A 72,089-nucleotide genomic window follows, 5' to 3' on the forward strand; every position below is an offset into this window, starting at 1 on the left:
TTTGATTCCATTATGAGGCAGAGTACAAGTGCTATGAGTGAGGTAAGAACAAAGTAAGGGGATGTTTAATGAAGGAAGTATTGGAATTTCAATGGAGTAAATTAAGAAAAGCTTCAAGGAGGTATTTAGCATTCAATATGGTGAATGAAATTTAAAGGAGGAGGAATGGGGACTCCAGGTAGGGGGAGCAGCACTGGCAAATGTGTAAAGATGAAAAGCAAGAGAGGGTTTTTGGAAGATTAAAACCAGATTTTAAAAAAACAAAAAACTTAGATTAGGTATTTCTATGAGATTAATATGTGGATAATTCCAGAAAGTTAGGTTTGAGCAGTACTATGGAAGAAGAAGCTGAGGAAGGAAATTTCCTTAGTCAGTTAAAAGGTAATAGATCTTGATCTCTGGTGACAGCAGTGGGCAGCAGAGGGATTGAATAGCAGAGGGAGAAATTGGGAGCGTATTGCAGAGGTTGAATCAGCAGGCTTTAGAAATGGACTGGAATGTAGCAAGTGATCAGGAAAACATCAAAGCTGAATTTGAAGTTTCAGACCCAGGTGCAGGAAAAAGGCAGGAGAGGCTGGCACGAATCTGTTGAGCCTGCGATGAAGGTTGGTCATGAAGAGGAGAATTCAATTTTGGAGTTATCAGACTAGAACTTGTACTTGACAATAGTAGTGATGTGGATGAAATAACTGAGAGACAGAAAGACACAGAGATGAGACAGAGAGACAGAGAGACAGAGACAGAGAGAGAGGGAATTGAAGGAGAAATGAGAAGAAGGTCAAAGAAAAAATGTAGTTGAAGACCAACAGAGCATGTGAAGGTAAAGACTCAGTGAACAAGGCAGGAGAAATGCAGGAGAAAAAGTAGAGAGAATGACTATTAGGCAGCATCATGGAAGCCAGGGGAAGAGAGGATGGCAAGGGAAGGTGGGTTAATGACACCAAATGGTGCTGATGTGAAAGAGGCCATTGAATGATACCTTCAGGGAGTGGTCAGTCACTCCACGGCTGTGTTGGAGGCAGAGACTAAATTGCAATGGTCAGAGAAGGATGAACAGAGAGGATGTGGAAGGTGTATGAGTGGGGACTCAACAAATTTGACAATGAAGAGAAAGAAAGAGCCAAGCTAATATTTTGAGAATGAAACAAAGTCGAGAGAATTTGGGGTGGGGAGGGAGAAATGATAGGTTTAGAGGTTTAGAGGGAAACCCAGAAGTGATGGAGAGCATTAAAGACAGAAGAGAGTGGGAATCAATAATGGGGCAAGAGAGGAGATCCAGGCTCATGGCAAGGCCATTGGAGGAGTTAGCCCAGGCTTGGAAAGAGCTGGAATGCAAGTGGAGTGAGGGGTGGAGTTTCAGAGTATTTGGAGATGAGAGAGCTCAGGTTTTCTGGCTTTGATCTTCTCAGTAGGTTGAAGGTAAAGCCATCTGCTGAGAGTAAGGCTAATGGATCAGGGGTTTGAGAAAAACAGAGATGATTGAAATAACTGCTGTGAATTATCCATTACAATAACAACTGCCTGAATGGTTGGAAATATTTCTAATTTTTTTTTTTTTTAACTCCTGGAACCCATTGATTTTGTGACCAAAATCATTGATTTGTTTATCAGTTTGACAAGCCAGAGAGGTCAAAGGTCTGAAGAATTCTATTCTTTTCTTTGCTGGAATAACACTATTGGCCCGAGGTGTTCCAGTCTAATGGTGATCATGCAATGAAATTAATTTGTTTATTGTTTTATTGGTCAGATTATCATTATACAGCAACTTTTCCAGTTGTGGTTTGATAACATCAAGGGTTAGTGGTTGGGGGACTCATGTCATCGCTGGTCCCTATGTCCAGGCCTGTGAGCAAGCAGGACTTGGTGGACATTAGATAAGCATCTTCATGACCCAATCACCCAGACATTTATCTCACACCAAATCCCTGTAACTGCCACACTGATTGTGACTCATATACCATTTTACATTGTTTTTACTCTTAGTGATACATTGTTTAATTTGTAAGGAATACTGTTATTGAAACACAGAGAGTTGGGAATAAGATGAAAATGATAATAATTCTGTACATTTGTCTCAAGATGCTCCCTTTACTTTCACAGATAGCATTCAGAGTTCTCATATCGCACATCAGGATGTCTCCAGTAGTTCAACAATTTAAAATGTAAAATATAGCCATGATTATACACAGTTTGACTTTCTATCTGTTGAGAATAAAGCCTATCCACAGCTACAGTGTGTTGTTTTGTGGAGAGGTGCTTGCAAGTCAAAGCCAGAAAATTTCTCCTTCACTTTATAATTTAGAAACAAAGCTGAAAATTATATATATCTATAAAGGATACTAGTTAACTTTTTTAAGTTCAAAAGAGAACTTTCAAACATCAAGTTATGAAAAGAATTGTTAATTCTAGAATTTATAGTTAGACTCCAAACCAGTTTAATGTATTTTTTGTCCCAAAGTCAAATATGACACAAAGTCGTATTAAAATTTATATGTGGGATGACGTCATAAAAATGATGGCATGAGATGAGCATCTTGAACTCTCCCCTGGAATTAACAACAAATTGAACAAATATAACTCCACAAAGGACTCCCTGCACAGCAGACAGGCAAGACTAAGAGGCTCACTACTGAAATCATCTAAAGGTGGGCAAATTGTGTAAGAGGGAGAGGAGGGAAAGGAGAAGTGTGGAGACGGGGGGCCATGCGGGCGCAGGACGCAGACCTAGCTTGGTGCTCCAAGCTCATTGCATCCCAGAACTACCGTAGCTGGGGAAGAGGGAAGAATTAAGACTGCTAGAGCTCAGCTTATGGCCCACAGGGCTGAGGAGACAGCATATAACACCGGTGAACCCAACTTTCATGGCAGACACCTCAGAGCAAAAACTGAGGGAAGAAGGCTAAAAATGGTGGTTTAAGCCCTCACTGCTGAGAGAGAATGGAAGACTTAGGCACTGACCCTAGCTGCCCCCTCCCACCCTGCAACAGCTCGCCCGCCCCCATCTGCCCAGTGCTAGAAGCAGAACAGTAGCAGTGTCAAATCAGAAGAACAGAATATTTGCAGTTGAGAACTGTGGTCTGCAGATACAGACTCGCAGCCCAACTAGTTCCGGCAAAGGGGAGGGAGCTGTGGAAGCAGGACTGGATGTGGTTGTGGTCGCTGCCATTGCTCTGGGCCACCTCTCATAACCTACCCCAACCCTGTCCCCACTTATCTGGGTGGATGCCTGCAGGAGTAAACAGAACTGCTGAAACATACAGGCTCTGAATCTGGTGCAGGAAGAGCTTTGGAACTTCAGAGGCTCTCTACTTCCCCCCATGGAGGTGGTGCCCTATGACCCAGGTGAACTTTTCACAGAGGAGAAGCGTGCCTTCCAGGGAATCCCCGCATTGTGTGAGAAACTGGAATAGTGCAGATAAATCATAACACTACAGTGTGAGAAAGAGTAAAAAGCTGCAATTGGAGAGAAAATAAAACATTCTACAAATACCTATTAGAAAACAAAAGAAAGACCTCTTTCTATCAACCTGTTGAAGAACCCACTTCTGTAGATGTCTAGGAAGAGAAATAATAAATCATTAATTGCCATGAATAACCAAGATAATAAGACAGCTCGGGAAGAAAATGAAAAGTCTACAGAAAATGAACTTAAAGACATGGAAATATGGGACTTCAATGACAGAGAATTCAAGATTGCAGTTCTGAAAAAACTCAACAAGATGCAAGAAAACACAAACAGGCTGTTTAATGAACTCAGAAACACAATCAAAGAACAAAAGGAGCATTTTACAAAGAGACTAAAATTTTAAAAAGAACCAAATAGAATTTCTGGAGACTAAGAACTCACAAAAAGAAATGAAGAATGAAATAGCCAGCTTAGGTAGTTGAGTTGACCAGATAGAGGAAAGAATCAATGACATCGAAAATAGAAACCTGGAAATGACACGGATGGAAAAAGAAAGAGACTTGAGACTTAAAAGAAATGAAAGAACTCTACAAGAACTTTCTGACTCTACCAGAAAGAGCAATATAAGAATAATGGGCATACCAGAAGGAGAAGAAAGAGAGAAGGGAACAGAGAGTATATTAAAACAAATAGTTGATGAGAACTTCCCAAACATGTGGAAAGAACTGGATCCTCGAATCCAAGAAGCAAATAGAACCCCTAATTACCTCAACGCCAACAGGCCTTCTCCAAGGCACATAGTATTGAAGCTGTCAAAATTAACGACAAAGAAAGAATTCTCAAGGCAGCCAGGGAAAAGAAGATGGTAACCTACAAAGGAAAGCCGATTAGACTATCATCAGATTTTTCAGCAGAAACTTTACAAGCCAGGAGGGAGTGGAATCAAATATTCAAACTATTGAAAGAGAGAAATTATGAGCCAAGAATAATATACCCAGCAAAGATATCCTTTAGATATGAAGGAGGAATAAAGACCTTTCCAGACATACAGAAGCAGAGGGAATTTTCTAACACACGACCTGCACTACAAGAAATACTAAAGGAGGCTGGCTATTTGACCAGCATAAATAAGGATAATTTGTGACAACCAAAACATAAAAGGGGGAAGAGTAAAGGCCTGAAGTGGAATATGGGAATGGAGAAAGTAAGCATGCTGAAGAAAATGGAATACTCTAAATATGAAACTTTCTTTTACATAAACTTAATGGTAACCACTCAAAAAAAAAATCCAGAACTGAAATATATAATGTAATAAAACAAGAAACAGAGGGAAAAATCATAGAATACCAACACAGAAATAATAGACAATAGCAAAAAGGCAAAGAAACAATGGAGACACAGCCTTACCAGAAAACCAAAGATAAAATGATAGGAAATCCTCACATATCAATAATCACCCTAAATGTAAATGGATTGAACTCACCAATAAAAAGGCACAGAGTAGCAGATTGGATCAAAAAACTAAACCCAACCATATGCTGCCTCCAAGAGATACAGCTCAGCTACAAGGACAAACATAGACTCAAAGTGAAAGGGTGGAAATTGGTACTCCAAGAAAATGGTATCCAGAGAAAATCAGGTGTATTCATACTGATATCAGATGAAAGAGACTTCAGGATAAAAAAATAACAAGAGACAAAGATGGACATTTCATAATGATAAAGGGGACTATACAACAAGAAGACACAATGGTCATCAATATTTATGCCCCCAGTTAGGGAGCACCAAAATATACCAAGTGTCTTGCGGGGAACCCTGCTCGCTGCACCATTTGTCTTGCATGGCAGCCTGCAGGGCCTCTGGTCCCACTCCCCACATAAGAACGCAGGATATGGCTAGGCCAAAAAGGAACACCCACGGAGCCACAGATAGGGGAGTCATACCAATATATTGTCTCTGGTGGCCAGGTGAGACAAACGCAGTAGTAGCCATACGATGGATCCGCAGTGCACCTTTCACTTCTCTGCCTGCCAACCAACCAACCAATCAGTGCAGCCCTGCAGTTACATCAGTAGCCAATTGGCTAACCGGTTACAGCTGATGGCCAACCAATCACAGCTGATGGTCATTCACTACCTGAGCCAGCACCTCCCCACACGAGGCCAAGAGTCTGGAAACTGCTCTCTAGGACTCTGTCCCCACACCAAGCTACTACTAACAGAATTAAGAGAGAAATTCAACAAAAAGCAATTATAGTAGAGGACCTAAATACATCATTGACAGCTATGGATAGATCATCCAAACAGAAAATAAATAAATAGCAGCACTAAATGACACATTAGATGAAATGGACATATTGACATTTGTAGAGCACTTCATCATAAAACATGAGACGATACATTTTTTTCAAGTGTACATGGAACATTCTTAAGGATAGACCATATATTGGAACAAAACACTAACCTCAGCACATTTAAGAAGATTGAAATCATACCAAGTATATTCTTTGATCACAAGGCTTTGAAATTGGACATCAACTGCAAAAAGAAAGCAGGAAAATCCACAAATACATGGAGATTAAACAATACTTTTAAAGACCGACCGAGTCACAGAAGAAATTAGAGGAGAGATCAAAAGATACATAGAAACAAATGAGAATGAAAATACATCCTACCAAAATTTTTTGGATGCAGCGAAAGCAGTTTTAAGAGGAAAATTTATATCATTACAGGCCTATCTCAAGAAACAAGATAAATCCCAAATAAATAACCTCACATTACACCTCAAAGAACTAGAAAAAGAAGAACAAGTGATACCCAAGGTCAGCAGAAGAAAGGAAATAATAAAAATCAGAGCAGAACTAAATGAAATAGAGAACAAAAAGACAATAGAAAAAATTAATGTGACAAAGAGCTGGTTCTTTGAAAAGATTAACAAAATTGACAAATCCTTGGCTAGACTCACAAGAAAAAAAGAGGCAAGACACTAATAAACAAAATCAGAAATGAAAAAGGGGAAGTTATCACGGATGCCAAAGAAATACAAAGGATCATCCAAGAATACTGCAAAGGACTACATGCCACCAAATTTAATAACCTAGAAGAAATGAACAAGTTTTTAGAAACTTCCTAGGCTGAACCATGAAGAATTGGAAAATCTAAACAGACCGATCACCAGTAACGAAATTGAATCAGTCATCCAAAACCTTCCCAAAAGCAAAAGTCTGGAACCAGATGGCTTCATTAGTGAATTCTACCAAACCTTCAAAGAGGATCTAATACTTGTCCTACTCAAACTCTTCCAAAAAAATTGAAGAAGAGACAATACTCCCTAACTCATTTTATGAGGCCAACATTACCCTGGTAACAAAACCTGGTAAGGATAACACAAAAAAAGAAAACTACAGACCAATATCTCTGATGAATACAGATGCAAAAATCCTAAACAAAAGTCTAGCAAATCAAATACAACAATGCATTAAAAAGATTATTCATCACAACCAAGTGGGGATCATCCCAGGGGCACAAGGATGGTTCAACATCCGCAAATCCATCAATGTGATACATCACATAAACAAAATGAAGGACAAAAATCATATGATTATATCAATTGATGCAGAAAAAGCGTTTGACAAGATACAACATCCATTTATGATTAAAATACTTAATAAAAATAGGTATAGAAGGAAAATACCTTAACGTAATAATGGCCATATATGACAAACCCTCAGCTAATCTCATAATTAATGGTGAAAAACTGAAGCCCTTTGCTCTATGTTCAGGAACATGACAGGGCTGTCCCCTATCACTTCTGCTTTTCAACATAGTATTGGAAGTCCTCGCCAGAGCAATCAGGCAAGAGAAAGAAATAAAAGGCATCCAAATTGGGAATGAAGACGTCAAATTGTCACTCTTTGCAGATGACATGATGCTATACATGGAAAACCCTAAAGACTCCACCAAAAAGCTATTAGAAACAGTCAATGAATACAATAAAACTGCCTGTTACAAAATCAATGTAAAAAAGTCCATTGCATTCTTATATACTAACAATGAAATCTCAGAAAAAGAAATTTAAAAAAACAAAAGAAAACAATTCCTTTTGCAATTGCCACAAAAAGAATAAAATACCTAGGAAAAATTTAACAAAGGATGTAAAAGACCTATACGCTGAAAACTGTAAGACGTTTTAAAGGAAATTGAAGACACAAAGAAATGAAAAGACATTATGTGATCATGGATTGGAAGAATCAACATAGTTAAAATGGCCATATTACCCAAAGCAATATACAGATTTAATGCTATCCCCATCAAAATCCCAATGACATTTTTTAAAGAAATAGAAAATATCATCTGATTTGTATGGAACCACAAAAGACCCCGAATAGCCAAAGCAATCCTAAGAAAAAAGAATAATGCTGGAGGTATCACACTCCCTGACTTTAGCATGTACTACAGGGCAACAATAATCAAAACAGCATGGCATTGGCAGAAAAACAGACACATAGACCAATGGAATAGAATTGAGAACCCAGAAATAAAATCACATAAATATGGACAGACAATTTTTGACAAAGAAGCAAAAAACATACAATGGAGAATAGACAGCCTCTTCAATAAATGGTGCTGGCAGAATTGGAAAGCCACGTGCAAAAGAATGAAACTGGACTGCTATCTGTCACCATGTACCAAAATTAATTCAAAATGGATCAAAAACTTAAGCATAAGACCTGACACAATAAACTGCATAGAAGAAAACATAGGTACTGAACTTATGGACCTTGGGTTCAAAGAGCATTTTATCAATTTGACTCTAAAGGCAAGGGACGTAAAAGCTAAATTAAATGAATGGGACTATGTCAAACTTAAAAGCTTCTGCACAGCAAAAGAAACCATTGACAAAATAAAGAAGCAACCATCAGACTGGGAGATTTTTGCAAACAGAGCCTCCCATAAGGAACTAATATCAAAACATGCAAGGAACTCATACAACTCAACAACAACAACAAAAAAACCCACAAACAACCCAATTGAAAAATGGGCAGAGGACTTGAAGAGACATTTCTCCAAAGAGGACATACAAATGGCAAATAGACATATGAAAAAATGCTCAACATCACTAATCATCAGAGAAATGCAAATAAGAACTACAATGAGATATCACCTCACCCCAGTCAGAATGGCTATCATCAACAAGACAAATAGTAAGAAGTGTTGGAGAGGCTGTGGAGAAAAAGGAATCCTCGTACACTGTTGGTAGAAATGAAGATTGATGCAGCTGCTATGGAAGGCAGTTTGGAGGTTCCTCAAAAAATTACGAATAGAATTACCATATGATCCAGCAATCCCTCTCCTGGGTATCTCCCCAGAAAATCTGAGAACATACATCCATAAAGATACGTGTGCTCCAATGTTCATTGCAGCTTTATTTACAGTGGCCAAGACATGGAAACAACCAAAATGTCCTTCGATAGATGACTGGATAAAGAAGTTGTGGTATATATACACAATGGAATACTATTCGGCAATAAGAAAAGATGATATAGGAACATTTGTGACAACATGGATGGATCTTGAGAGTATAATGCTAAGAGAAATAAGTCAGATAGAAAAAGCAGAGAACCATATGATTTCACTGATATGTGGTATATAAAGCTGAAAACAATAAAAAGAACAAGACAAACATATAAAGGAACATAAATTCATAGACAAAGACAATAGTTTAGGGGTTACCAGAGGGTAAGGAGGGAGGGGGGCTCTAGAAGAGGGTAAACGAGCTCTAATATATGGTGATGGAAAGAGAACTGACTCTGGGTGGTGAACACACAATGTGAGATATAGATGATGTAATACAGAATTGTACACCTGAAATCTATGTAACTTTACTAACAATTGTCACCCCAATAAACTTTAATTTAAAAAAATTATACACAAAGTCAGACAATAAATCACAAGGAAAGAAAACTGCACCAATATCCCTCTTGGATGCACACACACACACACACACACACACACACATTCCTTGTCCATAACATTCTTTTTTTATACATAATTAAATTAAAATAAATCAAAATGTATATCATAGCACTTGGTAAATTAGAATATTGTTGAAATATTGTCTTTATTAAAATAATTATTAGACTATTAAAAGTGTACTATTGGCATAATATTTTTGTCTTATGATAAAATATTTTAGGAATACAAAAAAGTAGATAATAATATGAATATGAATATGAATACCCATATTCTCAACACCTAGCTGAAAAATTTATAACATAGATCTAAAATATGTCTATTTTTAATTTAAAATAACTTCAATATATACAAGATAAAAATGACAAAATAATTGTTAAAATTTCAAACGGGATTTGCAAGATTGTACTATAAAAGGAGTTGACACATCAGAAAATATTGGGAAATTCTCCCTTACCGTATTTGCTGAAGTCATAAAGTGCTTTTAAACTGTGGATGGAGTGACACCAAATTTCTTGCCAGACGTGCTCATTCAAATTCACCTAAGAAGCTCAGCAAAAAGCACAGAGTAAATGAGGCTTGAATATTCCTTTTTATTCTTAAGTGCAGAGCAAATAGCACAAACACTTTCCTTCAGCGTTCTCCACACTTTGAACCAGTTTATGTTGTTGGTACAGAGCCAGTAGCTGGGTGAGAGGTAATAGGAAGCCATTCCTGTGTGCTAAGCCCCATATCAGATACATTATATACCTTAGTTTATTTAATTCTGAAACCGTCCCTTCAAGAAGGCATTTTTGTGGTTGCCATTTTGCACATGAGGAAAACAAGGGCTAAAGGTGCTATGGGACTTGCCCAAGGCCAGCAGTGTTGGAGCCACCACTCAAACTTACTTGAGTCTGATCCCAGAGGCCATGGGGAACATTTTCTATTTAGCGTGCCTGGGGACTTCAAGGTGTAGAACAAAACAACACATGACAAAAAAAAAAAAGAAAAAATCACAAATGAAAGCACACTATGTTCACCTCTTCAAGATAAGTAAAGTACATCTTTTCTACTCTTCTAGGGGCAGAGTCAAACTCAGGCAGGAGCTCCTAGAATTTTCAAAAGCTTCCTGTCTCATTCTTTCCCTAGTAAATCTGAGGCACAGGACCTCAGCAGCTGCTGATCGCCTCCACTCCTGGAGATACAAGGGAAGACTCAATTGCCAAGGCAACTAGTAGACTAGCAAACACATACGAAGAACACAGTAGGTCCGGACTGCTGGGTTGCCAGGGCCCCTGCATTAATCAATGACCAAAATCCCAGTGTGTTTCTGAAATAATTTGCCTACTTCTTGATAATCTTCACTGTGAGTCCAGGTACACTTCCAACTGTTCCCATTCTTTGTCTTCACTGAGCCTCTCGGGTGGAACTCTTTCACTCTTGTTTAACATTAACTCAAACCAATGCAAAATCCAAAGTACATAGCTTTGTCACTTTAGGCAGAGAAAAGGAGTAAGGAGGAAGAGGGAGAGAAAGGAGTAAGAGATGGAGAAGAAAAAGGAGCAGAAGGAAAAGAGAAATCAAAAGAAGGACATACTTTCTATGGGATACATTTTGCTGATCTGTTAAATGAGGGTATGGCACCTGTCAATTCTTCATCTTTTTTGGATGTTAGCATTTATGAAGAAAATTATGGACTCTTTTTAGGGGTCATGCATATACACGCTATTCTTTGTCCACAATTCTGAAGAGTTCATGAATTTTAAACTAGAAATCTCTTTGTTACCTTCCAACTCTATGGGAGCAATCCCACTATAAATTGAAATCAAGCCTCTTTTAGTGCTATGAAGTTCTGGTTCTAATTCATGGTGGTGGTGGAGAAATAATAATATTGATAGTTGTTTGCTTAGCAACCTGCAGGTGAAAATCTAAATGATGTCAAATGGTATTACGGATATCATCATTATTCTAAGTATTTTAATACAATACAAAGATAAGCTTCAGCTCCTCAAGCATGAATGCTCCACAGAGTCTGAGAAGTCTGATAACCTCCACACCAGCCTTTCAAAGAAATTGCTGGGAGGTTCTTTGGAAAGAAAAAGGCCAAATGGGAAGATGAAATGGGCAATGAAATTTTGGGGGTGTTTTACATATTCTTGTTCTATTCGATTCTTTTATGAATGGAATAGAACAAGAAAAGTAAAAACATACTCTTGATATGAATGATAATCACAGAGGAAATTCCCTTGGCAGTGTTGTGTTTCCATGGTGATAGAGGTCAAGGTTAACAAACCCGGGATCTGGGAACACTGCTGCAGGATAGATGTGAGGGAAGGGCTTGCAGTCAAAGTGTAAGCAGGGAACCCATTTTCACTGCCTCTGCCTTTGAAAGGCCACAGAGTCTGAGTTGTGCCTTTCTGAATGGATAAACCAGGGATGCCTTGAAAGTAATAATAGCTCCATCCCTTCCCCCTATGAAGAAATGTGCGGTGCCCTTCCTCTCAAAGGCCAGGCACCGATGCTTTTCCCCAACAATACATGGATTGTTGGAAGATGTTTGTGCTCTTTGTATTGGCACCAGAAACGCAGAGATGCCAAGTTTTAGAAACCAAATGTACTTTAGAAAAGCAATTAGATCTTTAGAAACAAAGGATCCTAAATAAGTTCCGACCATGTCAAGGCAGGCTAAAAGATGAATTAATTAAAAGGAGAGTAGGAAGCGCACAGTTTAAATTAAACATCAGATGGCCCAAATAATTCCCCTTAAAACATAACTCAGTTATTTTGCCTGAAACTGAATGTCCTGAATTTACTATTTTGGATTCTCCTCTTATGCTTTTATGGAAATAGATAATGTCACAAAATTTGTGTGGCTTTCTTCAGACCACAAATACAGAAGAATAATGACGGGATCAAATTAAGCTCCAAGGGTATTAAAGTAATTGATCAAAAATCTGTGATTTCTTTGAGAGGAGACAGGATTCTATGTTGGATGAAAGAATTCTCTTAGGACCCTAGATATGGAATGGAATAGACTTTTGTGCATTGCAGGGCTATGGTGAAACGGACTGAGATATGGGGCAGTTCTTTCCATTTTAAGTAGAGCTAATGCATGCTTAGGAGTTCTGCTGCCAAGAAGATTTAAGCTTTCCTTACATGCATTGTCTGCCATGACTATCTATATGCTAATGCTTCTCAGACCGCAATCAGCGTTCCAGGTCCATATACATATACAATTACCTATTAGCTTTTCTGTTTGAATGACCGTCAGACACACTAAACTCAACAGGAACAAAATGAACTCCTTGTCTTCACTCCTTCATCTGCTCCTCCTCTCGGTTTTAGTAAATAGCCAGATATCTGGGAATTATCGTTGTCTCCCCTTTCTCCCTCACCCTGAACAACAGTTATGAAGTCTTGTCTGTATTCTCTGGTAATGTTTCAGACTCATTTACTTCTTTCTGTGTTCATTTCCACCCTTCCTGTTTAGGCTTTCATCACCTCTCCTGAGGATTGTTTCATCCTCCTGTACTGGGCAACTTGCCCACATCCCCCAATCCATTCTCCAGTCCATGATCAGAGTGATTTTTCCAACATTCAAATGTGATCATGATCATTCCTCTTCTTAAAAGCAGTCAATGGTTCTTCAGTGCCCTCAGGATAAATCCCAAATTCTGTTACAAGTATTGCAAGCCTTGGTAGTATCTGTCCCCTACCTACCTATCTACCTACAGCTTCGTCTATAGATACTCCACCCTCCCTCTGCTCCCCCACCCCCACACTCCCACCCTCAGCACACACACAGTGTATAAACAAATTCCAGCTGGTGAACTACTTGGTTCCCTGAATGCCATTATTTCTCTTCACTCTGGGTCTTTGCCTAAACTCTGCTCATACTAGCATCCACTCTCCTCTCTGACCACTTGTTTTGATGGCTGGGTTCTGCTTATGCTTTAGATGTCAGCTTAGTAGTAAATTCTTCAAGGATGGTTCCTTGCTCTCCAGATTTACTCTATGGTCTCATAACACCTTGTGCTTTCTCCATCAAAGCATTTTTACACTATAATTATTATATCATATCATCATAATTGCTTATTTATCATTTTGTATCTTTATTTTAGATGTAAGCTCCATGAGGGCAGGAACTGTGTCTGTGTTCACCAGTATATTTGCAGTGCCCTGCACAGTCCTCAAAAATATTTATGGAATGTTCTTAAAGAATCCCCATCAATAAATAAGCACCATATGGACTACTGAAATATAGATTATGTAAGCTCTGATCTCATGTTTTTTTGACTAGCAGTGAATTTTCAACATGGACTAACAAAGTTTCAGACACATCAGAATACATTTTTATTACTTAGTATTTAGTGTGCTTAATGTTCTCCTTTCTCTCTTACATTCTATGACTATAACTTACATTTACCTACCATAGGTTCCCACCAGAATTATATTTGGAGAATATTTTGGCAGTACCACCTTTCTGTCTAAGAAGATTCCTGTGGATTAAAATTTGGCTCATGTAGGTACTAAGAAACCAGCGCTTCCAAAATAAAAAATAAATAAATAAATAAATGTGGGTGGAGTGCATTTTTCCAAACATTTTTGGCCTTTTTTTCCCAAGACAGAATAAATTGGATGGGAGAGAGGATTGAAGATTATCTATAATACTTTGGAAATAACATACAGAAAAAGAGGAGTTTGCCAATTGTCTAAATATTTTCACCATGATGTCTTGGACCACTTGGTAATCTCTGTAATTTCTAACAAATGTAAAATGTTTTTTGTGGAATTACAGTATTTGAGAAGAACTGTGAAGGTTGTCTGGCCCTTTTTTTAACAATTTCAATCGGGACATCCATCTGTTGCCAGTACCTTTCTTAAACCAAGCATTGATTATAATGCATGTCCTTGCAAAAACCTTTGCTGGTTTCTCCAATGGATACAGAAATAAAACTCAACCTAATTAGCATGGCTCACAAGATCCTATGTTACACAATCCTACCTCTTTTGAGAATTCATCTTTCCAGAGTCCCTCCATGTATCTTACATTCCAGTCACACTGTTTAACTTACCATTCTCCAAACGTACCTTACCCTTTCAAGCTCCCATATTTTTGCGTTCCTTTGCCTTATACCTGGATTCCTTAACCACTATTCCTTCTTCTTTAACCATCTTTGCCTAGTGCAATTTTATTCATTCTTCAATGCTCAGCACTCCAGCACCTATAATACAACAATGGCTAACGAGGACTCAATTGTGCAAGGCTCTAAATATCAGACCAAAGCAGTTGAACTTGATCCCAAAGCCATGAGACTGAGGGATTCTAAGTAAATGGATGGTAGGCACACAGTTGTGGTCAGTGAACAAGTTATAACAAACCGACCCAGGGACCAGGAAATGTTGATATTCACTTAATGTGTAGCAAATGATAAGGAAAAGCCATCACTTTCAAGTTTCCTGGACATGTTCCCTGGAGATGTTCCAAGTTTCCTGGAAATGGATCCCAACTATTCCCATTCTTTCCTCCTAGTCTGATATTCACTACTCTTAACATGATGTTCTGTTTGCCACACTGCTGGCCAGCTGTAAACTTCTACTGGACACACCAATACAAACAAATAGAAGTGTCATTTACATCATGAGGCCCTTCTTGTGTCATCTTTGATTTCTCATGTTGCCATATTCATGACATCTGCCAAGATTTCCCAATTAGCCATCTGCCAACCACCTTCATGCTGAAAACAAAAATCAGAACAAAGACATGTTTACTTAATACCACAGTAATTTGAAAAAATCAAGCAATCTTTCTAGTTCATCTATGTCATCTTTACTTAGAATTTCTGTAAATGGTCAAATAGAAAAGTTGAAGGATAAAAATAAAATCATTTAAAAAGTTCAGCTTAAACGTGAAAATCACTTGTGCTTTCAGTCATTAACATTACGCTGTGAGAAATAGAAGCCAGTAATTTCCAACTGACAATGTAATCAAAAACTAATGAGAAGGACATGAAATGGGTACATGTGTTTTAAATGGATACAAAATCCATTTAAATTTGGTGATGATACAAAATCCATTTAAATTTAAAACTGATGCTTTCTAAAAGAATGAAAAACTTTTCAATTAAGAGAACTGCTTTCAAGAGCTCCAAATTGTTTTAGAATTCAAGTAAATGTCTCCAAAAATAAATTCATCCTTATAAAATCCAAATAAATAAAATGGATTTATTTTGCTCATGCCATGTGGTTTGTAATTACTTCAGAATTTCCCATCACTCTTCCTGGCTTGTCTTCTCTTCACACCTGTCAGAGCTATCTGTCATAGGGAAGAGATGCTGTCCTCATACAAGAGCTAAGAACTTTCTTCTTGTCTGTTTGCTTCAATGACCTCCACCTGGGAAAGCAATTATTTAACTTATTTGTTAGGTTCCTTGGGATGTTACATATAACTTTTTAAAACTTTAGGAAAAATAAAAACAATGCTTAAATTTAGTCTAACAGTTGAACAGTTACTGACTTCCCCAAACTGTCTTCTTCCTCAAATAATGCGTGGATGATTCAGTTGAATCTAGTTGGGGTTTTTAGGAACTGGTTTGTCAATGTGAACCCTGCATGAGAAGACTTCCGGAGATTGCAATTTTTAAAACAAGTGGTTTACAATTTAAATAGGACTTCACCATCACTCCTCCCTAGCCCCCAGAAAGATTTGCAGGTATGCCTGTACATTTGTTTTTTGATTTTTGAAGAATTTCATATGCAGTTTGTTTTTATTTTTAAATGTTATAATTTCATGTGACTTTTATTATTGCAAGCTACCTTAGTTTTATCAGTAAGTCATATGTGCACAATGGGATATTTCAAAATAGTAGCATCTCACTCAGTAACCTCCTAGAAGATTTCCAAATGGAGGTTCCTGGCTGTCTCTGGGGAGGTGTAGGTGATAGTCTGAGTGGTTGTAGGTGATGCCATAAGATTTCCTGCTTCTTGGTTTCGGACCCTTCTAAGGCTTGCTTGAGATTGCCTGTGGGTAAAAACCAACTGCCTGCAAGCATTCAAAGAACTTTTCAATAGGTTGACACACACCACTTAAAGGGAGAAAGTAAGAGAGAAGGAGGTCAGGGCAGAAAGAAGACTTGTCTTTCAGAACGTGGTTTGACAGTTGGCAGGGAACTTCCTGCTGCAGAGGGAGTCGTGACCTGGGCTCTGCTTCCTGTTAGGGAGTCATGGGCAAGGTTTGTCAAAACAAAGCCACACACAACACCCTAATGCCAAATGGTTAGACGCTATGGCCCTTTGCAAATTAAATCATTAGGAATTCCTTTGGAGAAATTACAGCCCTTTGAGTTCTCTGTGGCTAAGCAAATGCAGATGTCTAAGTGTGCGTGTTGTTATCTCCCTAGACACAGCTTGGAACATGCCACTTCCCTTTGTGAAATCCTTTAAGGCTTCCACCTTCCTTGCACAAAGTCTAAAATCTGCAACCTCCCTTTTAAAGCTTTCCCCAGTTTTGTTCTATGTACTTTTCCAATTTCAAGTCACAGTCTTCCAAATGTTCCAGACATCCTAGTAACCATGGGCTTTTGCTCAAGCAGTAATTTCTTCAAGAATGCATGTCCCTCCCTCCAAATAACCTACTGTGGAATATCTACTTTCCCTTCAAATCTAGCTCAATGCCAGGTTTTCCCATTAAAATTAGTGTCTTCCTCTCACTGTCTGAACTCTGTTATAGCATTTCCAATATCATCATTTTCAGCAACAATTGAAAGTGTAGACTTTTACAATACTACAGCAACTGCATCTGGGTTCTTCTTCCAGCTCTGCAGCTTACTATGATGTTAATCTTCCCTAAATCTCAATGTTCTCCTCTGATAGATGGGAATTATTCTAAAATAGGGTTATTGTGGGGATTAAAATAAAGTTATTGTGGGGATTAAAATAGGGTTATTGTGGAAATCAGAAAATATCAGAAGGAAAAGACTTAGAATAGTGCCTGGCACTACATACAAGTTTGCTTTTTTTTTTCCCCTCTCTCAATAGACTGTGCTGTTAGGGTCATATCTTACTTGACATGTATTCTCAAAAGTGCTGTGATTTCCACTTGGTAGGTGCTAAATAACTTTTTATTGAATTCAGACATTTATTGAGCAGATTCACATTATGAAGCTAGAAAAATCACATCAAACAATGCAAATGGGGGAGGTCTCTGTGGGGAGGCCGCCTGCGAAATTTGGTTTGGTTCAAGCCCATTGTACAGGCCTCCAAGCAGAGCTCCTGAGGGAATTAAGCTTTGCTCCTTCCTTTGCTCCCAAAGTAGGCAAACACCAGCTTGCTCACTGTCACAACCAAACTAAAAAATGGATTAAAAAATCTCAAATAGCCCCCTAAAGATAATTATATTATGTTTTCCCTAAAGCTTAACAGGAAAAAAAAAAGTTGTAAAGGGATGATTTCTAATATAGATCAACAAATTTGTGATGAGTAGCCTTTTTTTTTCTAATTTTTTTTTTTTTTTTTTTACATTTTTACAACTCTCTTTAATGTCTGGTTTCATAGAGAACAGCGGGATTCCCATATCTGGATCTGCATTCAATTGGTTGTGATATGTTATTTTGGTTAACGTATATGAAGAAAACTGGCCTCACACAGATGTGTACATGGGAAAGGGAGGATTCAACAAGGGGTTGTTTCTTAAAGGTTAAATGCACGTGGAATCTGAACCATATCAATGAAACTTTCTTAACTTGTTATATTAAAATCCATTTGTCAGTCTTGCATGTTAAATGGATATTTTACCATGCATGATTTTTTAACACCATGCACTGATTGTTTAGGAAATATTGATTCACTAAGTTATGCAGACATTTAAATGTGAATACATTTCATTATACAATATATAAAACTACCATTTGTTAATATCTCCACCACCTTCATCAGAACAGTCTTTAAAGATTGGGAGCTTCACACACAGTGGAAGATATGAGTTTCTAATTTTTGCTGAAAGTTCAAAATTTTATCATTGGCAATAGGTGCTATCAATTGTTTTCATTGAAATGACAAGCTCACTTGTTTCATTTTGAGAAAATACCAAAGTCTGAATAACCATACTTTGTTTATCAGTCATTCTTCAAAGTAAAAATTGTGTTTCATGAAAAAAAGTCCAGTTGTTTTCACTATGCAAATAATTACACAAGTGTTTTATCTTGAGACAACTATTGTACTCTGGTGTATAACAGAATTGCTCTATTTCACAACACAGAACAATAAAAAAGATGAGTAACCAAGGATAAAATAATTTAAAAATAAGTTCTTACTTTATTAAAATTAATTATTATTTTATAAATTCTGATTTCATTAGTATAAAATACTTTATTAATTTATTATCTAAATTAATATTTTTTACTGCTTCATCAAGCTCACTCTTAAGCCACCTGGAACTTCCTTTTTACTGTTTTTCTGACTCTACTAGTCATAACACATGCCTTTCTTCCCCTCTTCCTTCAGTTTCTTCCTAAGGACATGTCCTATCCCTTTAAGATAGGATTTAGGGGAGACGTCATAGGAATGGCGGCAGCAGGGCGCACTTTCTGAGTTCTCCTCCGGATCTTATTACAAACGGGACCTATAACCCATCAAAGAACTCTTTGCTCATCACACAGAACAGCTAAGAGACTCATGGAAGGATTATCTGAAGGGCCCAGCTTAAGAGGCACAAGATACAACACATCGAGGCCAACTCCAGACCAAACCAGACTACCACCGGGTTTGACCTACAAGTCACACACCCAGAGGGAATTCTCTGCAGGCACAAGAGCCCATAGAGGCCAAACCACATTTAAGTGGTCAATCCTCACGCAGCAGAACGCCCTGCAGTGGGCAGAGCCAAGTCTCACAACGAGTCAGCCTAAGAGTTAACCCCACCTACTCACAAACAAAAAGCAATTAAAGATCTTCTTGAACAGGACAATATACACAACACAAGAGTCACCTTTGGAGCACAAGCAGAGGAGAAGAACGAAGTAGTGCAAGTCAAATATAAAGGACACATACTACATAAAATAATCTAGCAAGAACTAAGAACTCTAGGGGATCCACCTAATACATCAAAGCAAACACAGAGAGTCAGCCAGAATGGGGAAACAAAGATACACATCCCAAATAAAAGAACAGAAGAAACCTCCACAACTGGAACCAAATGAAGCAGAGGTAACCAACCTTTCAGAGACAGAATTCAGAACACTGGTGATAAGAATGTTTAAGGAGCTTAGAGAAGACGTAAAGAAGGATGTAGAAATCATAACGAACAACCAGTTAGAACTAAAGAACACAATTATTGAAATAAAGAACTCACTTGAAGGAATTAACAGCAGGTTAGATGAAGCAGAGGATCGAATCAGTGACTTGGAAGACAAGGTAGCAGAGATCACCCAAACGGAACAACAGAAAGAAAAAAGAATAAAAAAACAATGAGGATGGCTTAAGAGACCTCTGGGATAACATCAAGCGCAACAACATGCGCATCATAGGAATACCAGAAGGTGAAGAGAGGAAGCAAGGGATTGAGAACATATTTGAAGTAATAATGTCCGAAAACTTCCCTAACCTGATGAAGGAAACCAACATACAAGCCCAGGAAGTGCAGAGAGTTCCAACCAGGATAAACCCAAACAGGTCCACACCAAGACACATTATAGTTAAAATGACAAAGGTTAAACACAAAGAGAGAATCCTAAAAGCAGCAAGAGAAAGACAGGGTTACATACAAGGGAACTCCCATAAGACTATCAAATGACTTTTCTACAGAAACATTGAAGGCCAGGAGGGAGTGGCAGGAGATACTCAAAGTGATGGAGAAAAAAGGCCTACAACCTAGATTGCTTTATCCAGCAAGGCTATCATTTAAAGTTGATGGAGAGATAAAGAGCATCCCAGAAAAAATAAGCTAAAGGAATTTATTACCACCAAGCCAGCATTGCAAGAAATACTAAAAGGACTTCTGTAAATAGAAGAAAGATCAAAACAAACTAACTACAAATTTAAAAATGGCAATAACTATGTACCTATCAATAATCACTTTAAATGTAAACGGATTAAATGCTCCAATCAAGAGACATAGGGTGGCTGACTGGATAAGAAAGCAAGACCCTTGTATATGCTGTATACAAGAGACTCACCTCAGAACAAAAGACACACACAGGCTGAAAGTGAAGGGTTAGAGTAAGATATTTCATGCAAATGGAAATGAGAAAAAAGCTGGAGTTGCAATACTTATATCTGACCAAATAGACTTTAAAATGAAGAACATATTAAAAGATAAAGATGGGCACTATGTAATAATAAAGGGATCGATCCGACAAGAGGACAAAACATCTATGTAAACTAGTAAACATCTATGCACCCAACATAGGAGCACCTAAATATATAAAACAGGTACTGACTGACATAAAGACAGAGATCAACAGTAACACTATCATAGTAGGGGACTTCAACACACCTCTGACAACAAGGGACAGGTCTTCCAGACAGAAAATCAATATGGAAACAACAGCCTTAAATGATACATTGGACCACTTGGATTTAATCGATATTTTCAGAGCATTTCACCCCAATACTGCAAAATACACGTTTTTCTCAAGCGCACATGGAACATTTTTCAAGATAGACCATATGTTAGGCCACAAAACAAGTCTTGATAAATTTAAGAAAATTGAAATCATACCAATTGTCTTCTCTGATCACATTGCTATGAAATTAGAAATGAACTCCAGGAAAAAAACTGGAAGACACACCAATTCATGGAGGCTGAATAACTTATTACTAAATAATGAATGGGTCAAGCAGGAGATCAAGGAAGAAATCAAAAGATATCTCGAGACAAACGAAAATGAAAACATGACGACTCATAATCTATGGGATGCCGCGGAAGCAGTCCTAAGAGGGAAATTCATAGTATTGCAGGCCTACCTAAAGAAACAAGAAACATCACTAATCAACAGTTTATCTACACACTTAAGGGATCTGGAAAAAGAACAGCAAAATAAGCCCAAATGGAGTACAAGGAAGGAGATAATAAGGATCAGAGCAGAAATAAATGAAATAGAAACCAGAAAAACAATACAAAAGATCAATGAATCCAAGAGTTGGTTCTTAGAGAAGATAAACAAAATTGAAAACCTTTAGCCAGACTCATTAGAAAAAAGAGAGAGAGGAACCAAATTAATAAAATCAGAAATGAAAGAGGAGAAGTGACAACAGACACCGCAGAAATACAAAAAGTTTTAAGAAATTACTATGAGCAACTATATGCCAACAAATTTGACAATCTGGAAGAAATGGACAATTTTCTGGAGGCGTACAACCTTCCAAGGCTAACTCAAGAAGAAACAGAAAACCTGAATAGACTGATTACCACCACGGAAATTGAATCAGTAATCAACAGTCTCCCAACAAACAAAAGCCCTGGACCAGATGGCTTTACAGGTGAATTTTACAAAACCTTCAAAAAAGAATTATCACCTATTCTCCTCAAGCTATTCCAAAAAATCCAGAAGGTGGGAAGACTCCCAAACACTTTTTACGAAGCCACTATCACCCTGATCCCAAAATCAGACAAAGACACCACAAAAAAAAGAAAACTACAGGCCGATATCTCTAATGAACATAGATGCAAAAATCCTCAACAAAATATTAGCAAACAGAATTCAGCAATACATTAAAAAGATCATACACCATGATCAAGTGGGATTCATCCCTGGTATGCAAGGGTGGTTCAACATCCACAAATCAATTAATGTGATACACCACATTAACAATATGAAAAATAAAAATCACATGATCATATCAATAGATGCAGAAAAAGGATTTGATAAAATCCAACAGCGATTTATAATAAAAACCCTTAAGAAAGTAGGAATAGAGGGATCATATCTCAACATAATAAAGGCCATATATGACAAACCCACAGCTAGCGTCATACTCAATGGGGAAAATCTAAAACCATTCCCCCTAAGATCAGGAACAAGGCACGTTTGCCCACTATCTCCGCTTCTATTCAACATAGTGCTGGAAGTTCTAGCCACAGCAATCAGACAAGAAAAAGAAATAAAAGGCATCCAAATTGGTAAGCAGGAAGTAAAATTATCATTATATGCAGATGATATGATACTATATATAGAGAACCCTAAAGACTCCACCAAGAAGCTATTAGAGCTGATAGATGAATTTAGTAAAGTAGCAGGATACAAAATTAATATTCAGAAATCAGTTGCATTTGTATATACCAATAATAAAACATCAGAAGGAGAAATTAAGAAAACAATCCCATTTACAATTGCTGCAAAGACTATAAAATACCTGGGAGTAAATTTAACCAAAGAAGTAAATATCTGTACTCAGAAAATTATAAGACACTGAAGAAAGAAATGAAAGAAGATATAAATAGATGGAAACACATATCATGTTCATGGATAGGAAGAATTAATATAGTTAAAATGTCCATACTGCCTAAGGCAATATACATATTCAACGCAATTCCTATCAAACTACCAATGGCGTTTTTCACAGAAATAGAACATATAATCCTAAAATTTATATGGGACCATAAAAGAATCCGTATAGCCTCAGCAATCTTGAGAAATAAGAACAAAGTGGGAGGTATAACAATACCTGACTTCAAATTATACTACAAGGCTACAGTAATCAAAACACCATGGTACTGGCATAAAAACAGACACATAGATCAATGGAACAGAACAGAGAGTCCATGCCAGAAATAAATCCATGCCTATATGGCTATTTAATCTACGACAATGGAAGCAAGGATGTACGATGTGGTAAAGACAGTCTATTCAATAAATGGTGCTGGGAAACCTGGACAGACACATGCAAAAAAATGAAGCTGGACCACCTCCTTACACCATATACAAAAATAAATTCAAAATGGCTTAAAGACTTAAATGTAAGATCTGAAACCATAAAATACCTAGAAGAAAATATAGGAAGAAACTTCACAGACATTCCCCGGAGTAAGATTTTTACTGATATATCCCCTCGCACGAGGGAAGTAAGAGGAAAAATAAACATGTGGGATTATATCAAACTAAAAAGTTTTTTCACAGCAAAGGAAACCATCAATAAAACAAAAAAGGATCCTACTGAATGGGAAAAGATATTTGCCAATGATATATCTGATAAAGGATTAATATCACAAATTTATAAAAAACTCACTCAACTCAACTCCAAAAAAAAACAAACGACCCAATTAAAAAATGGGCAGAGGATTTGAAGAGACATTTTTCTAAAAAGGACGTACATATGGCAAACAGACATATGAAGAAATGCTCAACCACACTAACCATCAGAGAAATGCAAATAAAAACCATAATGAGATACCATCTCACCCCGGTCAAAATGGCTATCATCAACAAATCAACAAACAACAAGTGCTGGTGCGGATGTGGAGAAAAGGGAACGCTTGTGCACTGTTGGTGGGATTGCAGATTGGTGCAGCCACTATGGAAAACAGTATGGAGGTATCTCAAAAATTTGAAAATGGAACTACCCTATGATCCAGTAATTCCACTCCTAGGTATCTATCCGGAGAAATCCAAAACTCCAATTCAAAAATCTTTATGCACTCCTATGTTTATTGCAGCACTATACACAATAGCTAAGACATGGAAACAACCGAAATGCCCATCGGTAGATGACTGGATTAAGAAACTGTGGTACATTTATACAATGGAGTATTATGCAGCCATAAAGAAGAAAGAAATCTTACCATTTGCAACAACATGGATGGACCTAGAGAACATTATGTTAAGTGAAATAAGTCAGACAGAGAAAGATAAGTACCATATGATTTCACTTATATGCGGAATCTAAAGAAAAGAATAAGTGAATGAACTAATCAGAAACAGGCTTGGAGACAAAGAGGAAAAACTGAGGGTTGCTAGAGGAGCAGGGGAGGTGGGAGTAAGGGGGAAGGTGAGGGGATTAGAAAACAATCAGTAACCCAAGATGACCACGGGGTTTTGAAAATTAATCTGGGGAACGTATTCAATAATGTTGTAAAGATTTTGTAGGGTATCCGATAGACACGTGTCCCATTTGGGAGAACATCTCAGGGAAGATGTAGATGCCTGATCACTGCACTGTACACCTGAAGCTGAATAATAATGAATGCCAAGTATAATATTATATAAATATATATATATGTATGTATACATTTACAATAGGCAGAGTACAGCATTGGGAGTGGAAATAGTGGAAATGGGATGGCTCGGTGCGATGTCAGAGAGATAGTGGATGGGGGGCGGGGTGTCCACAGTGTGAGGGATATAAATGATAAACGTCTAAGAAAAAAAAAACGACTCATAGACACAGACAATAGTTTAGTGGTTACCAGAGGGTAAGGGGGGTGGGGGGTGGGAGATGAGGGTAAGGGGGATCAAATATATGGTGATGGAAGGAGAACTGACTCTGGGTGGTGAACACACAATGTAATTTATAGATGATGTGATACAGAATTGTACACCTGAAATCTATGTAATTTTACTAACAATTGTCACCCCAATAAATTAAAAAAAAAAAAAAGATAGGATTTAAACAAGAGTGACCATCTCAGGTTTTACCTACAGAATACTACTGCAGGGCCTGTGCCATCTGTTATTTCCCTTTAAATTTGGTGAAAAGGAACAAGAGCTTAGAATCAGAATGCGTACTTCATCCTGAAGCAAGATCATTAAAACTTTTAAATAAATTCCGAAAGATTGAGTCTATCACCACTAACTCCTTTTCAATCAAAATATTGAAAACAACTACATTATAGGTTAGATTTACTAATTTAATTAACAAAATCTTGTTTGCCTTGTTATTAATTTGTTATTTACTATATGTGCTTTATCAAGTAACATTGGTCGATAAATCTGAGGATCTTATGAAAGGGCTGAGAACAGCAAGAAATCAGAGATTCAAAAAGAGCAAAGACCCAGTGGCTTTCTTGGGCAATTTGTTAGCCTTTGGCCTTTGGCAACTCGCCATCAGTGTTCATGAGACTCATGTTCATAGGAATGATCAGCATACTGGAAAAGTAGGTTGTTAACTAGATCATCTAAAGTAATGCAGGAGAGTTCAGTCAAGATGGCAGAGTAGATGAATGCTGTGCTTGTCTCCTCTGTGACCACATTAAAATTACAAATAAATTATAGAACAGTCAACCTGGAGAACCATCTGAATACTAGCTGAATAGAATTCCTATAACTAAATATATTAAGAAGAAGCCACCTCGAAACTGGTAGGAAGGGCGGTGACGCAAAATGAGCTGGTACCATACCCATGTGTGTCAGTCAATAATTGGGAGGGATATCTTGGCTGCAGAGGTGCCCCCTGAAGAGTGAAAGGTCCCAGCCTCATACCAGGCTCCCCAGCCCAGAGTACCAGTGCTGGGAAGATGAGCCCCCATGGTATGTGGCTGTGAAAATCAGCAGGGATTTCATCCATCTTGGTGAGATGGAAGATGGCTAGAAACCCAGGCATCCTCTTACAGGGTTCACAGACAGACTCTCACTTATAGGCACTCACCCTGGGCTCCAGTAGAAGGACTGAGGCTCAGGAGGTGCCAGAGACATGTGGGAAGGGACTGAGTTGTGTGGTTTCAGAATGAGGGCTGAAGGGAAAGACACCGTGGTTTCTATGTTGAGCCTATCTCCTATGTAGTCAGCATGCAGACATCATCTTTCCTGTGTTGAGCCCTCTCCTCACACAGCCAAATCTAAATTCTATTTGGCCTGGTCAGCTCTGCTCACTTCATCCTGGTGAGTCCCTAGAACTCCACCCACCCACCCAACTTGCACAAGGTCAGAGGCTTTTTTGTAGCTGGTAGGCAGCTGGTGTTGGGCCATGCTGCTCTCTTTCTTGGAAAACGCTCAGGGGTCTGCAGACTCCAGGCAAGTGGAGGCTTACCTCAGTGTGCTCAGAGAATTTTGCAGAGTGGACCCAGGCTCAGAATGGGGGTTAAATCTGAATCTGCATTAACCAATTGAATATCACTCACACGATGCTGGTGATACCCTATGCTAAGACCCCGCCCCTCCCAAGGCTCTTTCAGTGGCTGAGCCTTGTGGAGAGCTAGAAGGCGGAAGTGGGTCTCAGGGTGCCCTGGGCTTTTGATGAGCTGCCCAAGGCCCAGTACTGATGACAGCTGGCCTCAGTTCCAAGTGTGGCACCATGCACCTACCATGCACCTCCAGGTTCAGCACAGACAGCAACCAACCGCAGAACATTTTGTAGCTTCTAGCAGATAGTCCCAGATGAGTCACAGATGGAGGCTGCCTTGGTCTGCACAGGAGCTCCACACAAGAGTACACACAGTGACCAGCTTTAAAGCACAACAGAACATAACCTGATTAACCCCACAGGAGCACACCCAAGAGTGGTCTCAGCAGCTCCAAAGGCCACTGGAGCCAATCCTGCTCTGTGGAGGTCGGCCTTGCAAAACATCTCGAATGCTGTGGTCATGGTCAATCCTTACAGCCAGTAAGCCTGATGGTCAGTCCCACCCACTGATGTGTCAAAAGCAATCAAAGCTCAACTATAATAGGAGGGCACATGCGACCTACACAAGGGACACTTCTGGAACAGACAGCTGAGTGACCAGGGAGACTGTACCCCTGGGCCCCACAGGATACCTACTATATAAAGCCACCCTACCAAGACTGGGAGATGCAGCAGATCTACCTAATACATGGAAACAAACAGAGACAGCAAAAATGAGGAAACAAAAAAAATACCCCAAATGAAAAAAAATAAGAGAAAACTCCAGGAAAAAAACTCAACAAAATGGAGGTAAGCAATCTAACAGATACAGTGTGCAAAACATTTGTTATAAGGATGCTTAAAGAACTTAGTGAGAGCTTCAACAAAGAACTGGTAAGCATAAAAAAGAACATAGAAACAATAAGGGAGAACCAATCAGAAATGAAGAATACAATAACTGAAATGAAGAATGCACTAGGAATCAATAACAGATTCAATGAAGCAGAGGATCAAATCAGCAATTTGAAAGACAAGTTAGCAAAAAACACCCAATTGGAACAGCAAAAACAATTTTAGAAAATGAAGATTGTTTCAGGGAACTCTGGGATAACATCGAGCATAACAACATTTGCATAATAGGGATACCAGAAGGAGATGAGAGGGAGCAAGGGATTGAGGACTTATTTAAAGATATAATAAATGAAAACTTCCCTAACTTGGCAAAGGAATTAGACATAAAAGTCCAGGAAGCACAGAGAGTCCCAAACAAAATGAATCCAAAGAGGCCCACACCAAGACACATTATAATTAAAATACTAAAGGGTAAAGACAAAGAGAGAATCTTAAAAGCAGCAAGAGAATGACAGTTAGTTATCTACCCAGGAGCTCCCATAATACTGTCAGCTGATTTCTTAACAGAAAGGTTGCAGACCAGAAGAGATTGGCAGGAAATATTCAGTGATGAAAAGCAAGAATGTGCAACCAAGACTGCTCTCCCCAACAAGGCAATTATTTAAAATTGAAGGAGAAATAAAGAGATTCCCAGACAAGAAAAAAGCTACAGGAATTCATCACCACCAAGCCAGTATTATAAGAAATGTTAAAGGGATTTCTTTCATAAAAAGAAGGTGGGGAAAAAAGACCATAGCTGTGAATAATAAAATGGTAATGATCACATACCTATCAATAATCACTTTAAATGTAAATGGATTAAATGCTCCAATCCAAAAACATAGGGTAGATGAATGGATAAGAAAATAAGACCTATACATATACTGTCTACAAGAGACCCACTACAGATCAAAAGACACACACAAACTGAAAGTAAAGGGATGGAAAAACATGTATCATGCAAATGGAAACAAACAAACAAAAAGATGGGGTAGCAGTACTTATATAAGACAAAATAGACTTTAAAACAAAGGCTATAATAAGAGACAAAGAAGAACACTTCATAATGATAAAGGAATCAATCTAATAAAAGGATATAACCCTTGTAAACCCATGTTGGATTTATGCATCCAACATGGGAGCACTTAAATACATAAAGTAAATATTAACCAACATAAAGTGAGATATTGACAGTAATATAGTCATAGTAGGGGAACTTAACACCTCCACTGACATCAAAGGATAGATCTTCTAGACAGAAAATCAAAAAGGAAGCAGTGGCCATAAATTATACATTAGATCAGATGAATTTAATTGATATATTTAGGGAATTTCACTCCAAAGTAGCAGAATATCCATTCTTTCCAAGCGTGCATAGGAATATTTTCCCAGATAGACCACATGTTAGGACACCAATCAAGTCCCAATAAATTTAAGAAGATTGAAATCATACCAAGAATCTTCACCAACCACAAGGGTATGAAACTAGAAATCAATTATAAGGAAAAAAAACTGAAAAATACACAAACACATGGAAGCTAAATAACATGCTACTAAACAGTGAATGGGTTAACAATGAGATAAAGGGAAAAAATCAAAATGTACTTTGAGACAAATGAAAACAAAAACACAATGATCCAAAATTTATGGGACACAGCGAAAGCAGTCCTAAGAGGGAAATTCATACTAATACAGGCCTACCTCAAAAACAAGAAAAGTTTCAAATAAACAATCCAACCATACACCTAAAGGAACTAGAAAAGAACAGCAAACAAGCCCAAAGTGAATAGAAGGAAGGAAATAATAATGATCAGAGCAGAAATAAATGAAATAGAATCTTTAAAAAAAATTCGAAAGATCAATGAAACCAAGAGTCCGTTCTTTGAAAAATTAAACAAAATAGATAAATCTTTAACCAGACTCATCAAGAAAAAAGAAAGAAGACCCAAATAAATAAAATCAGAAATGAACGAGGAGGTAACAGCTGATAACACAGAAATACAAAGGATTATAGGAAAATATTGTGAACAATTATATGCCAACAAATTCCACAATCTGGAAGAAATGGATAAATTCCTAGAAACATACAATTTTCCAAGACTGAATCAAGTAGAATCAGAAAATGTGAACAGACTGATTACTAACAAAATAGAATCAGTGACCAAAAAACTCCCCACAAACAAAAGTCTTGGACCTGATGGATTCACAGGTGAATTTTACCAAATGTTCAAAGAATTAACAATTATCATTCTCAAGCTATCCCACAAAATTCGAGGATGGAAGGCTCCCAGGCTCATTTTATGAGGCTATCATTATCCTGATTCAAAAGCCAGACAAAGACATTACAATAAAAGAAAATTGTAGGCCAATATTCCTGATGAACATAGATGCAAAAATACTAAACAAAATATCAGCAAACCAAATATAGCAAAACATTAAAAAAATCATACACCATGATCAAGTGGGATTTATCCCTGGGATGCAAGGTTGGTTTAATATCTGCAAATCAATTAACATTATACACCACATTTAAAAAAATGAAAGATAAAATTTATATGATCATATCAATAGTTGTGGAAAATCATTTGACAAAATGCAACATCCATTTATGATAAAAACCCTCAGCAAAGTAGGAATAGAGGAAACATACCTCAACATAATAAAGGCCATGTACAACAAACCCACAGCTAACATCATACTCAATGGGGAAAAGCTAAGAGCATTCTCCTTAAGGTTAGAAGCAAGACAACAATGCCTACTTTCACCACGTTTATTCAGCATAGTTTTGGAAGTGCTAGACATAGTAATCAGACAAGAAAAAAGGAAATAAGAGGCATCTCAATGGGAACAAAAGAAGTAAAAATGTCATTATTTGCAGATGACATGATACTATATAGAGATAACCCTAAGGTTCCACCAAAAAACTATTAGAAATAATAAATGAATTCAGTAAAGCAGCACAATACAAAATTAATATTCACAAATCAGTTGCATTTCTATACACCAACAATGAACTGTAAGAAAGAAAAATTAGGAAACCCATCTACAGCATCAAAAAAAATAATAAAATACCTAGGAATAAATTTAACCAAAGAAGTAAAAGACTTGTAGTCGGAAAATTATAAGACACTGAAAAGAGAAATTGAAGAAGATACAAATAAATGGCAGCATATACCATGCTAATGGATAGGAAGAATTAACATAGTTAAAATGTCCAAACTACCAAAAGCAGTCTATAGATTCAATAAAATCCCTATCAAAATACCGAAAGCTTTTTTTCACAGAACTAGAACAAATAATTTTAAAATTTATGTAGAACCACAGAAGACCCCAAATAACCCTAGCAATCTTGAGAAAGAACAAAATTGGAGGTAACACACTATCTAGTAGCAAACTATACTACAAGGCTATAGTAATCAAAACAGCATGGTACTGGCATAAAAACAGACACATACGAGTAGATCAATGGGACAGAATAGAGAGCCCAGAAATAAATCCATGTGTATGTGGTCATTTAATCTATGACAAAGAAGGCAAAAATATACAGAGGAGTAAAGACAGTCTATTCAATACATGGTGTTGGCAAAACTGGACAGATATTTTCAAAAAAATGAAACTGGACCACCTTCTTACACCAGATAAAAGAATAAACTGAAAATGGATTAAAGACTTAAATGTAAGACCCGAAACCATAAAACTCCTAGAAGAAAATATAGGCAGTAAACTCAGTGACATTGCTCTTAGTGATATTTTTTCTGATATATCTCCTTGGGCAAGGGAAACAAACAAACAAAATAAACAAGTGGGACTACATTAAATTAGAACGATTTACACAGGAAAGGAAACCATCATCAAAATGAAAAGATAGCCTACCAAATGGGAGAAGATATTTGCCAATGATGCATCTGATAAGGGGTTAATATCCAAAATTTATAAAAAACTCATACAACTCAACACTAAAAAAACAAACAATCCAATTAAAAATGAGCAGAGGACCTGAATAGATATTTATCCAAAAAGGACATGTAGATGGCCAATAGATATATGAAAAGATGCTCAGCATCACTAATCATCAAAAAAGTGCAAATTGAAACTACAATGAGATATCATCTCATACCTACCAGAATGACTATCATTAATAAATCAACAAATAAGTGTTGGTGAGGATGTGGAGAAAACGGAACACTTGTGTACTGTTGGTGGGATTGCAAATTGGTGCAGCCACTATGGAAAACAGATTGGAGGTTCCTCAAAAAATTAAAAATTACTTTATGACCCAGCAATTCCACTTTGGGATATTTATCTGAAGAAATTCAAAACACTAATTCAGAAAGATATGTGCACCCCAGATATATGTTCACTGCAGCACCATTTACAATGGGCAACATATGGGAGCAATCCAAGTGCCTTTCAATAGATGATTGGATAAAGAAGAAGTGGTACATATATACAATGGAATACTACTTGTCCATTAAAAAAAAAAAGTAATCTTACCATTTGTGACAACATGGATGGACCTGGAAGGTATTATGCTAAGTGAAATAAGTCAGACAGAGAAAGACAAATACTATATTATCTTATTTACATGTGGAATCTAAAGAGCAAAATAAATGAATGAACAAAACAGAAACACTCATAGATGCAGGGAACAAGCCGATGGTTGCCAGATGGGAGGGGATTTGGGAGAAGTGTGAAAAAGGGGAAGGGATTAAGAAATGCAAATTGGTAGTTATGAAATAGTCATGAGGATGTAAAGTAAAGCATAGGTAATATAGACAATAATATGGCAATAACTATGTATTCTACTAGGTGGGTACCAGACTAGTCAGGGGGATCACTTAATTATATAAGTGTCTAACCACTATAGTGTACACCTGAAACTAATATAAATTAATACTATGTCATTGAAAAATTAAAAAGGCAGGGGAAAGTGAAGGGGAATAAGAGGTCCAAATTTCCAGGTGTAAAACAAATAATAAGTCATGGGGATATAATGTACAGCATAGGGAATATAGTCAACAATATTGTGATAACGTGCTATGGTGTCAGATGGTTGCTGGACTTATGGTGATCACTTGTTTAGGTATATAAATGTTGAATAACTATGGTATACACTTAAAATTAATATAATATTATATGTTAGCTATTACAATAAAAATATTTTTTAAAAAAGTAATGCAGATACCACCTCACCCCTGTCAAAATGGCTATCATCAACAAATCAACAAACAACAAGTGCTGGTGCGGATGTGAAGAAAAGGGAACGCTTGTGCACTGTTGGTGGGATTGCAGATTGGTGCAGCCACTATGGAAAACAGTATGGAGGTATCTCAAAAATCTGAAAATGGAACTACCTTATGATCCAGTAATTCCACTCCTAGGTATCTATCTGGAGAAATCCAAAACTCCAATTCAAAAATCTTTATGCACTCCTATGTTTATTGCAGCACTATACACAATAGCTAAGACATGGAAACAACCAAAATGTCCATCGGTAGATGACTGGATTAAGAAACTGTGGTACATTTATACAATGGAGTACTACGCAGCCATAAAGAAGAAAGAAATCTTACCATTTGCAACAACATGGATGGACCTAGAGAACATTATGTTAAGTGAAATAAGTCAGACAGAGAAAGATAAGTACCATATGATCTCACTTATATGCGGAATCTAAAGAAAAGAATCAGTGAATGAACTAATCAGAAACAGTTTTGGAGACAAAGAGGAAAAACTGAGGGTTGCTAGATGGGCGGGGGGGGTGGGGGTAAGGGGGAAGATGAGGGGATTAGAAAACAATCAGTAACCACAAGATGGCCACGGGGTTTTGAAAATTAATCTGGAGAACGTAATTTAGTGGTTACCAGAGGGTAAGGGGGGTGGGGGGTGGGAGATGAGGGTAAGGGGGATCAAATATATGGTGATGGAAGGAGAACTGACTCTGGGTGGTGAACACACAATGTAATTTATAGATGATGTGATACAGAATTGTACACCTGAAATCTATGTAATTTTACTAACAATTGTCACCCCAATACATTAAAAAAATAAAATAAAATAAAATAAAATAAAAAGTAATGCAGAAATGCACTTGCTGCCAGTGGACTAGGATTGGACAGATTTCAAATTCATGCTTACTTGAAACATTGGAAGGAGTCTGAAAGAAATAATATACAAATAAAATAGTAAATGGATAATCTTAAAAAAATCATCCTGACCCAAATTTCATCCTGAGCTTACAAACTTTTCTGTTCTAGAGAAGCCTAGGTCATAAGACCTAATACTTTTGTTCTAAGTTAAAAAGAGATATCTTGATGACTAATAGGAAGCAGTACATTTTCTTCTATTCATGCAGGCAAAATAATATTTTCCATATCTTTCACCCTTGAGCAACAAAAGAAGTCCTGAGTCTATTCTTTTATAGTGAAAATACCTGAATCAGGCAACAGGGCCCATGGGTTCTTTCCTTGACTTTGAACATTGCTGGGTGTGACCTGGAGCAAGTTGCTCTGTCCTTTAGAGTGTGACGTGATCACCAGATTGTTCACCTCCTCTAATACAGAGATAGCCTTACAGTCTCATTCTCATGCACCATAAAGAATCAGAGTTTACCTGAGTAAAGTGGATTGTCCTTAAGTTCTAGATAAATAAAATACCTTGAACATAACCCACTTGCTTCCAATTTCAAGAACTATATGAACTGGGAGGCTCAGATTCTCCTGGCATCTCTGCCTCTTAGGCTCTTTCTCCCCCACATGCTGGCATGTTCCTCACCTTACCAGCTGATGGGAATCTTTGCTTTACATGTATAAATGTACAGCACACACACACATCCACACACACACCACACACCACACCAAACGTCCTATTATATATTTGAGAGTTTAGTAAAAGTTAATGAAGATGATGAAAATGCCAAGGACAGGTCAGAGCTCAGATATTTTGTTGGTTCCTCTCTTGAAGATACCTGGGTTAGAATTCTGGTCTATTATTTATTAGTTTTGTATTCCTGGGAAATTTGCTTAATCTTTCTGAGCCCTCATCTCTCACTTAAAAGACATTACTTCCATTATACGATTGCTGCAAGAATAAATGAGATAACACACATGCAACTCAATTTCCTGAAAGAGTTCTAGCTTTCATGGTCACCCTCTAAAAAGAGATATAAATAAAAATAATAATAAAGATGTCAATATTCCCTAATACAATTCTTGTCAAAATCTTGGCAAGATTTTTATATATAGGCAATATTATTCTAAAATTTATATGGAAAGGCAAAGCAACTAGAACAGATTAAAAATTTTTTGAAATTAATAAAGTGGGAGGAATCATTCTACTGATATTGAGACTTATTTTATACTACAACAATGAAGACTGTATGGTATTGTGGGAGAGAGAGAGACAAGTGGACCAGTGGAGGAAAAACGAAAGTTCATAAATAGATCCACATAAATATGCCCAAGATAATTTTGACAAAGATGTAAAAGCAATTTAATGGTGGAAAGATAACTTTTTCAATAAATGGTGCTGGAGCAAGTGGACATTAGCAGGCCATCTAAGAAAAAAACAGACTTCTACTTAGGCATCACATGTTATACAAAAAATAAAAAATCTCAAAATGGATCATTGACTTAAAGACAAAATGTAAAAACTATAAAACTTTTAGGAAAAAGTAGAAGAAAATCTTCAGAATCTAGGGTAGACAATGATTTCTTCAACTTGGCACCAAAAACATGACCCACAAGAAAAATTTGATAAATCAAATTTCATCAAAATTAAAACACTTATTCTGCAAAAACCCCTGTTAAGATGAAAAGAGAAGCTGGAGTGGGAGAAGATACTTGTAAAGCATGCAACCAACAAAGGACTAGTCTTTAGAATATATAAAGAATTCTCAAAACTAAACATTGAAAAAATAAACAGTCCAATTAGATAATGGGCAAAAGACATTCCCTGAAGAGTATATGTGAATGACAAACAAGCACATGAAACGATGTTCAACATCACAAGCCATCAGGGAAATACAAATTAAAACCACAATGAGACATCACTGAACACCTGTCAGAAGGCTGACATTAAAAAAAAAAAAAAAAAAAAAAAAAAAAAAAAAAAAAAAAAAAAAAGTGGCAATAACAACACCAAATCCACAGGAATTGCAAAAAAACAGGATTGTTTGTGGATTGCTGGTGGGAATGTAAAATTATTTTAAATACTCTGTAAGACAGCTGGCATTTTCTTTAAAAACTAAACATACACTACCATACAAAACAGTGTTTGTACCCCTGAGAATTTATCCCAAAGAAATGAAGACACTGTCCACACAAAAATCTGTCCCTAAATGTTTGAAGCAGCTTTATTTGTAATAGCCCCAAAATGACAATGACCCAGATGTCCTTCAGTGGGTGAATAATTGAACAAACTGTGGTGTATCCATGCCATGGAATACTACTCAGGAATAAAAATGAACAAACTTTGATACACACACGACCTGGATGAATCTCCAGAGAACTCTGTTGAGTGAAAAAACCACTTCCAAAAGCTTAGATGTACAGTATGGTACACAACATTCTTGAAGTGAAAAAATAATAGTAATGCAGAACAAATTAGTGCTTGCCAAGGGGTTAAGCAGGAATTGAGGGCAGAAGGAAAGTGTATAAAGCTATAAAGGGGCAACTTGAGGGGTTTGTGTACTGTGGGGGTTATCTGGGATATAAAAGTGTATTTGGTTTTAATGTAAGTAACTCCATCAGTTTTTGTTTGTTTGTTTGTTTGTTTTTTTATAGTTCCTGCCTTTGGAGTCTTAGAAAACTACTGCACACACCCAAGATTATATAGTAAAAGGCACTTCATTTTCCTCTAGCACTTGTACGGTTTCATTTTTCACTTTTAACTCAATTTCTCTGTAAATTGGAGGGGGAGGAGACATGGTGCCCATGTTGATTTTTTTTTTCCAAACGGAGACTCAGCTGTGTTAACACTATTGAATAGGCTATCCTTTATCTACTGATTAGAGATATCCTCATCATTCAAGAAATTCTTTCATTTACTTGTACTACCTATATCTGGCCTTTTATATCTGTCCCTTTTATCTTTTTATTTTTTCCTGTGCCTGAGAATCACCATCATAAAACATTTAAGGACCAGAAAATAGTCATAGTGGGGATTACCAGTCACCTATCTTTGCTGTCCACATCCTCACTAGCTGGGTAACCTCCGGCAATTAAACTTCTCTGAACTTCAGTTTGTCCACCTGTAAAATAGAACAAAAGTACCACTCTCTTGTATAATATTAGCACACCAAGCTCTTCCCCCTTCAAAAGACTATTAATGCAGGATTTTGTAAGAAGTTCTGCTTACTTAGTATAGCTCTTTTGTGCACCAGAATCTTGTTTCTAACAGTCTTTTAAAAACTTTTTTTAAATTTTGAGATAGTTTTAAATTCACAGATTTGCAAAAATAACAGTTCCCATATATCCTTCATTCAGCTCCTTTTTACATGAACATCATACATAACCATAGTAAAACTATTAAAACTAAGTAATTAACCTTGATACAACACTAATAAGCAAGCTACAGTTTTTATTAGGATTTCACCAGTTTTTTTCCATTAAAGTCCATTTCCAACACCATAATCCAATAGAGGATTTCATGTTGCATTTAGTTGTCATGTCTCCTTAGTGTTCTCCAATCTGTAACAGTTCCTCGGTCTTTTCTAGTCTTTAATGACCTTGACACTTTTGAAGAGTACAGCTCAGTAATTTTGATAGCAGTCTTTTTCTCTCAAAATAAAATTATTTTTTCTTTTAAACCAGTAGCACATCGCTGTTTTCCATTTTCTCAACGAATGGCTGGTTGACACATAGTACTGAAAGCACCACTTGATACCGGTTTTTATTACTGGAGGAGATGGAATTCCAGGGTCCCGACTCATTATTTGTGCAATTTGGTTCCGAAATGCCAAAATGAAAGTCAGGTTAAAAGCCTCAAGTTGTTTCCTAAAATTTAAAGGAAAAGGAGAAGGAAAATGGTGTAACTCTGCACTCCCTTCCCCAACTGGAAAGGGTTAGCTAAGCTTAGATCATGAAAGTCAGAGTGAAATCTCCACACTTTTCCTTAATTTCACACATTATGCATAGTTACTATTAGCACATGTGCTTCCAATCACCCCCTGTCTTAAGAACAGTGCAAATGTGGGTGCTAAGAGAATTGAGTCTGCCAAACATATTTGACATCACAATGCCCTTGAAAGAGATATCAGCTACACCCAGATATATATGTACATCTCAGCAGTTCTATTTTATTAAACTCACAACATTTCCACCCAATTTAAACTCACTGTGATAGCATACGTTGTGACGGATTTGGGTGGTGGTTTCCTTTCCAGTTGGCTCCAAAAATACCATATTAAGCCAGGCCACAATCACATGCCAAGTCCATGATTAGCTTTCCCTTTCCACTTGGGTCTCTTTTGTTTTTTTGAGCAGATATGCCGTGCTGGATACAAACATGTAGGGATGGAGTGAGAATAAGACCTGTTAAAAAGAATGTGACAACGACTGTGAAAATCCATTTTAAGAGTAACAACTCTTGTTACTTTAAATGTTAGCTATGAATCCCCAGCCAAGGGCTGTATTTCTATAATAGAGATTGCAAACTGGTGGCCCCTGGGCCAAATACGGTTCACAGATGTGTTTTATTGGGTCAGCTCAATGTTATAAAGCATCTGAATTTATGGCCAACATTTACATATTAAGAGATTTTACACAAAATCTGGAGTTCTGGATTCTCATGAAAAACTTGAGGTGGCCACCCTAAGTCTACTTTTCCACATGGCAACAATTGGCTGGGGTTGAAGAGCAGCTGGCTTTTTGAGACGGGGTATGTACCATCTGGTTAGCATAATCTCTGTGTAGCTCACTTCTCCTATTTATGTAACTTGCCTCATCTCTGTGGGTGTTTGGATTTTCAACACTAGTATATAATCAAGGATAAGAGAACTTTGATTATTTAGGCTTCTGGTTCTACCAAGGTTGAAATAAACTGTGATGAGAAAAGAAGACCTGTGTGTTAGTGTGTTAGACCTTAAGATAAGGATAAGCAGGAGTCATTTATTGGGGGAGGTGATGCCAGGAAACACTGGTAGAGTAGTGGGAAAGTAAGCTGGAGAAGAGAAAGCAAGCAATAAAAACTGCATTATTAACTAATTGTTGTGGTCAACTGGAGCCTATCCTCCTGGGCACTTCCCATCAGTGATGGATTGATGGCTGTTCCCAGAAGCAGCGAATCCTCAGCATTTCCAGCCTGCCATTCCTATGGGCAGATCAGCCTTGAGGTCAGAGAAGACCCTCAGACAAAGAGAGGCAGATGCCAAAAATTGGAAATTAGTGCCATGGAAATTAAATCCCAAGAGGATATGTGCAGGGCACCAGCAGTATCAGCAGCAACGTGCTTCTGAGGCAAACTCTAAGTGATGTGTGCAGTAATGATTTTGTCTCACAGAATAAAGGAGGCTGAGCAGAAACACAAAATCTCTCCCCCCATGAGAACTACTCATGCTTTGAACCAACTCCAAAAATTCTCCAAATTGGCTTTAACTTCCTGCTGCTCACTCTTAGCCCTTGGGTCAAAGGTTGCATCAATCAAACCACCCAAAGCAAGAAAGTTGTGAGGCTACTAAGATGGAGTGTCTTTTGAAGTTGACGTGGGCTTTGGTCTCCTAATTCCCAGTTTACATTTATTTATTCCACTTAAGCACCTTCCATAGTTAGCCTATAATCAGAATCCAGATGTGAATAGGCCACATTCATATTTTTATTGCTAACAATGGTGAGTCACATGAGAATTGGATGTAAACTCAAACATGAGCCTGGTGTATGTGAATGCTTTAGTTATATTGATGTTTCCTTTGGTGAGAATCCTTATAATGACCAAGCATCATGATGCATTTATAGTGACTATAGTGACTAGAGCAGGACAAAATTATAAATTATGTAACTGTTTGCATTAAGTTTCAATCATTAATTGATCCAATCCTGCTGATATGACAGCTGGTGACACTCATCCACCCAATGGAAACTGACTGTAATCTCCTGAAGGGCAGAGGCAACATTCATTGTCAGTACTTGGGCAGAATCTGCCTGCATGTAATAGCTGTTTACTGAGTCCCAGGGCTCATCCTTTTTTACTTGGCACACTCTAAGTGCTCAACAACTATATGTTCTCGCCACCTTTCCCTCTTTCCCTTCCTTCCTTCTCTTTCTCCCTCCCTCTCTGTCTCCCTCCCTCCCTTCCTCCTTCTTTCCTTTCCTTCCTTCTCTCTTTGCCTTAGTTCATCAATTAGAAGTGGGATGGGGCTAATAAAAGAACATTCTAGAGATAATAAGATGTATAAATGGGTATACTGGAGTAGGAAAGAGCTAATTCCTTGAACATCAGGTATCTAAAAAGGCTTTTTGTTTGTTTGTTTGTTTGTTTTTTAGGTCTAACGTGTTTTCCTGAACCAGGAGAACCCTCTTAATGGTGACAAGCCAGGTTGAACATAATTCCAGTTCAAGCCGTGGGTAGCCGTAATGTTGGGTATTAACTCTTAGCTCATGAAGGTTTTTGCCAAATTTTCTCTATGGGGAATTCTTCCTAATGTGACTTTAAGTAAATTTAAACTAGATAGGACAGAAAATGATTAAATGTATAATAAATATGTTCTGACTCAATTACTCAACAGGAACCCTAAAAAGTCAACCCATGTTGATGACAATGTTGGTCATTATTTTGGATAAGTACTCAAGAAGAGTATGCACATTCAGAAAGGGACCACACAAAACACCTAGAACAGTGATTACAGAGAGGGTATAGAAGATGTGAGTGTCACTGTGTATGTCAGTCAGTGCGTGTGACCTGGGGAGTGCTGGTGGTCGTGGGTGGCTCTGGTGACAGAACATATAGAATCATCAGAAAAACTTTCTCAAACTACAAATCTCCTTCCAAACTGCTGCCTGATTCAGAGAGTGCTGGTTTGCTATGTCACTGAGAGACAACCTTGCAAATAAGAAAGCTGTGCCCATACAAGAAAAGGATGCTGCCTGTGTAAGCTCCTCTTTCCCTTTAATTCAGGGTGAAGGAATCTCCTGTTGCCAAAAGCTGCTCTGGACATGTTGGGCCAACCTTCCTGATGAGGAAATTACAAAGCTGGTAGCCTCTATGGAGGACAGGCCCCCCCATTTTGCAGAACCCACTGGTTGTGACTCTGGGTTCATGAAAAGTTCCATCCCCACCCCACAAAGGGTGGGCAGTGCCAATGTAGTGTGACAAGAGCACTCGCCCTAAGAGCCATAGCCAAAGCCATCACTTCCACTCACTGCCGAAATGTCTGTAGTGCCCTTGATTAGGTCACTGCTTCAGGAAATCACTATGACCCCATAGGCCCCTGTTACAATGAAAGTATGTTCTTTGAAAGAGGCAATGTGGATACTGCTTGTAACTCCTTGTGGGAGTGCTACCCAACCATTATAAAAAGTCATCAAAACTACTGTAAAATGTTGATATTCTTATTCCCTTCTGCAGATGAGGAAACTGAGGTTCTAGTGAGGTTAAGAAACTGGCCCAAGATGCCATAGAGATATTAAGTGTCAGAATCAGCAATCCAGTCCCTTGATATGGATTGGCTCAAACCAGCCAACACTGTCTAGCAGGGAGGAAGGAACACCCTTAAGAGGGATGGGGCCAGCCCCAGCATTCTGTATATGGGGGTCTTTGGGATGACATTCTGGTTGGAGGTAGGGTGGAGGTGGTGGTAACTTAGGGAATTTGTTTTAAAGCTGTATTTACACAGCAAGCTCACATTTAAAAAAAACTCACTTCTTTGGAATGACTTGGAGAGAAGAACTGAAGGAGCTTACAGGGCAGTTTAAGACCACTAACTACCCGCTAGATGCCACCACTGAGAAGTGGATGCAATTAGCATTTTTAAAGAAACTATCTATCGTGTGCCAGGTTGTAGGCTAAGCACTAGAGATATAACAATGTGCGGTATTAGAAGAGCTGTAACATAGAAGGATACATTCAACTCTAGATAAAATGATCAACACTAGTGAGCAGATGTTATAGGAAGACCTTCTGCAAATAATAACTTTCTAGCCATCAGAGCTAATTAAATATGGCATGGGCTACCTCATAGTCCTTCTGTCATTGAGGCTTTCTGATAGGGGGCTGGACTCCTCAAGATGTCAGATAAAGTGAATTCTTATTATAACTAAGGCAGTGGATAGAGGTCTTTTATGTCTCCTAATTCAAAGAGGTTTGTGTGTGTGTGTGTGTGTGTGTGTGTGTGTGTGTGTGTGTGTGTGTGAGAGAGAGAGAGAGAGAGAGAGAGAGAGAGAGAGAGAGAGAGAGAGAGAGGAAGATGGGACATAGAATACATACTTTTGGAGGAAGATAGGGAAGAGATTAGGAGATTCTGGTGTATGAGTTGCCATCTGAAGGCAGGGTCTCAATGCGACATTGCAGCAGAAGACTCAGACTAGTATAGAAAGGGGAATGTATGTCCCAAAATGATAAAAGAGGGAAAGACCAGGAACAAGGAGCTTGGCCCTGGGACTAGTCAGACCTGTGTTCAAATCCCATCTATTGCCAGGGAGTGTTGAGGCAAGTGCTTACTTCTGAGAGGTTTAGTTTTCTCATTTATAAAATGAAATAACATCTGCTCCCACATATGGTTATTGAGAAAATTAAATGATAGAAATATGTGTGTAAACCACCCAAGTATGGTAACAAGGACATATTATTTAATAAGTGGTTATTATTGTCAGGTTTTTTATCATGAACTATAATTTCCCTGGGGCCAGCCCTCTCTTTGACTTATTTTGGCTGGAACACTTCTAATAATAAAATGTCACCATTGAGCTGAACATCTTTTAAACTTGGGCAAATCACTTCCCGTCTATGAACTCAATCCCCCACCCCACACACACACCATAAACAAAAAGTCTGGATTACATGCTTTCAAAACTCCCTCATCCCCATCCCTTGTGTGATATTTTCATTACCCCTGTTAATCACACCTCACTTTCACTAATCTCCCTCATACATGTAAGACCCTGCTCCCTACTGCTCAGCTCCCCCTACCTCTCTCTCTCTCTCTCTCTCTCTCTCTCTCTGTCTCTCTCTGTCTTTCTCTCTCTCTCTCTCTCTCTCTCTCTCTCTCTCTCTCTCTCTCTCTCTCTGTCTCTCTCTCACACACACACACACCACACAAACACATACTTTCATACGTGTACCAGCACTCTTCCTTCTGCTACTCCCTTTCTAGATAAATCCAGTATCTTTGTTTGAGTCAGGTTTTTCTGAAATATATGAGGTATAAAATTCCCCTTGGACAGAAAGCCAAACTTCTCTATGTCCCTGAAGGAGAACCTGTGTCTCTCACTGAGAGTATCCCTGGGAGACTGTACCACAGACACAGGCACTTCATTTAGGTGCTCAAGGGACCCAGAGGAAAAAGGAGTGTTTACCAAATTATGTGATCTTTTGAGAGGCCAAAACTCCGAAATATCCCAAATTCACAATAGGAGAAAATCCCATTGCTTTGATAATTCTCATCTAAATGATCCTTGTAAAGCTCTGAGGACTAGAAATTATATTTTTCTCACAACTTTTAAAATTTATAGTATGTGGTCCCCAGGCACACAACTTTCAAAAAGCCTGAACACACACTCCTCCAGGCTTTCTGATACAAGTGTATGTGTGTGTGTGTGTGTGTATGTGTGTGTGTGTGTGTAGAGAGAGAGAGAGAGAATACATGACTTCCCGCTGTGATTGGAGGACAGTCAGGAAATTTAGAGTTAACATTCGTACTGTCAGCAGTCACACAGGAGAGTGGGCCTCAATCTCAGCATTCCTGGGCTGTTGTCAGTCTGCCTCAGGAGTTCAGTGTGCCTCAGTGTCTGTTTTTTATTTAGCTCTGCCCCACATCTAATACCACATGAGACCCGTAGTGGTTTTGCTGTTACAGGATGGTTAATATCTGGAGGGTGGGTGCCCTTACCAAGTACCCCCAGGGGACATGTGGAGCTGGAGAGATAATGATCAGTTTCATGGAGAAAACCACGCAGGCACAAACACCAGAAACTGATATTTCAACCCCACACTCATAAGGGACCCCACGTTTGCACATTAGCTAGCCTCGTCTGTTTCCCCTCCTCGGCAATCATATGTTCTCCATGGAACTGGCCAGCCCATCTGAACCAGTTACTATTTCTGTAAGAAATGGGAGGGGGAGGAGAGACGGAGGAGAAATTTTTTACATTGCAGTCCCGTGTGGTGCTATAAAAATCGTAGAGCTACGGATTCTCATTTGCATGAATTGCACCATAAAGGCCAACGGTGCCTCTCTGAGCAGATGCCTCTCTCACACCGCCCTCAGTGTATTGCTTAGGTTCGCGTGGACTCTAGGAGCAGAGAGACCTGGTTTGAATCCCAGTTCTGCAGCATAATATCGTGTGGCCTTGAGAAATATAATTTACTTCCATTTCTCAATGCCACCTCTTCCTCTCTGATCAGCATCTTATGCATTTCCAATTCCCTGCCTCCATCAGTATTTCAACTCCATCAACACTGCAGGCCCCATCAGGACCTTCAGTCCACTGCTCACCACTTTCACAGTCTCTTTTCGCTCATTATCCATTTCAAACTTTCATGACCATGCAGTAATTATTCCCTTGCATACGAGTATATCCTTAATTTCCTTGCCCCTCTCTCACTTTGGCATTCTTGTTGAGCTAAACCACAAACCTAGTTATATCTACATTTTGCTTACTGTAACTTTCATGCTTTTTCCCACTCTCTTCAACACTCCTCCCCCTTCCTTCATCTCTGTCACTAGCCTTGCTTTCCGCTTTCCTAGGAAAAATGAAGGACTCAGAAGAGAGAACTGCCACAAACTCCCACCCCCGCATCCACCCATCTCCTTGTGTCTCATTTCTGTTACTATGGATGAATCCTCTCTGCTCTCAGCTAAGCAAATCTTGCCGCTTTTTTCTCTCCTGCATCATCAAAATTTCCTTCACTACTTGAATCATCCCCATCCTAACATACTGTTATCCCAATTTAATAAAAACCCTGTTTTGATGTCCCATTTTCCTCTGGAGATATAGCCCCCATTTGTCTTTTTCCTTTCACACAAAACTCTTTATAAGAGCAGTTTATACAATAGTCACTGCCTCCAAATAATGTCTTCTTCTTCTTTCTCAAATTCACTCCAATCAAGATTTTGCTCCAATGAAAGTGCTCTTCTTAAGACCCCCAATAACTTCCATTTTGCTAAATGCAATGGTAGGTACTGAGTATATATTATAAACCTCATTTTCTTCAAAGGTAAAATGAAATAATAATACCTACTTCTGAGGTTTATTATGAGGATTAATCCATATACTGTAGGCAAAGGATTTAATAGAGTAAGTGATAAATTACATATTGAGCAAGGGAATTTTGCTTTGTTTTGACCAAATATCTAACTGTAAAGCCTAGGCAGCTTTTCTCAATGTTAAACCTAAAAGGAAAGGTATTGACCATATATGGCCTGATGGAAAGCTTTCTTCCAGTTCTTGCAAAAAGGAGGAACTTCATTTTTCTACGTTGGATATTGAACATTTCTCTTCATTCATACACTGAAAGATGAGAATTAATATTGTTTATTAGTGAGATTGTGGCGCTTCTTTCCAGAGAGGGCAAGGGTTAGGCATCTGGGTAGAAGAGACATCAGCACATTGAGTTTGTTCATGAAATACATCCCAAAATATGTGTGAAACCATTTGAAAATAATTGAAATCGGGGGCGGAGGGGAGAAGGGGAGAGAGAGAGAAATGCAAAGAGAGATGGCCATGAGTTTAGCACTACGCCTGTTTGGAAGTACTGAAAGGATGGGCTGGTGAAGCCAATCTCACAGGCTAGTAAGTGAGCCAGGAGAAGGATTCCAGAGAGTTCAATGTTTCTCTACAAGAACCCCATCGTAACCTGCTGGATGGACAAGTGGGGTGGGGTAAGGGAACTGTGCCCAGAGTGAATTGGAGAGTAAGGGAAATAATGTTGTGTAATCCTTTATACTACTGGAAAAAGACATGTGAGAGAGTTCACCTCGGATGAAATGCTTGTCATTTAGTTTGTGACATAGGTGGAATCATCATTCATCGCTGGACACAAAACCATCCCCTGTGTGTCATAGCAGGCTCTCATGACACAATTTCAGATATAGGAGATGGATGGGGTGGTTTGCATCACAACACAGCAGACAACTTCAGATAGAATATTACACAACCTGTTCTTATGAACATTTGGCCACTTACCTCTGGGGAGACCTTATGGGATACACCACCCCATTGAACCACTCTGCCCTCTCTTCATGCTACCATCTTCCTTCTCCCTTCCCACATTCTTTACCATCTCTCTCTCCTCTCACCCCATTTTTACCAGAACTCAAATTTCTCCTCTACTATGTAGAGCAATTCATCTTTCTCTAGCTCCTACTCACAAACTCCAGGCCCATCTTTGCAAATCGAAGCCTATTAACATGCACTTTGGAATGAAAGGGTCTTTCATGTAACAAAACCCCTTCTCTGACTGTAACTGTACCCATCAATAGCAATAGTTTATTTCTCTTGTAGTGGGGAAGAGTCAGTCTTAGGCTACACTGCAGGGCAGTTGGTGGGTCCATTTATCTATGTTTTTGTAAACCCAAGAAGCCCTTCTTTACTTTGTGTGACTTCATTATATATTGTCCTGAATACAAATAAGGTGACTTCACAAGGAGAGGTTCTGGGAGATAAAGATAATTTGGCAAATGTTACTGTCATCAGAGTAATAATGTCATCAGGGCCCTCTGTTGAAGGAGATAATAGCATAAGACATCCAGACAAGCCAGCATCAGAGAAAGGTGACAGTTACTTGAGCATCTGTTTATATGCTTTATAGTTCAAAGATGCTAGGTGCTGTGCTAAGTTCCCATACCTACTTGGCAGAGGCTCTGTTCAGCTTGAAATGGTTAGCACATAGTAGCTATTCAATAAATATGACAGAGTGAATCCCCATTTGAATGGAGAAACGACTGGCCCTGCTTCCTGGGTAAGTTCAGCCTCAGTGGTATGTTTTGATGGTACAGGGTCTAGCAGGAAAGCACAGCATAATGACACTTTACAGAGTGTGGACAGTCTGTTTTTCTACAGCCCAGATATAGATGGGACCATGTAGAACAGTGCCAGAATGGCTGAGACATCAGACGCATTTGACTTTAACACTTCTTCAGGAAGGGTACAGGCATGATACCCTGGGTCAGGTGTTCTCAATTCTCCCTCCGGTGGCTCCAAACCAAAGGCATGATACCATTTGGCAGGGATTGATTTTCAAAAGCATGATAAAAAATTATGTATGTACCTGAATCAGGGTGGGTTAACTAACTTGTTGATTCTTTTCTTCTGCCTAGAATTTGACTACATCTGTTTTGTAACATTGTTCATTTCATTCTTCTCAGATGCTGGCTGAAGCTTAAACTTTGGAATGAGAGAGAATCTGGATTTACCACTAATTAATTGACTGTGTGATCTCGAACAAGATATTTAATCCTTCTCAGCCTTTATGTCTTGTGCTGTAGAGAGAATGTTACCGAGCTGATAGAATTATTGTGGCAATAAATAAGAGGTGTGTGAAAGCACCTAAGAAGAGCTCCAGTCACAGGAGGGGTTCCCAATAAGTGATAGTTACTCTGGCTGAACAAATAATCAAGAAATTAATTATTGTTTTCTGATCTTTCAAATTGCTGCAGTCAGTATATGTGCAAAGCGCTACAGATACAAGAGAGCACACCTAAATCAGAGGAGAAGGGAAGGCTTCAGTCAGGAAGTAAGTAAGTGGAGGACTGATGGGGGAACAGAGGTGGGTCAAGTGGTGAAAAGAAAAGGACACTGAGGCAGAGGGAGGATCACACAGGAGCCAGGCAACTTGAAAATATCTTACAGACTCTGGAAATGAAAGGAGTTTCATGTGGCTGAGGAAAAAGAGTGATGGTGGGTGGTGGATGATGAGACTGGGAAGGGAGGCAGGTACATCCGAGGATGTGTGGACAAATTATAAACCAGCATCTGGCACGGCCAGTTCTGTGTTTACAGGGAAAACCAGCAGAGTGCCAATTATGAACTGGAGTGGGGAGGCTGGAGACTGAGAAATTTATTGTAATTATTTTATCACTAATAACAATAATAACTACCTTTTATTGAGCTCCTATAATCTGCCAGACAGAGCACTCAGTCAGTTTTCGCATTTCATCCCTGACCCCCAATAACCCTGTGAGATAGACATAGTTATGCCCCATTTACAATTGAGAACTGAGACGTACAGTAGAGAGGTTAAAGAACTCATGAAGTCACCTAAAGAATAATTTCTGAGGCTGGGATTCGAACCCAAGTGTGTGCCTAACTCCCAAGCCCATCCTGCTGTTCCAGGTCAATGAACAGGTGGAGAAAAGAGTTCTACCCTTGAACCACAGGCTGGTGGCAGGGTTGTGCCCTTTTCAGGGCGCTGAAGAAAACTGTCTTCTTGTCTTTTTTCTCACATTTGTGGCTATGTGGGGACCTGCGCACTTGGAGTGGCACTGCCTCCTCACGCTCTACCCAGCTGTCTACAACACCATATTTTGACCCCAAATGCTTCTCCTGCTTGAACTATATCCCGATTTTGCCTCAGTTCTTGGATACTATGCTTTTGCTGAGACTTCCTTCGGTATCTGCAGTTTAGACTGTTCCCTCTCTGCCTGTTTCACTCTGGTGGAGACCTAGATACTTGTTCCTCTGATCTCCCTGTTTTACTATCCTGAAATCATATTCAGGCTATACCCATTCTAGTCCCAAGATATGACATTATTATTGTGTATTTAGTTTGCCTCAAGTATTGCACAGAAGAAAAAGTACAAAACCGAGAGTCAAAAAATCTGGGTTCAAACCCCAGCTCTGCCACTTCCCGCAGCATACCTTGGACAGGTTACAGAAGCCTCATGAGTGTACTAATTAGGATACTTGAGAGCAAGCAACAGGAACCTACTCTTGTGTATATAAACAAAAGAAGAGAATTCATTGGAAGGACACAAATAGCTCACAGATTCAAATAAACGGTCAAATAAGCTGGCGTTGGGAGGGACAGGAAGCAAGTCCCCTCTGGGGATCTCAGTAGCAGTGACTTACAGACAGTCTCTCTAGGGTTGTCCAAAAGTCTTCCTTTTCTGTTTTGTGATGGCCTTATGGAATCTAATCTCCAGGGGATTTCTTATCTTGGGTTATGTGTCCATGTTCCTATGACTGAGATCACACCAAAACAATGCAACAAGAGGAAAGAACATCTCCCCCATACAAAAAGAGTAGAACACTACTACCAGGGCAAGCATGAACATCTATCATCCTCTACCCTGAGATTCAGCTGCCACATCAAAAGGAGGGGGATGTTTAGACCAATATATTCAATTAGAAACTCTATAAGCAGCACCTGAAGTATTAGGGACTTAAGTATAAAATAAAGATCATCTCAGTGGAGAAAAAAAGGAGAGGACATTTCGTGGGAATATTTGTTTTTACAAAACACTGCTGTCTTAAGGATTACATCAACTGTGAATAACTTTTCTAACTGTGAGATAATATAAAATGCACAGGTGGATTTTTTTATATACTTTAAAAATTGGAGCTAAATTTTAAGGGCCTTCTACCTTAAAATGTTAGTGTAAAGGACACTATTCATTCCCCTCTCAGAAGTTAATTAAAAACTACAAAAAGAATAAAATGAAGAGGAAAAACCACCATTTGCAACAAAACTTCAAGGAAAAGTCCCCAAAGAAAACCTTTTAATAAAAATAATAGCTCCCAAGGAAAAAAAAAAAACACATATTTTTACAAATAACGTGTAGGACACTGAGTTCTCAAACAGTTGTTAGTATAAAGGTCCATCAATGATCACTGACACAACTTTTCAATGCCTATGGGTGTGAGAGGACCCCAGGAGCATCCCTGAATCCATTCCACATTTCAGGATGGCAGAAGAAACAGGGAAGAATGCCTGCACAGATGAGTCACCTCTGAAAGAGGCAGAAAGAGGAGAGAAAACAAGTAACAACAGGTTGGCAGCTCTTGATCAATGTCAATTCAAACAAGATAAACCACTACAAAGAACACCTGTTACATAGAAGTTTATCTTTCTTATCTTATTCTTACCCAAATGCTGAATAGCTGTATTTCTAGGCAGAGGTGGCAGCATATTAAGTAAAAAGGGATTGTGAGACTGCTCCTGGATAGAAGCTACCAACCAATCCACTCCACTGCTTCCGACCCCTCCCATTGCTGTTTTCTTCTAATTGGTCCTCCCAATTAGGGCCCTCATTCTTTGATGAATAACTATCAGAAACAAACCAGCATGAGATCTATACTTAGACAACAACTAGAGTGGGGGCGGACAGAGAGAGAGAGAGACAGAGACAGAGAGAGAGAGAAGGAAGAGGAGAAGTAAGAGATGGAGGAGAAGGAGGAGGAGGAGCAGGAGAAGAGAAGCTGATCAAATACCAATATAAAAAACATGACAATTAAATTCGCGAAATTGTTGCAATGCTTTTGCGAACATTTTTCGATATCAGAGGGATTATTCATTATGAATTTGTACCAACTAGAAGGTTAACCAAGTTTACTATTTGGAAGTGCTGAAAAGGCTGTGTGAAAAAGTTAGATGACCTGAACTTTTTGCCAGTAATTCATGGTTCTTGCATCACGACAATGCACCAGCTCACATGGCATTGTCTGTGCAGGAGTTTTTAGCCAGTAAACAAATAACTATATTGGAACACCCTCCCTACTCACCTGATCTGGCCCCCAATGACCTTTTTCTTTACCTGAAGATAAAGGAAATATTGAAAGGAAGATATTTTGATGACATTCAGGACATCAAGGGTAATACAATGATAACCATGATGGCCATTCCAGAAAAAGAGTTCCAAAATTGCTTTGAAGGGTGGACTAGGCACTGGCGTTGGTGCATAGCTTCCCAAGGGGAGTACTTCAAAGGTGACCATAATAATATTCAGTGATAAGGTATGTAGCACTTTTTCTAGGATGAGTTTGCAAACTTAATTGTCTGACCTCGTAGATGAACAAATTTCCAAATATAATTATTCCACCAATATGAGAAAAATTCAAACAAGCACTTTTGCATTGTCATCAACTAAATAAATATAGGCTCTTGAAGAAAAAGATAACAAAGAGGTAAAAGAGAATAAGAGATTATAGGACAAGAGAATTAGATAACAGTGTGCAGGAAAAGTTCAGAAGAGAAGTTGAAGAAGGAAATAAAGCCACCAAAGAAATAAAATCCAGGTTCAAAATAGCAAAATATTAAAATAGACACCAATTTAAATACATAAAGACATGGAGGACAGACTCAAAACAAAAACATACAAATAACAAAATATTAAAAATCATGAGTTGAAAGCAATGACAGAGTAATTGCTTGTGTGTCAGTAGAAGACAGACTAATAAAAAGATCAAGTTCTTGAATCGGTGTTAGAAAAAAATGAGAGCAGAAGAATTAGAAGAAAACCTATTCAAAAATACCTAAGAAGAAAATTTTCCTGAAATAAAAGTATCTGTTTGGATTAAAATGATATATTGCATTTTAGGGGACAAAATTGATACAGAATAACCAGTAAAGTTATCAAGACTTTAAGTATAAAGAAAGAATTAAATGAAATCCAGCATTACTGACTTCCCCCACCTCCAAAATACAACTATATGGAAAAAGCAATGATTATTTAATATCCACTGTGAGAAAATAATGAGTAATCCAATTTTTCTTTCAAATGGAAGGACAGCAGACAAAATTTTTCTAATATGCAAGAGATCATGGAAGAAAGTACCCACACATTCTTCTTTATAAACTAGGCATAACCATGTGGTGACTCAAAAAATAACATAGAAGATCAACATATAAAATGACCAGGAAAAAATAGAAGAAAAGATCTCATTCATAATTTCTTTTAAAGTGATAAAATATCAAAAAATAAGCTTAAGGGTGCAAAACATATGAAGAAAATCTAAAGAAAGAAATGTTTGCTAAAAGCCAAAAGAAGCTTTAAATAAATGGAAAGCCATATTTTCTGGAAGAATACTTAATATTTTAAGCAACGTTATACTTCCTAAGCTAACATATAACTGTAATTTAATCACAAACAAAATATTAACAGAAAAATTTTGAAACCTGCAAACTGATTCTAATGTTCATAAAGAAAAACAGTATGGGGAAGTAACCAGAAAACTCATTAAAAAACACAATAAACTCATTAAAGAACACAATAAATTGGGCAGGATGGCTCTAAATTACTGGAATATCTCCAGTGATTTAGAAAATTTAATACTGCCACAAGTGTAAATAAGCAGGTCAATGGATGGAATAAAGAGTCTAGAAACAGATACAAACACATTTATGAAGGAAACACATTAATAGTGTTGGGATGACTGGCTAGCTATTTGGAAACATAGGAGTAAAGCTGAATTCCTACCTCATTTGATCCACCAAAAATAAATTTCTGATTGGTCAAAGATTTATATTTAGAAAACAAACCTGAGAAAAATGTGGGATTTAAAAAACGTAATCCTGAGTAATGACATTCTAAGTATAACATAAAAACCAAGATCCATGAATTTCACTTAATATGAAATTTAAACTTCTTTATGACAAAACCCACCACATCTAGTCAAAAGACAAATGACAAATTAGGGGAATTATTTACAATACATATTGCTGACAAAGAATGAATTTTCTTAATATGCAGAGTTTTACATATTAACAAGAAAAAAGACCAACAACTCAATAGGAAAATGACTGTAGGATATGAACAGTCAGTTTATACACATAAAAAGTAAAACACCCCCACCCGCCTCCTTAAAATATGATGGGGCAATTACGTTACACATAATTGAAAAAATGAAATTTTAATTACAATGAGAAGCCATTTTCACCTACCAGATTGGGAAAGATAAAAGCATCAGATAACGTCTACTATTCACAAGCTTATAAATGGACAGTACACCACACCACTGTGCTACGTGGGAATGTGAGAGGGCAATTTGGCAATATCAACAGTAGAAAATTACAGGCACAAAAATGATCTTTACATCATTCTTCTTAATAGCAAAATTTTGCAAACAACTTAAATATGCATTGAAACGAGATTGGCTAAATTTTGATAAACTCTAACAAAGGAGTTTTACATGGTTGTTAAAAGAATAAGGGGCTGATATGTAAATATTTTCTAGATTGACTGTAAGGTGGAAAAGATGCAGAACAGCATGTATAAAATGAACTCATTTGTATAAAACAAAATAGTACGTATACTGTATCTATTTTTTTAAATTTATTGGGGTAAAAATTGTTAGTAAAATTACACAGATTTCAGGTGTACAATTCTGTATTGTATCATCTATAAATCCCATTGTGTGTTCACCACCCAGAGTCAGTTCTCCTTCCATCACCATATATTGGATCCCCCTTACCCTCATCTCCCACCCCCTCCCCCTTACCCTCTGGTAACCACTAAATTATTGTCTGTGTCTATGAGTTTTTGTTTCTCATTTGTTTGCCTTGTTCTTTTGTTGTTTTTGGTTCATATACCCCATATCAGTGAAATCATATGGTTCTCTGCTTTTTCTGTCTGACTTGTTTCGCTTAGCATTATACTCTCAAGATCCATCCATGTTGTCACAAATGTTCCTATATCATCTTTTCTTACCGCCGAATAGTATTCCATTGTGTATATATACCACAACTTCTTTATCCATTCATCTATCGAAGGACATTATGGTTGTTTCCATGTCTTGGCCACTGTAAACAAAGCTGCAATGAACATTGGAGCACACGTGTCCTAATGGATAAATGTTTTCAGATTTTTTGGGTAGATACCCAGGAGAAGGATTGCTGGGTCATATGGTAATACTATTCATAATTTTTTGAGGAACCTCCACACTGCCTTCCATAACGGATGCACCAGTCTGCATTCCCAACAACAGTGTACGAGGGTTCCTTTTTCTCCACAGCCCCTCCAACACTTGTTACTATTTGTCTTGTTGATGGTAGCCATTCTGATTGGGGTGAAGTGATATCTCATTGTGGTTTTTATTTGCATTTCTCTGATGATTAGAGATTATGAGCATTTTTTCATATGTCTGTTTGCCATTTGTATGTCCTCTTTGGAGAAATGTCTCTTCAGGTCGTCTGCTCATTTATCAATTGGGTTGTATTTTTTTTGTTGTTGAGTTTCATGAGTTCCTTGTATATTTTGGATATTAGTCCCTTATTAGAGGCACTGTCTGCAAAAATCTTTCCCCATTCAGTTGGTTGCCTCTTTATTTTGTCAATGGTTTCTTTTGCTGTGCAGAAGCTTTTAAGTTTCATATAGTCCCATTCGTTTATTTTAGCTTTTACTTCCATTGCCTTTGGAGTCAAATTCATAAAATGCTCTTTGAACCCAAGCTCCATAAGTTTAGTACTTATGGTTTCTTCTATGCAGTTTATTGTTTCAGGTCTTATGCTTAGGTCTTTGATCCATTTTGAATTAATTTTGGTACATGGTTACAGGTAACAGTCCAGTTTCATTCTTTTGCATGTAGCTTTCCAATTCTGTCAGCACCAGTTATTGAAGAGGCTGTCTTTTCTCCATTGTATGTTTTTTGCTTCTTTGTCAAAAATTATCTGTCCATATTTGTGTGTTTTTATTTCTGGGTTCTCAATTCTGTTCCATTGGTCTATGTGTCTGTTTTTCTGCCAATACCATGCTGTTTTGATTACTGTAGACTTGTAGCACAAGCTAAAGTCAGGGAGTGTGATACCTCCAGTATTGTTCTTTTTTCTTAAGATTGCTTTGGCCATTCGGGGTCTTTTGTGGTTCCAAACAAATCTGATGATTTTTTGTCCTATTTCTTTAAACAATGCCATGGGGATTTTGATGGGGATTGCATTAAATCTGTATATTGCTTTGGGTAATATGGCCATTTTAACTATGTTGATTCTTCCAATCCATTAGCATGGAATGTCTTTCCATTTCTTTGTATCTTCTTCAATTTCTTTTAAAAATGTCTTATAGTTTTTCATCATTTAGGTCTTTCACATCCTTGGTTAAGTTTATTCCTAGGTATTTTATTCTTTTTGCTGCACTTGGAAAAGGAATTGTTTTTTGTATTTATTTTTCTGATATTTCATTGTTAGTATATAGGAATGCAATGGACTTTTGTATGTTGATTTTGTAGCCAGCAACTTTACTGTATTTGTTGATTGTTTCTAATAGCTTTTTGGTGGAGTCTTTAGGGTTTTCTATATATAGCATCATGACATCTGCAAGAGTGACAATTTAACTTCTTCATTCCCAATCTGGATGCCTTTTATTTCTTTCTCTTGCCTGATTGCTCTGACAAGGACTTCCAAGACTATGTTGAAAAGCAGAGGTGATAGGGGACAGCCCTGTAGTGTTACTGAATGTAGAGCAAAGGGCTTCAATTTTTTATTGTTAATTATGAGATTAGCTGAGGGCTTGTCATATATGGCCTTTACGATGTTAAGGTATTTTCCTTCTATACCCATTTTATTAAGTGTTTTAATCATAAATGGATGTTGTATCTTGTCAATGCATTTTCTGCATCAATTGATATAATCATATGATTTTTGTCCTTTATTTTGTTTATGTGATGTATCACATTGATGGATTTGTGGATGTTGAACCATCCTTGTGCTCCGGGGATGAACCCCACTTGGTCGTGATGAATAATCTTTTTAATGCATTGTTGTATTCGATTTGCTAGAATTTTGTTTCGGATGTTTGCATCTGTATTCATCAGAGATGTGGTCTGTTTTTCATTTTTTGTGTTGTCCTTACCAGGTTTTGGTATCAGGGTAATGTTGGCCTCATAAAATGAGTTAGGGAGTACTGTCCCTTCTTCAATTTTTTGGAAGAGTTTGAGCAGCATTGGTATTAGATCCTCTTTGAAGGTTTGGTAGAATTCACTATGAAGCCATCTGGTCACAGACTTTTGCTTTTCGGAAGGTTTTGGATGATTGATGCAATTTCATTACTGGTGATCAGTCTGTTTAGATTTTCCAGTTCTTCATGGTTCAGCCTAGGAAGGCTATGTGTTTCTAAGAACTTGTCCATTTCTTCTAGGTTATTGAATTTGGTGGCATATAGTCCTTCATAGTATTCTTGGATGATCCTATTTATTTTTGTGGTGCCTGTAATACCTTCCCCTTTTTCATTTCTGATTTTGTTAATTAGTGTCTTGTCTCTTTTTATCTTAGTGAGTCTAGCCAAGGGTTTGTCAATTTTGCTAATTTTTTCAAAGAACCAGCTCTTTGTCACATTAATTTTTTCTATTGTCTTTTTGTTCTCTATTTCATTTAGTTCTGCTCTGATTTTTATTATTTCCTTTCTTCTGCTGACCTTGGGATCATTTGTTCGTCTTTTTCTAGTTCCTTAAGGTGTAAAATGAGGTTTCTTTATTTGGGATTTATCTTGTATCTTGAGATAGGCCTGTAATGATATAAATTTTCCTTTTAAAACTGCTTTCGCTGCATCCCAAAAATTTTGGTAGGATGTATTTTCATTCTCATTTGTTTCTATGTATCTTTTGATCTCTCTTCTAATTTCTTCTTTGACCCGGTCGTTCTTTAAAAGTATGTTGTTTAATCTCCATGTATTTGTGTTTTTTCCTGCTTCCTTTTTGCAGTTGATATCCAATTTCAAAGCCTTGTGATCAGAAAATATGCTTGGTATGATTTCAATCTTCTTAAATTTGCTGAGGCTGATTTTATGTCCCAATATATGGTCTATCCTTGAGAATGTTCCATGTACACTAGAAAAAACCGTATAGTCTGATATTTTAGGATGAATTGCTCTATATATGTTACTTATGTCCATTTTATCTAATGTGTCATTAAGGGCTGCTATTTTGCTATTTATTTTCTGTTTGGATAATCTATCCATAGCTGTCAATGATGTATTTAAGTCCCCTAGTATAATTGTGTTTTGGTCAATTTCTCCCTTTAGTTCTGTTAGTAGTTGCTTGGTATATTTCAGTGCTCCCTGATTGGGGACATAAATATTGATGACTATTATGTCTTCTTGTTGTATAGTCCCCTTTACCATTATGAAATGTCCATCTTTGTCTCTTGTTACCTTTTTCACCCTGATGTCTGTTTCATCTGATATCAGTATGGATACACCTGATTTTCTCTGGGTACCATTTGCTTAGAGTGTCAATTTCCACCCTTTCACTTTGAGTCTATGCTTCTCCTTGTCACTGAGATGTGTCTCTTGGAGACAGCATATGGTTGGGTTTAGTTTTTTGATCCAATCTGCTACTCTGTGCCTTTTTATTGGCGAGTTCAGTCCATTTACATTTAGGGTGATTATTGATATGTGAGGATTTTCTGTCATTCTATCTTTAGTTTTCTGGTAAGGCTGTGTCTCCATTGTTTCTTTGCCTTTTTGTTGTTGTCTATTATTTCTGGGTGGTGGTATTCTATGATGTTTCCCTCTGTTTCTTCTTTTATTACAGTATATATTTCAGTTCTGGGGTTTTTTTTGAGTGGTTACTCTTAAGTTTATGTAAGAAAGTTTCATATTTAGAGTATTCCATTTTCTTCAGCACGCTTACTTTCTCCATTCCCATATTCCGTTTCAGGCCTTTACTCTCCCCCTTTTTATGTTTTGGTTGCCACAAATTGTCCCTGTTGATGGTGGTCGAATAGCCTCCTTTAGTATTTCTCGTAGTGCAGGTCTTGTATTAGAAAATTCCCTCAGCTTCTGTATATCTGGAAAGGTCTTTATTCCTCCTTCATATGTAAAGGATATCTTTGCTCGATATATTATTCTTGGCTCATAATTTCTCTCTTTTAATAGTTTGAATATTTGATTCCACTCCCTTCTGTCTTATAGAGTTTTTGCTGAAAAATCTGATGATAATCTAATGGGCTTTCCTTTGTAGATTACCGTCTTCTTTTCCCTGGCTGACTTGAGGATTCTTTCTTTGCCGTTGATATTGGACAGCTTCAATACAATGTGCCTTGGAGAAGGTCTGTTGAGATTGAGGTAATTAGGTGTTCTATTTGCTTCTTGGATTCGAGGGTCTAGTTCTGTCCACAAGTTTGGGAAGTTCTCATCGACAATTTGTTTGAATATATTCTCTGTTCTCTTCTCTGTTTCTTCTCCTTGAGGTATGCTCATTGTTGGGACAGAGCCCCAGAGAGCAGTTTGCAGGCTCTCAGCCTCATGAGGAAAGGTGCTGGTTCGGGTAGTAGATAGCCGTCAGCTGTGGCTGGTTGGCCATCAGCTGTAACCATTGAGCCATTGGGCACTATTATAACTGCCACGGCTACAGAGAAGAGTGAAGGAGAGGGGAGGAGAGCTGGTTGGTTGGCAGCAAAGCTGACAGCAGGTCACACGTCATGTGAACCCAGCCTCCATTGAGACCATAGTGGTATGACTTCCCTACCTATGGCTCCGTGGGTGTTCCTTTTTGGCCTAGCCATATCCTGTGTTCTTATGTGGGGAGCGGGAGCAGAGACCCTGCAGGCCGCCCCGCACGACAGCCATAAGAATATATATTGCTCTTTCTGATGGAGTCAGAAATTTTTTGTAGAGTTCTTTCATTTCTTGTAAGTCTCAAGTCTCTTTCTTCTTCTATCCATGTAATTTCCAGGTTTCTATCTTCGATGTCACTGATTCTTCCCTCCATTTGGTCAACTCTACTACCTAAGCTTGCTATTTCATTCTTAATTTCCTCTATTGAGTTTTCAGTCTCCAGAAATTCTATTTGGTTCTTTTTTAAAATTTCAGTCTCTTTCGTAAAATGCTCATTGTGTTTTTTGATTGTGTTTCTGAGTTCATTAAACTGCCTTTCTGTGTTTTCTTGTATCTCGCTGAGTTTTTTCAGAACTGCAATCTTGAATTCTCTGTCATTTAAGTCACATATTTCCATATCTTTAAGTTCCTTTTCTGGAGACTTTTCACTGTCTTTCTGAGCTATCTTGTTGCCTTGGTTATTCATGGCAGTTACTGATTTATTATTTCTCTTCCTAGACATCTACATGAGTGGGTTCTGCAACAGGTTGATAGAAAGAGGTCTTTCTTTTGTTTTCCAGTACTTGTTGGTAGAATGTTTTATTTTCTCTCTGATTGCAGCCTTTTTTTCTCTGTCACACTATCGTGCTATGTTTTCTCTGCATTATTCCAGCTTCTCACACAATGGGGGGATTTCCTGGGAAATGGGCTTCTCCTCTGTTAACAGTTCGCCTGGGTCACAGGGCGCAGTGTCCATGTGGGTATGTGGAGAGCTTTTGACGTTCCAAAGCACTTCCTGCACCAGATTCAGAACCCGTATGTTTCAGCAGTTCAGTTTACTCCTGCAGTGATCTGCCCAGATAGGTGGGGCCAGGGGCGGGGTGAGTTGTGAGAGGTGGCCCAGAGCAATGGGCGGCCACCACCACAGCCAGTCCTTTTTCCACAGCTCCTTCTCCTTTGCCGGAACTAGTTGGGCTGCAAATCTGTGTCTGCAGTCCACAGTTCTCAGAACAGCAAATATTCTGTTCTTTTGATCTGACACTGCTACTGTTCCGCTTCTAGCACCGGGTAGGTGGGGGCGGGGCGAGCTCTGGGAGGGTAGGGAGGGGGCAGCTAGTCTCAGTACCTAAGGCTTCTGTTCTCTGCTCAGCAGTGAGGGCTTAAACTACCATTTTCAGCCGTCTTCCCTCAGTCTTTGCTCTGAGGTCTCTGTTGTGAACATTGGCTTCAGCCATGTTATATGCTGTCCCCTCAGCCCCATGGGCCATAAGCGGAGCCCTAGCAGTCCGAGTTCTTCCCTCTCCATCAGCTGCAGTAACTCTGGGATGCAGTGAGCTCGGTGCACTGAGCTAGGTCTGCGTCCTGTGCCCACGCGGCTCCGTCTCCGCACTTCTCCCTTCCCTCCTCCCCCGCTCATGTGATTCGTCCACCTTTAGGTGAATTCAGTAATGGGCCTCTTCGTCTTGACTGTCTGCTGTGCAGGGCGTTCTTTATGGAGTTATAATTGTTCGATTAGTTGTAAATTCCAGGGGAGCTTTACAGAGGCTCACCTCACGCCGCCATTTTGATGAAGTCTTCTCTGTATCTATTTTTATATTTAAATGTTTGCTCATGCATAGAAGTTTCTAGATTATTACACAAGAAAACTGTTACTAGTGTTTGTCTTTGGTGAGTGGGCTAATAACTGGGATGGGAGGAAGACTCACTATTTAATGGGTAGCTCTTCGCACTTAAAAAAAAAGCACCATGTTTAAGTGTCAATTTTACAATTTAAATAACTACTAAAATAAAAAAAAGAAAAGAATTTGATTTTTATGGAGCATAGCAATGTTTTTATGTACATTCCTGCTAGTACACCACACCAGCACCCCTTATGCTCCCCAGAGGGCCACTGAAATCATGAATGTTTATCTCAATAGACTCATTTGACAGCAGCAGGACTTTTGCAGGACAGGGATAGAAGACGGTTGGAGGAGGCCACACTGAGGAAGGGAAGGAGTGAGGAAAGCATTTTACTCTTTACCAAATTAGGAAAAGTAGCACCTTGATTTTTTTCTTCACTCAGTGATTAGGTAACTAAGTTCATGTGTAGTATTAGGATTAAATATTTGAAGTTGCCAAAGAGTAAGAGACCAATTTGAATGTGCTTCCATCCTGAGCCAAATTGTGCTAGGCCCTGGGGCTGTGAGGAAAAAAAACACTTTTGCTCTCTGCATGCAACTCTAAGTTTGGTAGGGGAAGCAGACAAGTGAACAAATCATTTAAAAATGATTCAGTAAGTGTTACGATTGCTGAGCTCTGCTCAAAGCACGAAATAGGTGCAAAGTAGAATAAGGGCTCCTTAAATCACCATATGGGCCTGGGCAAGGCATCGTCCCTCACCCACCAACGCTTCTCATCAGAAGCTAAAAGAAAGAAAGAGGGTCCCATGCTTTATTTTACTGAATGACTATGATCCCTCTCCTTAAAATTTCTTTCTAAGCACAGTATGTCCCATGAAAATAATATTATTAATAGCCCTTAGTTAGCAATTTTTTTCAGGAGGAGCATTTCTTCTATAGCATTCATGAGAAATTTTAGGATGAGATTTTGCCTACACAAGAGCTCTCTAATCAAGGCACAATGCACCCAATATTGCACCCAATAGGAATTAAGGCTACTTACTTAATCAGAGGACTTAGGGGCCAATATGTAATTTTTTAAATCTCACTGATTGACAAACCCCCTTCCTCCTAAATAATGAGTTTAAGTTTGTAGAACACTCTCATATATGACATCATTTGATCCACTCAAAACCTACAAGCTGGGTGTTACTAGTATTCTTTATCTCATTGGTAATTCAAGTAAACGAAGGATTAAAGCACCTACAGTATTTCATTTGAAGCTTAAGAAAACTCTATAAGGTAGTGTTGTTTATTTTCTTTTATAGATAAGAATATTTGCTAATAGTGTTGGTTAAGGATTAGACTGGAGCCAAATTGCCTGAGTTTAATTCCCAGTTTTGCCACTTAATGACAAAACAATAGCCTTCGGCTATCGTTGACCCATATCCAAAATACATGCAATTATAGCGGGCCTGCACCTCTCAAAAATAAGGTCAAAGCCAATACTACTCTTCTACCTGGTGAAGTGTGGTGCTTCCTACATGTGGGGCAATGAATGATCAGCATTTCACAAGATGGCTCAGCTCCCGTGCCTCTTCCTACAAGGGGCCATCAATGGTACTGACCCCCTTCCTCTGGCCCTGGGTGCAGGTGACGGGGAGAAGGTGACTAAAGGTCTTGGTCTTTGTCTAGTTTCTACAGTTTAAATGACCCGAAGAATTCGCTCGGGATGGAGTAGGAGAAAGAACATTTGAGCAGAGCAAGTCTTGTTAAATGGGGATAGCCTAAGATAATCAAAAGTTAAAAAAAAGAAAAATGTGGCAGCGCGCAGAGGCAGATCAGCGAGCAGGACCGGGTACAGCAGCCCATGATGCCAGCGGCGTCCGAGCTGTGCCCGGCCAGAGATCCCCGTCTTTCTGCGCCGCAGCCTCCTGACTCGGCAGTAGGTCCCTACCTGCGCTCACCGGCCCAGCCCAGCCCAGCCCAGTCTCGCCCTCCCCGCGGCCGCCGCTAGGTCTGGACTCGCCCGCCACCTTTGTTAGTTTCCGGGGACGACAAAGGTGCTTTTTCTCTGATGCTTCCTTGATGTTGGACCCCTCCTTAAACCTTCTTGGAATAAGCAAATTGTAATCCTCTACACCTCCTCCTACAACTGGCTTACCTTCATGACTATCTGACAGACATTATAACAGTATGGCTACTCATTTGGAGCAAAGGTTCCACAGAGTGCGTCACATTTTGCTCCAGAGGAGGTCACTCAGCCAGTATCGGAAAGGACATAAGCTACAAAACTCATCCACAGGAAGAAGGCAGCATGTGTACTATGTGAGCAAGCAACACCATTGTGCCATAAAGGAGAAATGGACAAGGGAGCAGAGGGTTCAAAGCCAAGGGAACACAAGACCGAGAGGGCACAACATGCAGAGGGGGCTCCAGCCCTTCTTTTAAGCTCACCAGGGTACGATGCTTCTGAAGGCCATGGCAATACCCTATACCCTGGAAGTGAATCCCATGCAGAGAATGCCACAGCACTTTGCACACCTCCATGGTCCGCTGGACCAAGTTCTCTCACCCAGGGCTCCTTGCACACACAGTGTGTACTTCTTGCACTGCTACCACCTGCAGTTTGCATCCAGCCTCTGGCCGATCTCCCCTACCACATGGTCAGGCTCCCTGGACCTCAGCTTCGTCCAGTTCAGCATTTAAAATGCAGAGAGTAAGACTTGACCACCTCCGGAGTCTCGTTGCCTTGGCATCCAAAATCTAAAGGGGCTTTACCTTATTGCATTTGCAGTGCACCTTCTTGGGAGGCTGACAGCAGAGCTTTCTTAAAAAGTTCAAGCACCTCTGAGCCACCCCCCATGGCCATGGTTGATTTCCTGTGGATTTCCACTGCTGCTGGTGTGTTGTGGCTGAAGGGAGAGTCTCCAGGGCAACACTGGGGGGCTGGACTAAGGATGATGGCGCTGGCTGGACCCTGGTCTGTGCTCGGGAGTGGCGATCCTGGAGTCTAGTAGCGAGGGGGTTTGGGAAAGGCTGGACTCAGCAGTTGACTTGGAAGTGGTGGTTCTGGACTCCAGGGTGGCTGAAGGACTGGCAGACTCTTGGGCCTTCTGCCCTGACTCATGGTCAATAGGCTGCTGCTCTACCTGCTGGAAACTGGAGCACGCTGGCTGAACCTCCAGGGATGGGGAAGGACTAAGGATCTGGACCTAAGGAGGATGGAAGGGCTTTACCTGGATGGAATGACACTGGACTTCTGTTTTTTTTGTGTTTAAGATACGGTAGGTGGCCATGACATTACTGTATGTTTTCTTTGACAACATGTCCTTAATGTCTTCCCAATGAAAGCCCAGATTCAGCATCTCTTCTACTACCCAGGGGTCTACGACATCACTGGGTGGGTGACTCAACATAAGGCTTAAGTTCCTCATCCTAGCCTATGTTTAGCCAAGGATCCAGCATGATGTCTTTCAGATTTTCTCTCTTCTGGGGGTTGAGGGTTAGTAGTTTTTTTAGGAAGTTTTCCACTCAAAGGATAAATAGAACAGCACAATATACTCCCCATGGGTACCTTCTGCTGCAGCTCTCCCCAGTTCATTCCCTTAAAAGGGACAGTGTTCGTGAACATCCCGTACAGCAGACTCCCAAACTCCATATGTCCACAGTAGGACCATCATATTTTTGGCCCAGGCAGAGTTCTGGGCCTGCATACACAGGGTTGCTGCAAACTGTGCTCAATTGACGGCCATTGAAGGACGTGCCAAGTCCAAAGTCTGAAAGTTTAGCGTTCATCTGAGTGTTCAACAGGACGTTGTGTGGGTTCAGGTCCCTGTGAGCAATGCCCTTCTCGTGGCAGTAGTGCACTGCTGATACCAGCTGCTGGAAGATGTCGTGGACCTTGCCCTCCAGCATGTGGCCATGGGCATAAAGGTAATCTGTCAAGTCCCCTCCAGGCACAATTTCCGTGACTAGGAAGAGTGATTCCATAGTGCTGATTACGTGGAATAGCTGGACGATGTTAGGGTGGTGCAGTCTGCTATGCAGTGGATTTCAAATAGGAGAGGTCTGTGAACTCTGAGGACAAGTTCTTGATCTATGATTTTAACAGCCACCTCCATCCCTGATAATATGTGCCACTCCAACAACACCATGGAAAAGCTGCTGTGAGGTGATCAAAATGGCAGCATGAGGTGAACCTCTGGAAATCTCCCCTAGGATTTACAACACATTGAACAACTATAACTCCACAAAGGACTCCCTGCGCAGCAGACAGGCAAGATGAAGAGGCTCACTACTGAATTCACCTAAAGGTGGGTAAATTGCGCGAGCAGGGGAGGAGGTAAAGGAGAAGTGCACAGACAGGGCCGTGCGGGCACGGGACACAGACCTAACTCAATGCTCCCAGCTCACTGCATTGTGGAACTACCTCAGCTGCGGGAGAGGGAAGAACTCGAACTGCTAGGGCTCCATTTATGGCCCACAGGGCTGAAGGGACAGCATATAAAATGGCGAAACCCAACGCTCACAGCAGAGACCTCAGAGCAAAGACAGAGAGAAGAAGGCTGAAAACGGTGGTTTAATCCCTCACTGCCCAAGGAGAATGGAAACCATAGGCACTGAGACTAGCCGCCCCCTCTCTACCTTCCCAGAGCTCACCCCGCCCCCACCTGCCCAGTGCTAGAAGCGGAACAGTAGCAGTGTCAGATCAAAAGAACAGAATATTTGCAGTTCTGAGAACTGTGGTCCACAGACACAGATTCACAGTGCAACTAGTTCCGGCAAAGGGGAGGGAGCTGTGGAAGCAGGACTGCCTATGGTGGTGATCACCACCATTGCTCTGGGCAACCTCTCACAACTCACCCCACCCCTGTCCCCACCTATCTGGGCGGATCCCTGCAGGAGTAAAAAGAACTGCTGAAGCACATGGGCTCTGAATCTGGTGCAGGAAGAGCTTTGGAACTTCAAAAGCTCTCCGCATCCCCACACGGATGCTTGGCCCTATGACCCATGCAAACTGTTAATAGAGGAGAAGCCCGCCTTCCAGGGAATCCCCCCATTGTGTGAGAAAATGGAAAAGTGCAGGGAAAACAGAACACTATAGTGTGAGAGAGAAAAAAAGGCTGCAGTCAGAGAGAAAATAAAACATTCTACCAACAAGTACTGGAAAACAAAAGAAAGACCTCTTCCTAACAACCTGTAGCAGAACCCACTCCTGTAGATGTCTATGAAGAGAAATAATAAATCATTAACTGCCATGAATAACCAAGGCAACAAGACAGCTCAGAAAGAAAGTGAAGTCTCCAGAAAAGGAACTTAAAGATATGGAAATATGTGACTTAAATGACAGAGAATTCAAGATTGCAATTCTGAGAAAACTCAACGAGATGTAAGAAAATACAGAAAGGCAGTTTAATGAACTCAGAAACACAATCAAAGAACAACATGAGCATCTTACCAAAAAAATTGAAATTTTAAAAAAAGAATCAAATAGAATTTCTGGAGATTAAGAACTCAATAGAAGAAATTAAGAATGAAATACCCAGCTTAGGTAGTAGAGTTGACCAAATGGAGAGAAGAATCAGTGACATCGAAGATAGAAACCTGGAAATTACATGGATAGAAGAAGAAAGAGACTTGAGACTTACAAGAAATGAAAGAAATCTACAAGAACTTTTTGACTCCATCAGAAAGAGCAATATAAGAATAATAGGCATACCAGAAGGAGAAGAAAGAGAGAAGGGAACAGAGAGTAAATTCCAACAAATAATTGATGAGAACTTCCCAAACTTGTGGAAAGAACTGGATCCTCGAATCTAAGAAGCAAATAGAACACCTAATTACCTCAAACCCAATAGGCCTTCTCCAAGGCACATTGTATTGAAGCTGTCAAAAATCAGTGACAAAGAAAGAATCCTCAAGGCAGCCAGGGAAAAGAAGATGGTAACCTACAAAGGAAGGCCCATCAGATTATCATCAGATTTTTCAGTAGAAACTCTACAAGCCAGGAGGGAGTGGAATCAAATATTCAAACTATTGAAAGAGAGAAATTATGAGCCAAGAATAATATACCCAGCAAAGATATCCTTCAGACATGAAGAAGGAATAAAGACCTTTCCAGACATACAGAAGCTGAGGGAATTTTCTAATATACGACCTGCACTACAAGAAACACTAAAGGAGGCTATTCGACCACCATCAACAGGGACAATTTGTGGCAACCAAAACATAAAAAGGGGGAGAGTAAGTTCTGAACCGGAATATGGAAATGGAGAAAGTAAGCATGCTAAAGAAAATGGAATACTCCAAATATCAAACTTTCTTTTACATAAACTTAAGGGTAACCACTCAAAAGAAATATATACTGTAATAAAAGAAGAAACAGAGGGAAACATCATAGAATACCACCACACAGAAATAATAGACAACAACAAAAAGACAAAGAAACCATAGAGACAAAATCTTATCAGAAAACTAAAGATAGAATGATAGGAAATCCTCACATATCAATAATCACCCTAAGTGTAAATGGACTGAGCTCACCAATAAAAGGGGGCCCCCAAAGAGCTTTTTGTTTATGTGGGATATTAAAGATTGATATTTACTTTATTAGAATTTAAAGTCTGTAGGATGCTTTAAAAAAAAGACATGTATTAGAATGTTTTTCCAGGGGTAGGTAGTGTTGCATTTTGAAAAGCCCCGAGGATATAGTATGTTTCCACTCCCTCAGCCAAGAAATGGTGCTGCCCTTTGAGAAACCCTACTTGGGTGTATAATAAACTAAATTTTATGTAAAATGTTTATTTAAAAGGTATCTACAAGCAATTGTTCTTTGAAACCACCTTGTGCTTATTTAAACCGTAGGATAACTGAGTAATTCCCTCAGAAAATACTTTCAGGCATGTATTCATTTTAGGTAACTTACGCTTTTTTTTTAAATAAATGGTAAGAAAAAATTTTAAAAAATTTTTTTGAAAGGCATAGCCAAGTATCATCTTTTTGATTCCTGTTTGGATTAAAAAATAAGCCTCCATTGATATTTACCTATCACACTCATCAGTGGCCTAACAACACTGATCTTGTTACTATTATCATAATTAGTATTGCAATAATATGTATTTGAAGTTTTTCTAATGTCATGTACTGAGCAGTCCCAACTGACAAGGACAAGTTCAAGCATTTCTCACCAATTAATATATTGCCAAGTGTTGGCAACCATTGGGGATTTCTATGCAACAAAGAATACTGCAAGCCTACTATGTCAGAGTTCTTAGTATATCAGAGACACAAACACTTTCTTACCACCATTCAAATTTACTCCCGAAAAATTTGCAGGAGAGCACAAATCTATTTCTGATATTCTTACGATTCCAGAAAATCAGATCAGGTGATTTTCTGGAATCGTAAGAATATCAGAAAATATCAGGAGCCCTCTGATATTCTTAAGATTCCAGGAAATCAGATCAGGCTCCTCTGCGTAGTGGCCTAGCTAGACCCCTAATGATTGGCAGTAATGAAGGAAGAGAAAGGCAGCATGACTGAAAGTAAAAAAGAAAACAATACAAAGTTTTAGTGTATCCTGACGTCACTCAACACACTTTTTATATGTATGTATCCGCCTATCTATTTATCTGCCTATCAGGATACATTTAAGTGTTCCAAAGTAAAGAGAAGACTTTTTTCATTTTTCTCCCATTTTTTAAACTAAGGATGTTCAAAAGAAATGTTTTTGAGAGTGACGTCATAGGAATGGCGGCAGCAGGGCATACTTTCTGAGTTCTCCTCCGGATCTTGTTACAAACGGGACCTATAACCCATCAAAGAACTTTTCGCTCATCACACAGAATAGCGGGGAGATTCATGGATTACTTGAAGCTATAAGTACTTCAAGGTGCGCTAATTGGGCGCGCAGGGGAAGGAAAAAGAGGAGCGGAGTGAAAACGCCCGGCCGGCAGTGGCGGGAGAGCCCAGCCCCCAACGGAGCCTCAGCTGGCGGGAGCGAAAACCGAAAACCGCTGTGCCGGGCACGCACGGGATCCCAGGGCGGAGCGGAGAGCGCGGGAGCAGGAGGTGGGCTCTTTCCCTGCGTCCCACGGCTGATTTCTCCCGCCGGGAGGGAGGCCAGAGGGCCCTAGCGCAAAGAACATAGCCTCCATACCTGGGCCCTTCCCCCGCCCCGCTCTTTCAATCATACTCCGCCCTTCCAGAGATTTAAACCGGCCCCTGAACTGAGGAGTGGTGTCAGATTACAGAGGAACCGTAATGCTCAGGCTTTGGGAAGCCTGACGGGCAGCCCTGACCCAGGGAGACTGGGAAGTGTGTGTGATTTTGGCTGCGCTAGGAGAGAAGAGACTCCTCCACCCCCAGCCACCACCCTTCCTGGCTTGCCTAGGGCGGGGTGGTGCAGCTGCAGAGACACACCCGGAGATCAGCAGTGAGGCAGGCGCAGCTCTGGGCTTTCAGCAGATCAGAAATCTCCCGCCCGCACTCACACACACACACTGAAGAAGTGCCTTAAGTCTCAAGAGTACTGGACATGGATCTGGTGGTGCCACTCTCAGTGTGCATATGTGCAGGCAAGGGCAGAAACTGCACTGACTTTGTAAAAACTATCATCCAGACCCCTCAGGCCCACGCATTTAAATCTGCAGTCCCAAAGTCTCTCTGGGCACCAGGTGACCAGCTCTGCCTGCGCAATAAGCAGGGGGCTCTTTGGTACAGCAGAGGACAACCTGGACATTGCTTGGTGGGCTTAGGCCGAGACTGTCGCTGCTTTTTGTATTGCTTTGTTTCATTTTGTTTTGCTTTCTTTTTATATCTTTGATATCTTTGCCTCTGTCGAGTGAGGCTTATCAGGTGGTTTTGCATGTGAACGTATTTGATATTTTTCTTTGTTGTTGTTGTTGCTGTTGTGCTTGGTGATTTGCTTTGTTCTGAAACTGCCCTGCCGGTGCCCAGCTTGAGAGGCACGGGACTCAGCATATCCAGGGGCCAACTCCAGACCAAATCGGAGTGCAGCCGGGTTTGACCTGCAGGTCACACACATAGAGGGGGTTCTCTGCAGGCACTGGAGCCCATAGAGGCCAAATCACATTAGGGTGGTCAAACCTCACGCAGCAGAGCGCCCTGCGGGGGGCAGAGCCAAGTCTCACAACGGGTCAGCCCAGGAGTTAACCCCACCTACTTACAAGCAAAAAGCAATTAAAGATCTTCTTGAACGGGACAGTGAACACAACACAAGACTCACCTTTGGAGCACACGCAGAGGAGGACGACGTGGTGCGAGTCAAATATAAAGGACACATACTACATAAGATAACCTAGCAAGAACTAAGAACTCTAGGGGATCTACCTAATATATCAAAATAAACACAGTCAGCCAGAATGGGGAAACAAAGATACACGTCCCAAATAAAAGAACAGAAGAAGCTTCCACAACTGGAACCAAATGAAGCAGACGTAACCAACCTCTCAGAGACAGAGTTCAGAACACTGGTGATAAGAATGTTTAAGGAGCTTAGAGAAGACATAAAGAAGGATGTAGAAATCATAACAAACGAGCTTAGAGAAAACATAAAGAAGGATGTAGAAATCATAACGAAAAACCAGTTGGAACTAAAGAACACAATTACCGAAATTAAGAACTCACTTGAAGGAATTACCAGCAGGCTAGATGAAGCAGAGGATCGAATCAGCGACTTAGAAGACAAGGTAGCAGAGATCACCCAAACGGAACAACAAAAAGAAAAAAGAATAAAAAAACAATGAGGATGGCCTAAGAGATCTCTGGGATAACATCAAGCGCAACAACATGCGCATCATAGGAATACCAGAAGGTGAAGAGAGTAAGCAAGGGATTGAGAACATATTTGAAGTAATAATGTCTGAAAACTTCCCCAACCTGATGAAGGAAACCAACATACAAGTCCAGGAAGTGCAGAGAGTTCCAACCAGGATAAACCCAAACAGGTCCACACCAAGACACATTATAGTTAAAATGGCAAAGCTTAAAGACAAAGAGAGAATCCTAAAAGCAGCAAGAGAAAGACAGAGGGTTACATACAAGGGAACTCCCATAAGACTATCAAATGACTTTTCTACAGAAACATTGAAGGCCAAGAGGGAGTGGCAGGAGATACTCAAAGTGATGGAGAAAAAAGGCCTACAACCTAGATTGCTTTATCCAGCAAGGCTATCATTTAAAGTTGATGGAGAGATAAAGAGCTTCCCAGAAAAAAATAAGCTAAAGGAATTTATTACCACCAAGCCAGCATTGCAAGAAATACTAAAAGGACTTCTGTAAATAGAAGAAAGATCAAAACAATCTAACTACAGATTTAAAAATGGCAATAACTATGTACCTATCAATAATCACTTTAAATGTAAATGGATTAAATGCTCCAATCAAGAGACATAGGGTGGCTGACTGGATAAGAAAGCAAGACCCTTGTATATGCTGTATACAAGAGACTCACCCCAGAACAAAAGACACACACAGGCTGAAAGTGAAGGGTTGGAGTAAGATATTTCATGCAAATGGAAATGAGAAAAAAGCTGGAGTTGCAATACTTATATCTGACCAAATAAACTTTAAAATGAAGAACATATTAAAAGATAAAGATGGGCACTATATAATAATAAAGGGATCGATCCGACAAGAGGACAAAACATCTATGTAACCTAGTAAACATCTATGCACCCAACATTGGAGTACCTAATATATATAAAACAGGTACTGACTGACATAAAGACAGAGATCAACAGTAACACTATCATAGTAGGGGACTTCAACACACCTCTGACAACAAGGGACAGGTCTTCCAGACAGAAAATCAATATGGAAACAACAGCCTTAAATGATACATTGGACCACTTGGATTTAATCAATATTTTCAGAGCATTTCACCCCAGTACTGCAAAATACACGTTTTTCTCAAGCGCACATGGAACATTTTCCAAGATAGACCATGTGTTAGGCCACAAAACAAGTCTTGATAAATTTAAGAAAATTGAAATCATACCAATTGTCTTCTCTGATCAGAGTGCTATGAAATTAGAAATGAACTCCAGGAAAAAAACTGGAAGACACACCAATTCATGGAGGCTGAATAACTTATTACTAAATAATGAATGGGTCAAGCAGGAGATCAAGGAAGAAATCAAAAGATGTCTCGAGACAAACGAAAATGAAAACACGACGACCCAAAATCTATGGAATGCCGCGAAAGCAGTCCTAAGAGGGAAATTCATAGCTTTGCAGGCCTACCTAAAGAAACAAGAAACATCACTAATCAACAGTTTATCTTCACATTTAAGGGATTTGGAAAAAGAACAGCAAAATAAGCCCAAAGGGAACACAAGGAAGGAGATAATAAAGATCAGAGCAGAAATAAATGAAATAGAAACCAGAAAAACAATACAAAAGTTCAATGAATCCAAGAGTTGGTTCTTAGAGAAGGTAAACAAAATCGACAAACCTTTAGCCAGACTCATTAAAAAAAAGAGAGAGAGGACCCAAATTAATAAAATCAGAAATGAAAGAGGAGAAGTGACAACGGACACTGCAGAAATACAAAGAGTTTTAAGAAGTTACTATGAGCAACTATATGCCAACAAATTTGACAATTTGGAAGAAATGGACAATTTTCTAGAGGCGTACAACCTTCCAAGGCTAACTCAAGAAGAAACAGAAAACCTGAATAGACTGATTACCACCACGGAAATTGAATCAGTAATCAACAATCTCCCAACAAACAAAAGCCCTGGACCAGATGGCTTTACAGGTGAATTTTACAAAGCGTTCAAAAAAGAATTATCACCTATTCTCCTCAAGCTCTTCCAAAAAATCCAGAATGTGGGAAGACTCCCAAACACTTTTTACGAAGCCACTATCACCCTGATCCCAAAATCAGACAAAGACACCACAAAAAAAGAAAACTACAGGCCGATATCTCTAATGAACATAGATGCAAAAATCCTCAACAAAATATTAGCAAACAGAATTCAGCAATACATTAAAAAGATCATTCACCATGATCAAGTGGGATTCATCCCTGGTATGCAAGGGTGGTTCAACATCTGCAAATCAATTAATGTGATACACCACATTAACAAAATGAAAAATAAAAATCACATGATCATATCAATAGATGCAGAAAAAGCATTTGATAAAATCCAACAGCCATTTATGATAAAAACCCTTAAGAAAGTGGGAATAGAGGGATCTTATCTCAACATAATAAAGGCCATATATGACAAACCCACAGCTAACATCATACTCAATGGGGAAAAGCTAAAACCATTCCCCCTAAGATCAGGAACAAGGCAAGGTTGCCCACTATCTCCGCTTCTATTCAACATAGTGCTGGAAGTTCTTGCCACTGCAATCAGACAAGAAAAAGAAATAAAAGGCATCCAAATTGGTAAGCAGGAAGTAAAGTTATCATTGTATGCAGATGATATGATACTATATATAGAGAACCCTAAAGACTCCACCAAGAAGCTATTAGAGCTGATAGATGAATTTAGTAAAGTAGCAGGATACAAAATTAATATTCAGAAATCAGTTGCATTTGTATATACCAATAATAA

This window comes from Rhinolophus ferrumequinum, chromosome 11 (assembly GCF_004115265.2).
Source record: "Rhinolophus ferrumequinum isolate MPI-CBG mRhiFer1 chromosome 11, mRhiFer1_v1.p, whole genome shotgun sequence".
NCBI classification, from domain to species: Eukaryota; Metazoa; Chordata; class Mammalia; order Chiroptera; family Rhinolophidae; genus Rhinolophus; species Rhinolophus ferrumequinum.